This window comes from Cicer arietinum, chromosome 3 (assembly GCF_000331145.2).
Source record: "Cicer arietinum cultivar CDC Frontier isolate Library 1 chromosome 3, Cicar.CDCFrontier_v2.0, whole genome shotgun sequence".
NCBI lineage: Eukaryota > Viridiplantae > Streptophyta > Magnoliopsida > Fabales > Fabaceae > Cicer > Cicer arietinum.
This window is the reverse complement of record NC_021162.2, coordinates 56,023,054-56,073,649: the sequence shown is the minus strand read 5'-3', so window position 1 is coordinate 56,073,649 and position 50,596 is coordinate 56,023,054. Positions and strand designations below refer to the sequence as shown.

The 50,596-nt window shown below is 29.1% G+C and overlaps 4 protein-coding genes and 4 non-coding genes across 8 annotated transcripts; 7 read left to right on the top strand and 1 right to left on the bottom strand.

Annotated features, from left to right (window-relative positions):
* The first annotated feature begins 20,108 nt into the window (after positions 1-20,108).
* On the top strand, positions 20,109-21,866 carry LOC101494979 (DNA-directed RNA polymerases II, IV and V subunit 12). Its single transcript, XM_004492337.3, has 2 exons — positions 20,109-20,268; positions 21,460-21,866. The coding sequence occupies exon 2, from the start codon at positions 21,462-21,464 to the stop codon at positions 21,615-21,617; it is 156 nt and encodes a 51-aa protein (XP_004492394.1). The 5' UTR covers positions 20,109-20,268; positions 21,460-21,461; the 3' UTR covers positions 21,618-21,866.
* LOC113785969 (small nucleolar RNA snoR26) lies at positions 20,337-20,426 on the top strand. Its single transcript, XR_003472152.1, has one exon. It is a non-coding gene; the product is annotated as a small nucleolar RNA snoR26 (small nucleolar RNA).
* On the top strand, positions 20,525-20,613 carry LOC113785970 (small nucleolar RNA snoR27). Its single transcript, XR_003472153.1, has one exon. It is a non-coding gene; the product is annotated as a small nucleolar RNA snoR27 (small nucleolar RNA).
* On the top strand, positions 20,876-20,978 carry LOC113785944 (small nucleolar RNA R32/R81/Z41). The gene has a single exon (XR_003472125.1). It is a non-coding gene; the product is annotated as a small nucleolar RNA R32/R81/Z41 (small nucleolar RNA).
* On the top strand, positions 21,118-21,219 carry LOC113785943 (small nucleolar RNA R32/R81/Z41). The gene has a single exon (XR_003472124.1). It is a non-coding gene; the product is annotated as a small nucleolar RNA R32/R81/Z41 (small nucleolar RNA).
* A 2,744-nt stretch (positions 21,867-24,610) lies between the features above and the next one.
* On the bottom strand, positions 24,611-26,075 carry LOC101494658 (L-type lectin-domain containing receptor kinase VIII.2). Its single transcript, XM_004492336.4, has one exon. It carries the CDS (start codon positions 25,874-25,876, stop codon positions 24,788-24,790), a length of 1,089 nt encoding a protein of 362 aa, XP_004492393.1. The 5' UTR covers positions 25,877-26,075; the 3' UTR covers positions 24,611-24,787.
* Positions 26,076-38,940: 12,865 nt separating this feature from the next.
* LOC113785657 (uncharacterized) lies at positions 38,941-39,886 on the top strand. Its single transcript, XM_073366481.1, has 3 exons — positions 38,941-39,039; positions 39,457-39,709; positions 39,813-39,886. Exons 1-3 carry the CDS (start codon positions 38,941-38,943, stop codon positions 39,884-39,886), a joined length of 426 nt encoding a protein of 141 aa, XP_073222582.1.
* Positions 39,887-43,406: 3,520 nt separating this feature from the next.
* On the top strand, positions 43,407-45,684 carry LOC101496933 (uncharacterized). Its single transcript, XM_073366480.1, has 4 exons — positions 43,407-43,702; positions 43,956-44,098; positions 44,813-45,046; positions 45,140-45,684. The coding sequence occupies exons 1-4, from the start codon at positions 43,407-43,409 to the stop codon at positions 45,682-45,684; spliced, it is 1,218 nt and encodes a 405-aa protein (XP_073222581.1).
* The last annotated feature ends 4,912 nt before the right edge of the window (positions 45,685-50,596 follow it).

Genomic DNA, 50,596 nt, shown 5'->3' with positions numbered 1-50,596 from the left:
AACAGATCACAATACACTTTGTTAACAATCTGGTATTGCTTTTTCAGATCAAGATCAAAAGATTATCCATGATCATTGAGAGAGCTGAAAAAGTATTCTTGAGAGAAAAGACAATGTCCTCATAAACAATCATTGAATATCCAGATTCGTGAGAAGAACATTGATCAAGATTGAAGACTTCTTTTTGTACTTCTTTTAATCTGTCTGTAACAATACTTCGAAACGAAACGAAAGCTAGAAATCCAGCTAGAAACTGGTGGCTACTTTCTTGGGTGAGAGGTCTCAACAAGAAAGAGTCGTACTTTGATTTTGTGTTAGACTGCCGAGTGTCTACAAGGATCAAAGGGTTGATAGAAAGTCAGCTAGAAACTGGTGGCTACTTTCTTGGGTGAGAGAGCTCAACAAGAAAGAGTCGCACTGTGATTCTGTGTTAGACTGCTGAGTGTCTACAAGGATCAGAGGGTGATCAATAGGAAAGAGATCATTAAGATAGATAGGTTTCGGGGATGAAACTGGACAATCTGTAATTGATTCTTTCTATTGGAGAAGAAAATCTGAAATCCGATTGGATTGTCAGGACTGGATGTAGGTTGTCAAGTTGACAACTGAACCAGTATAAATTCTTGGTGCAATCTTCTCTAACCCTTAACTCCTTTAATTTTCTATCTTGATATATTTGTATATGTGATTAATATTAGATGCATGTTAAACATATTCTGTGTTAGGTAATATTGTTTAAACTGGTAATTTGACTTGCATGCATCTTGGTTAATCTCTTATCAATCTACTTGCAATTGCTAATCTTGTATGCCGCAATTTAATTCCGCTGTATGTATGAAATTGATTTAATTTCTTAAAGAACGGATACATTCCGATTATTTCGAGGTCATACCAACCAACAAATTAATCCAGTATGATAAATAGAGAGATAGGATAGAGAATACCACACAAAGATTTTATCCTGGTTCACCCAACGTGGGTTACGTCCAGTCCTCACATTGTGAGATTTTCCACTAAGTGTTTTAAACAAAGAGCTTTCTTGATCTTACAACACCTAGTCCATATCAACCTTGATCTATTTCAAACTCTATTGCTTTCCACCCAGAAAGCAATACCAGCACATATCTAACCTTGAAAGGAAGTAATCTTAAAACAAACTATAAAGAAACTCTTATAGTTTGAGTTTTTACAATTTGATTGTTTTGACAGAATCTGAGATTTCTCAACTCTTGTTTGAGAATTGATTCTTTACAAAGGATATAATAATAATTGCGCAAGCTAATAGATGAGTATGAACCAACAGTTGTTTTGCAAAAATCAGAAAGTGTGATTGCCTCTGTTTTGCAGAATTTCAAGTATGTATGTAATTGATTTATGGATTTCGAAGCACTTGAATTTCTTGCCTTGAATCGGGATATTGGCCTTCTATTTATAGGCTGTAGAGGCACTGAATGAAGGTACAAGAGCTGTTGGAGAGGCTCTGCTTTTTGACTGAAACATTATTTCAAAATAAAAATAATTCTTCTTTGAAATAGCTTTTTGACTTTATTGGTTTAGCATTTAAAGCAATTTTGTCCTTTTTTAGAAAATACTCTTGACGTTTCTTCATTGATCTTGGATGGTAAATTACTTGTCTTGAGTGTAGCTAGAGAATGTTGGAGATGAATTACAGACCAAATCAGAGAAGAAACAGTGTTGTTGTTATTGTGCAGAAAACGGAGAATGATTAACGTTCTTGGTTTGTCAGTTTGAACTTTCTTGAGCTTCAATAATCGTTCTGGAGTTCCCGTTTTAAACATTCTGGTTTTCCTTTGTAATTGTCTTGTCATATGTCCAGATTGATCGAACTTTCTTGACATTTGATTTTTGGAGTTTGCAAATTGTCATGACTTTTGTCTGTCTTTGAGTCCTTTGATCTTTGAGACCAAATAGCTTTTTTGAGTTTGGATGAATCCTACTTGTTCCTTGTCATGTACTGATTAGATATGAATAATTTTCAGGGTAGACTCTTTGTCAAAGAGATAGAAAAAGTTTGACCAATATGCTGTGATGGACAGTTGTTGAAGCTGGAGATCATTCTCTATTATGATGCAGAATGGTCTTGTTGCTGTCTTTTCTTGATTTGCTTGATTCTGTTCTTAATTAAATCCACTCAAAAACACATGTTAAATTAACATAACATTTTAGAATCATAATTAATTTTCTTAATTAACCTTTATTTATTTTCATCAAAACTTTAAATATAGAGTTTGTCTCAACAACATCCTCTTCTTTTTCATTCTTTAAGACATGTAAAGGCTACATCTTTGTCTTGTTAGCTACTACCTTTTTTGTAGGTTGATGTTGGGTCGTTTTCAGCATGTGAGAGAGATGTGTTGGGTCGTTTTCAATGATGTTGACCATAAACCATCCTCTAACCTAATACAATTCATCCTCGTACCTATTCAATATGTCTTATGACTTCTTATTTTGACTTGCTTTATTTATTCATTCTATGATAATGATTTGTATTCTCTTTTTTGAATAAAAAAACATTGTTTTAGTAAAGATGAGTATTTTGCAACTTTGAAGGTTCATCCTCTTAGGAGTTCATCCTCTTGTATGCCTATCCTCCATATTTGTATCAGATTTTTCTCCTTTTTATCTTAATGATTAATAACCTTTTTTCTTATATAATTCACTCAAAAGCACATATTAGTCATTAACCATAATCATAATCTTTTAAATTATTTTGTTATCATTAAAACCATTTGAGAGATATTTTGTCTCAACAAATATATGATAATATAACATTAATATTCTCTAATTTACTACATGGTCCATCCTCTATCTATTCAGTTTAATTTAAATAAGCAGGACCATTAAGTTTAGTAGTAAGATTGTATTATTCATGTAGGAAAGTGAAATAAATCTACAGCTTTTTAGCTTTCATTACTTTCCTTGCACATATCCTATTTTTAATTATTTATTAGCTCTATCGCCCACCTTCATATACATTATTTAAAAAACTGCAACAGTTGTCTTCCAAAACATGCATTTGCAAAAAAGGGGAAAACATAGGTATTAAGAAGGGAAAAACATGCTCTTAAAGTTGGTGTTGACATCAAGGTTTAAAATAAGATGTGTTGTATCTTGTGGTTGAATGTTGTAAAAAGATGTGATTGTTAAGGTGTATGTTTGCAACTTGAGGTAACACTTTAAAATCTTGTTTGATGGAAGAGGTGTCTGATATGGTTTTCCAATGAATTTCACACACACAATCAATCAAAAATAGTTGTAAGAGAGTTTCCTAATTTGGTTTGTATTTTTATGAAATTCAAATCAAAGTTTGTAGAGAAACTAGCATATGGTAGGGTTAAATAAGTTTTTTCAGAATTGGAACTGACTGACTGGTTGAACCTGGAATTGGCCAGTCTGTCAGGCTGTTCAACCACAGTCAGTTCTCAGTATGTTAGAACTAGATTTAAACTCTTGTTGTTTCAATTGGTTCATTCTTTTTTTAGTTTTTAATACTTATTTATTTATTTATTTATTAGTTATCCAATTCAACTGTGGTTCAAGTTCAACCTATTGAACCGTGACCTGGAGTTGTCACAGGTTTGACCTCTGGTCCATTTTTTTAAAACTTTGGGTTGAATGGACGTAAATATTTTGCACAGTTTGATGGTTCTTGTGGTGTGGTGACTCCAAATAGTGTGGAATAAAGGCTTGTGTCAAAAGTTTGATATTTGAGGAATACACCTCAATCCCTTTTGGAGATTCAAAATATTTCCCTATTAATACACTAGATTAAATATTGTAAGAATTACATATTATGCTACATTGCGTATGTAATCTTTTACGAATTTCATAGTCCTACAGTTTCATGTTTTTCTTAATTCGACTTCTTTTAATGACAATGCTAAATGAGAACGTTTGTGCATGTTTACAGGAAGACACTTTTAACTCGGAAAGTAAATGGGACTAAAGGAGCAACATCAGTACCCGATGAGGTTTTCTATAGATCAAAAGGTGTTCAATTATGCAACACTTAGGCTCACCAATGCACTCCTACACCAGCTAGCCCCTTTTTTGCAATGTTTGTCATGTTGACTTGTATTGGAGCACGAAGGAACCTCTCCCTTCTTCATTTTTATTTTTTTAACCTAATAAGATTATTAATTGGTTTAATTGCAGTTTTGGTCCCCCTATTTTAGCTGAATCGCAAAAGTAGTCCCTCCATTTTGTTTCTCCCCAGTTTTGGTCCCACAAACAGAATTTTAGTCCAAAACTTGATGAAATTTTATTTTTTAAAGTCGTACTACACCATTTATGGTCATATATTTCAGGTACAATTGTTGCAAATGAGATATTGAGGCATTGTGTGACTTAAATAAATGCAAAAAAAATGAAATTTCATCAAGTTTTGGATCAAAATTCTACTTGGGGGACAAAAACTGGGGAGAAACAAAATGGGGGAACTACTTTCGCGATTCAGTTAAAATAGAGGGACCAAAACTGCAATTAAATATTATTACGTTTACTACTTGAATACTCAATAAAAAAGACATGTCATATTTTTCCTTAATTGTATGAGATTATATAATCTTTGCTATAAAACAATGAAAAATTCTGAACTCGAATTTATTTCATAGACACAGATTCATCACTTAAGCCTATAAATTAAGAACGAAAATCACTGTTACAAAAAGGTCTTTTATTTTTATTAATAAAAAACATAAAATAGAGAGAGTAATGGGTAGAAGAGAAACAACATATCAGAGGAAGAAAATACAATGATATAAGATATTCTAAATCTCTTTGATATTAATATTGTACACATATGTATAATTTCTATTTATTATTACAATATATATATATACAAATAAAAATCATGTTCATGATCTTGTTGCGTTTATTTATTTACTTTTCGTTTCAATGTTCTATTAGAAACTGTAAACTCGAAACAAATGAATAAAAATAAAAATATCTTAGTAAATTAACAATAAATCAAAAGAAAAACAAACAAACAAATCAAAGAGTGAAATTGAGATTTAAAAACTAATTTACTTTTTTTGTGTTAATTATGTAGTCTTTTTTTTTTTTTTTTGATTTATTATATATATATATATATATATATATATATTATTTGACTAAATTTATTTCCTAACATTAATTTCCATTTTACTTTCTTAAAGTTAGATGTTTAGTTTTTTTTAATTTCTCCTAAAAAAACTAGACAAAAATATTAACAATAAATATTGAAATTGATTGAGATGAGACATTATATCAATCTTAAATATTTATAACATCTCAATTGTGATAACTTGATGATCTTAAGCTCCAAATTAATAATCATTTCATAAAATTGGATTGATTAAGATATGACATCTTGTAAGTCCTAGTTTAAAACACATGAGTTGTGACAACTTTGTGATCTTAAATATTTTCAGCTAATTTCAAACAAACAATTAAACATGTTCATTACATTAAATTTCTCATACCCGAAGTCTTTTTCCTTTATCAAGTTAACAACATCTTCTAACTAAATCTAAATTTCTACAACAAAATATATTTCTTTAAAAGCAATCAACACATCTGTATGTTTTATCCAATTCGTATGTTTTACCCAATAACTATGTAGTTTTGATTTCTCCATCACGTCAGGAGATACGTAGGAAGAAGATCGCACTCTTATCAAACATAATAATAATAATAATAATAATAATAATAATAATAATAATAATAATAATAATAATAATAATAAAATTTTCTTTTTTTTTCCTCTATGTTTTAAATATACTTTTATGATTAGATTATTTCCATAAAAAAATTATACTTGCATTTTAAAAAGGAGAAATAAATTTATATAAATTTACATTAATTTTGTACGATTAATTATAGGTAACCGTATTTTAACGAATGTCATAGGGTGCTAATATATTTCCTATACATAATCGACTCGCGAACTTAAAATTTTGTTTCGAAGACCACTTTTCTTTTTTAAAGGGTTTCCCAATATTTTCTCTATTTTAAAATAAATTTTGATGACAACTCTATTAAATTCGAAAAACACTCGAAAAATTAAACCGTAACAGGACCAATTCAAATAGTGTATACTTAGATGTTATTATTCTAAATGAGACCAAATTTTTATATTGTTATTGTAACTTTTGTTCTTTCAATTTTTCTTTGGCTTATTTGGATTATTTGCAAGAATAAATCTTCGGCAATTTTATAATAATAATCTTTTCTAGAATAATATACTAGGAAATTGGATCACCTATTGCATCTACATCAAAGTTTTATGGTTATTAGAGGAGTGGGAATAAAAAACATAAAAGGATGTGAGAGAGAAAATTAAGAGAGAGAGAGTTAATGAGAGTGCTGACAGTTAGGGGTGGGAATAGGTCAAGGCAGGTTAAGCTTTGAAAGGTCTGAGTCTGACCTATGATTTACTTTTTAGGCCTAAGCCTGGCCTACGGCCTATCATAGACTTTTTTTTCCGGCATGACCTGACCTTTTAAAAGTCTGGTCTGGCCTGGAAGCCTATTTAAAATAATTTTTAAAAAATATGAAACAAACATCCTTTAAATCCTAAAAAATAATATTTTGTGTCAAATAATATTTTTTTTTCTGAAACAAACACACTCATTATTACCTCTTAAACAAATATGGAACGACTACTGATTGATTGACTAATTGTACAGCTACTGAATATGGAATGACTACCAAATATGGAATCGCTATCGAATATGGAACAACTACTGAATATGGAATGTTCACTGAGTGATTGCCTAATTGATAGAATTTAAAATAGGAAATAATATTATTAATATAATAATAATAAATAATATTAATAAATAATAAAATATATATAGGTCGACCTATCATGCCTAATAGGCTTTTTTATAAGTCTGAGTCTAACCTATTTAAATAAATAGGCTTTAAAAACAGCTTGAGCCTAGCCTTTTTATTAAATAGGTCAGGCCAGACCATAAGTAGGCTAGGCCATAGGCCCCTGACGAACGGCCTAACCTATTCCCATCCCTACTGACAGTAGAGGATCTGCATCTATATATTCGACGACTTGGAAGAATAATATACTAAGACCTAGTAAACTAATTGTTGAAACCATGGCTATTTGAATTTACATGATGAAATACTTATGTGATAAAATCTTTATTCTTCTAGTTTCAAGTGCAAGGTTGTTTGTGCCATAAGAAAACACAATGAACAATAGAATTTGAACCAAAAACTCCTTCAAACGTAAAATTTTAAATGCCCAAAATATGTTAAGACAAAATCTCAATTAAATGTTTTGATGATAATAAAACAAAAGATTAATTAAAGATTATTAATCATGATTCTAAATGATTTGATATTTAACATGTGTTTTTGAGTATGTTAAAACAAGATAGGTATCAAACTTCACAAATCAGATCAAAGAAAGCAGTTTTGGAAAACAAACATTGATCTTTAAGCTATTCAGGAAAACGAAGATTGATCTTGACCTTCTGCTAAGAAACGAAGAACGATCTTCGTTTATGGCATAAACAAGGATAATCAGTTTCCTTGTAAAAAGATCAATCCTAGAAACATCATTTATCTTATATTCTCATATAGAATCAGCAAAGGATCAATCTGAGTCACATCTGTTCCAGAAATTGGAGAATAAAAAACATGCTTCAATAAAGACATAATACAAGACCATTCTTCAAAAAGAGGCAAGTGCAAGTACAAGGCTACAAGATGTAAAGTACACCACTGATTGCACTTTTCCAGACCTGCACACGTAATTAAAAAAGCAAGCACTCAACTCAGACATTTGACACAATCACAAAAGAACAGATCAGTTCATCACAAATTCGAATATCAATCCTGGTTCTCAAGATCGGTCTTGGATGCAGCTGTGATCACTCTTGCTTTTGGCAGATTTTATCCAACAACTATCTCATGACAGCTGGCCCTATTTCAACGGTCATATGAGTTGTCCCAAGCTATCTTGAAGTCTATAAATGAAGCTTCAAGATGAAGAACAAAATACAACAAAAAGAGCCAAGCAAAGATCAATCATTTTAATCATACTCAAGTGTCTCTATATCTTTCTTACATTTTGCTGTTTCTTTTTTAATCTTTGTGTTGTGTAAGAATCATTCACAATTGAGCTCTATTTACAGAATATATTTCTCAAACAAGAGTTGAGTAAATATCCAGATTCTAAATAGTCTCAAATCCTCCACTTTGTAACTCAAGGTTATTTTGTCAAATCTTGAGTAAATTGCAAAAATCCTTTTATGTTTTGAAAGGTAACTTATAAAGCCTTTCCAAAATAGTAAGGTAGAACTGAAGAAATCCTTTCTAGGTAGAAGGGTAGGAATCGTGTAAAGATCAAGATTGATCTGTGAAAAAAGTGTAATCACCAAGAACAATCTTGCCCTTGAGCACATAGTGGAAAATCTCACTCTTGTGAGGACTGGACGTAACCCGTGTTTGGGTGAACCAGTATAAAATACATGCTTAATCTCTTTATCTCTATCCTTGTTTATTTTATGCTGAAACAAATCATATTTTGATAAAATTGATTTTACTGTTTTTAAAGCAAACCGAGATTGATCTTTAACAAAACCAAGATCGATCTTCATCACTGCCAAGATCAATCTTGGATTGAAATCTTATTTTTAAAACAGAATTTTTAAAAAGGGATAATTATAATTCAAACCCCCTTCCCTTATAATTGATATTTCTACTTCAATTGGCATCAGAGCCAGTCTCTAAGATTTAAACACCCAAAAAGTGTTAGAGCAAAAGATTCAGGAAGATAAATGTCAAAAGCTAAATACATAGCTGAAAGAGGGTCTTCAAACAGACCACCATACTTTGATGGCACAGATTATTACTTCTGGAAAGGAAAAATGCAGTTGTTTCTAAAATCACAAGATACGGGTATGTGGAGAATCATCATAGATGAAGACTTTATACCAAGAATAGATCAAAACGGTCCCACATCAGCTAAAAAGAAAGAAACAGATTGGACAACAGATGAAAAATCCAAGGTACTCTTAAACTCAAAAGCTCAACTGTTTTTATCATATGCTTTAAGTAGGGAATACAGTGAAAGAGTAGATGAATGTGATACGGCCAAGAAGGTATGGGACACATTGTGAACTCACCATGAGGGAACAAGTCATGTTAAGGAAACAAGAATTGACATTGGTATCCGAAAGTTCGAATTATTTGAAATGAATGAAGGAGAAACAATCGATGAAATATATTCAAGGTTCACAACTATAGTGAACGAAATGCGTTCCCTTGGCAAAGCTTATTCATTACAAGACAAGGTAAGAAAAATCATGAGATGTCTTCCAATCATATGGAGACCAATGGTGACAGCTATAAGTCAAGCAAAGAATCTAGAAGTACTGGGCCTAGGAGAACTTATAGGAACTCTAAGGGCACATGAAGTACTATTACTGGAAGATAAACCTGTAAAGAAAAGTAAAGTAGTAGCCTTAAAAGCATCTCAAAGCTCACCAAACATTCAACAAACAAATGAGAAAAGTGATTCAGAAGATAGCCAAGAAGATGTTGATGAAGAAATTGCTCTTCTCACAAGGAAAATACAAAGAATGATGAGGAGAAGAGATCAGATAAAAAGGGGTTCTCCAAACAAGAAGGACTTCAAAACTGAGATTGATAAAAGCAAAATCACTTGCTTTGGATGCAACAAACAAGGACATTATAAAACTGAATGTCCATCAAACAAAAAAGGACCAAAGAAATATCCTTTCAAAAAGAAATCAATGATGGCAACCTGGGATGAATCTGATGAATCAGAAACAGATGAACCTGAAGAAGCCAATCTGTGTTTAATGGCAAACATTGAAGAAACAGAGGTAAATTCTGAACCATGTCTTATATGCAAACAAATGGAAATTGAATTTGATAATTTGTTAAATGATTCAAACTTTCTCATTCAAAAATGTAGTTCTTTTAAAGAAAAATTTCACAAAGAAAAAGAATAGAAAGAGAAAATTCAGGTTATGAATGATAAACTTAAAGAGATCATTCAAAATCTGAAGGATTCCCAACTTAGAAATCTAGAAACTGAAAAAACAGCAAGCCAAGATCGATCTTCATCTCAAACAAAGAATGATCTTCTCAAGGCTGAAGTTGAAACTCTTAAGAATGATTTGAAAATTTTTATTAAAGCTACTGAGACATTTCAGAAAATCATGGGATCCCAAGTTTGGATATTTGATAAAGCTGGGATTGGTTTTGACAAAACTCAAAAAACCAAAATGTATGAAACTTTTTTTGTTCCTTAACAGAAAGAAGGAAAATGCAAAATCAAATGCTCATATTGTGACAAAATTGGACATTTAGAATTTGCATGTTATTTTAAAAAAAGGGATAACAAAAACAAGAATAGAAGAATCCTCAAAAAAGAAGAACATTTGACAGTAAAAACAAATTTTTCTGAAAAACTGAAAAAGCAAGAACGATCTTTAGATCGATCTGGAGGCTTATCAGAAACAACTAATATTCAGTTTTTTAAACCAGTTTCAAAAAACACTAAAGATTCTTCTCATTCTAAAACTGATCATTCTGAGAAATCATTTAACAGTAAGAAACTAGATTTTAAAGCTAACTCCTCAGGAACCAAAATAAGGTGGGTACCTAAGAATGATATAACACACTATGCAGGATGGATCTCAAGATGTCAAGAAAAGGCCATGGTTTTTGGACAATGGCTATTCAAGGCATATGACGGGTGACAAGAACTGCTTCATGTCATTTATCAAAAAGGATAGAGGGTCCGTAACATTTGGAAACAACGATCAAGCTAAAATCAAAGGAAAAGGAACCATATGTAAAATAAATTCTGCCAAAATCAATGATGTTCAATATGTTGAAGGATTAAAACATAATCTTCTCAGCATTAGTCAACTCTGTGATAATGGTTTTGAAGTTGTTTTTAAACCAAACATATGTGAAGTGAGAATGGCAAATTCTGGAGAAATCATATTTTCTACATCAAGAAAGAAAAATCTTTATATTTTATATATTGAAGAATTACCAGTTGAATATTGCCTCATGTCCATAAATAAAGACAAATGGATATGGCATAAGAGAACTGAACATTTGAGTATGAAAACAATTTCAAAACTTTCAGATTTAGATCTTGTTAAAGGACTTCCTAAAATAAGTTTTGAAGAAGATAAGATTTGTGAAGCTTGTGCAAAAGGAAAACAAGTGAAAACCAGCTTTCATTCAAAAGGCTTTATATCAACCAAAAAACCTCTTGAATTACTTCACATTGATCTTTTTGGTCCCATCAAAACCACCAGTTTAGGAGGTATGAAATATGGATTTGTCATTGTTGGTTATTTTTCTAGATATACATGGGTGTTGTTTTTAAAACAAAAAGATGATGCTTTTGATGCTTTGAATTTTTTTTGTAAAAAGGTCCAAAATGAGAAAGAATCTAAAATTATCAATGTAAAAAGTGATCACGGTGGTGAATTCATTAATGCATCCTTCAAAACATTTTTTTGATGAACTTGGCATCTCTCATAATTTATCTTGTGCAAGAACTCCACAACAAAATGGAGTTGTTGAAAGAAAAAATAGAACATTACAAGAGATGGCAAGAACAATCTTGGAAGAGTCAAATGTGGAGAAGTATTTTTGGGCTGAAGTTATTAATACCTCATGCTACATTTTAAATCATGTTTCAATCAGAAAAATGATAAATAAAACATCTTACGAAATTTAGAAAAATAGAAAACCAAATATTTCATACTTTCATATCTTTGGTTGCTATTGTTACATTTTAAACAACAAAGATAACTTGGGAAAATTTGATGCGAAATCGGACAAAGCTATATTTCTAGGATACTCAACAGAATCTAAGGGATATCGCGTGTTTAATTTAAGAACCAAAACTGTTGAAATCATTATACACATTTTATTTGATGAGTTTGATGATCTTGATTTAAAAAAGAAAGATAAAGAGGAAGAAGATCAATCTGGGCAAACACAGCAGATCGATCTTCAGGAAAACAAGATTGATGAACAATCTCCTTTTCCAAATCCTCCTAGAAGCTGGAAACTAATAAGTGATCATCCTCCAAATCAAATCATTGGTGATACAGCTGATGGCATTAGAACAAGAATGTCATTTAGAGATGATGCAAACAGCAACATGGCAATGATATCTCAAGTAGAGCCAAAATCCATTAAAGAAGCAATAATTGATCAATCTTGGATTGATGCAATGAAAGAAGAACTTCTTCAATTTGAGAAAAATGAGGTATGGACTCTTGTTCCAAATCCACAAGATCAAACAATAATTGGAACACTATGGGTTTTTAGAAATAAGCTAGACGAAGAAGGAAAAGTTGTAAGAAACAAAGCAAGGTTAGTTGTTCAAGGTTATGATCAACAAGAAGGAATAGACTGATGAAACCATTGCTCCAGTTGCAAGGTTAGAAGCCATAAGAATTCTTCTTGCATATGCATCATATAAAAATATCAAACTTTTTCAAATGGATGTTAACAATGCATTTTTAAATGGTTTTTTAAACGAACAAGTTTATGTTCGTCAACCTCCAGGCTTTGAAAATCAATAGAAACTAGATCATGTTTTTAAACTCGCAAAAGCCTTATATGGTTTAAAACAAGCTCCTAGAGCTTGGTATGAAAGATTGAGTTCATTTCTAATCAAAAATAATTTTTCTCGTGGAAACATTGACACAACACTTTTTAAGAAAATAAGTAAAAATGATTTACTCATTGTTCAAGTGTATGTTGATGACATTATTTTTGGTTCAACAAATGAAAAAATGTGTGAAGATTTTTCAAAACTCATGCAAAGTGAATTTGAAATGAGTATGATGGGAGAATTGAGATATTTTCTTGGGTTACAAATCAAACAACATAAAAATGGAATTTTCATTTATCAAGAAAAATATATCAAATATCTTTTAAAAAAATACAAAATGAGTGAAGCCAGGATTATGTCTACTCCCATGCATCCATCATCTTTATTAGATAAAGATGAAAATGGACAATCAATTTCTGAAAAAGAATATAGAGGTATGATAGGATCTTTACTTTATTTAACTGCAAGTAGACCTGACATTGTTTTCGCAGTAGGATTATGTGCTAGATTTCAATCCTCGACAAAAGAATCTCATTTAACAGCAGTCAAAAGAATTTTTCGTTATCTCGTAAGTACTACTGATCTTATTGACACAACACTTTTTAAGAAAACAAGTAAAAATGATTTACTCATCGTTCAAGTGTATGTTGATGACATTATTTTTGGTTCAACAAATGAAAAAATGTGTGAAGATTTTTCACAACTCATGCAAAGTGAATTTGAAATGAGTATGATGGGCGAATTGAGATATTTTCTTGGGTTACAAATCAAACAACATAAAAATGGAATTTTCATTTGTCAAGAAAAATATATCAAAGATCTTTTAAAAAAATACAAAATGAGTGAAGCCAAGATTATGTCCACTCCCATGCATCCATCATCTTCATTAGATAAAGATGAAAATGGACAATCAATTTCTGAAAAAGAATATAGAGGTATGATAGGATCTTTACTTTATTTAACTGCAAGTAGACCTGACATTGTTTTCGCAGTAGGATTATGTGCTAGATTTCAATCCTCGACAAAAGAATCTCATTTAACAGCAGTCAAAAGAATTTTTCGTTATCTCGTAAGTACTACTGATCTTGGCCTTTGGTATGGCAAAGGTTCTCATTTTGATTTTGTAGCTTACTGCGATGCTGACTATGCTAGTGATAAGATGGAAAGAAAGAGCACAAGTGGTGCATGTCAGTTCGTAGGGGAAGCATTAATAAGTTGGTCATGTAGGAAGCAAAATACAATTGCTCTATCAACTACTGAAGCTGAATATGTCTCAGCCGCAAACTGTTGCTCTCAAGTATTATGGATCAAAAATCAACTTGAAGATTATTCAGTTAGGTACTCCCATATTCCAATATGTTGTGATAATACTAGTGCTATTAATTTATCTAAGAATCCTATTCAACATTCAAGGTCAAAGCATATTGAAATAAAACACCATTTTATTAGGGATCATGTGAGTAAAAAGGAAATTGAATTAATTTTTGTTGATACAAATAATCAGTTAGCTGACATTTTTACAAAATCCCTTGTTGAAGAAACTTTTAATTCCATAAAAAAACGCTTAAAAATCATGCAAAATTCTGGTCAGGATCGTTAAACACGCAAACCAGAACATTCTGGTCATAACGAAGAACGATCTTCGTTTTTGCTTAACCACTCAAGATTGATCCTCGTTCCTCATCATCACTAACTGTTAAAATTACAATTTTTACTGAAACGACTGCTACTTTTAAAAAAGTAACGGCTACTCATGATTTGCCTAGCTACATGCTTTCTTTCTCCTCCTTCCCAATGCTCAACTACCCCATCCAATCAATCCCACGCGTGGCACTTTATCCTCTTCTTAATCAACTGCATTCTAAGCAAAACGCATCCTTTTCCTATTCCACTATTCAAACTCTCTTCTCTCTCAGAACCCATCAATCTTCCTTTCCCTTTATCAATCTTCTATTCTTAAAAAAAAATGGCTCGTACCAAAACCAGGGCTCACAAAAATCAAACATCACCACTACCATCATCATCCTCCTCACCTCCAGTCCGTTCACCATCCCCAGTTTGTTCTCCATATCCTCCATCCAAACCAACACCTCCTCATTCATCCTCTGACAAAACGTTTTCAGGCTACCTATCTTCTTCTCCATAACTCTGTCCTCAACCTCTTTCAACTCAGTTTCCTCCCTTATATCAATGTCCCACCCCTTCTGTTTCTCAATACCCACCCTATCTTCGCACCACTATGAACCCTAGCTCCAGCACAACATATTCTCAACGAAGATCAATGCGTATACTAGCCGACATTGGCACTTCCCAAACAAACATGTGGACAACACTATTTACACGATTTCTGATGATGAACCTTCATCATCTCCAGTTCACTCCAATCCCCAAACGACTCCTACACCATTGTCTCCACATCATTCAAAATCCCCAGAAATACCAAACCCTAAATCATCATCTCAAAAATCCTCTTCTAAACAACCTTCACCCAAAAACACACCACAAAAATCGAAACCCAGACAACCTAAATCCAAATCTCCATCCACACTCTCTCAGTTTTTAGCCTTCAATAAGCTTAAAATAAAAAACAGATCTCAGAAAAAACCTCCTCAGGAACGATCTTCCCCTCCTCAGGATCGATCTTCCCCTCCTCAGGGTCGATCTTCACCTCCTCAAGAACGATCCTCTCCTCCACCAGAACGTTCTTCGCCTCAGACTTCACCCCAAGCACGTTCTTCCACCCAGAAAACCACCAAGGGTCCCACCAAAACAAACCCTAACTCCTTCCCTAAACACTCTTCTTCAAAAATCCTCATTCCACCTCTGATTTCTTCCAAACTCCAACAAGTCTTTTCTGAAAAATGGGCTCAACGCCCTATTGGTATTGGACGTGTTTTTGATTTTGCAAAGCTACAACTTGAAGGTCTCCCCATCCAGCATCATACTGATGCCCTTGGATGGACGAATTTTTTGAAAATTTCTGATTGCCATTATCCACAAGTCATTAGAGCTTTTTATTGCAAAGTTGAGGCTTTTGAAGACAAGTCTCTCATAGTTTCAACCCTGAAGGGTATTGAAATTAGACTTGATCCTATGATTCTGGCTGACATTTTGAAACTCCCTTCTGAAGGTTTAACAATCTATGGCAAAGATTGGTACCAGGCCTTAAACATTTCAAAGGATGAAGTGTTTCAGGAGCTCTTTATTAATGGATCCACAAGATGCCTTTCTGCTGATTTGAAACCTCTGCCAAATTTTTTTAACAACATCAGCCAACATAACATCTTCCCTCACTGTGGCAGTCACGAATTCGTCTCTGATAATGACGCTCTTGTCATATATCATCTTCTTCATTGCAAAAAGTTAAATCTGCCATATCTAATAATCCAACATATGATTGCTGCAATCAGAAAGGATTATAAGCGCAATATTGTTCCTTATGGCATGGTGTTTTCAAAAAATATCTGGCATTTTGAGCTCCCACTTTCAACCGAATCCTCAGTTCTCAAAATTTCTAAATTCTCCACCAAAAATCTCTCTCATATGAAACAGCTTCCCACCGTTCCACCCTCACCACAACCTGTTTTCACACCATCATCAAGCAAACGTAAACGGCCTGAACAAACCTTTATTGAACACCGCATGACTGAACCTCAAGAACGTTTTTTCCCTCACCTACATACTGAAGAACGTTCCTTATTTCCTGATGTTTCCCCACACTTGAATCCTGCCACTTCCACAATTCCATCATTCACAAATCTATCATCCCAAGACCACTTATGTCCAACACTATCTGTCCAAAACATTTCAAAAATGTTTCCTGTATTTCTCTCACCTCAGAAAACTGCATCTTCTTCTCTCTTTGGAATAAGTCAATACTTGGCTTTTCCTGATTTAGATACCATTGGTCCATCTATTCCTCATCCCCATCACTCAACTTCCACCTCTATTCCTCCAATCAACACCACCTTTGCTACTTTATCTACCTTCTGTACATATGTTGCTCCTCCAACAGTACTCCCATGAATACTCAACAACGTCCCTCAAAAAGGACGAAACTGGACAAGGAGTCATCACGAGCTTACAAGAATATTCCCAGAATTTTTGATGCTCTACAAACTATCATTGCGTGCCAAGCTCATCAAGATAAGGAGCAGGCAATTCTGTGTGACTGGATGGCAAATCAACTTGCCTCAAAGCTTGGTCTTGAACCACCTATGTTGAATCCTCCTCCAGCATTTCCAGCCATCCCTCAGCCTTCCTTGTCTCCATCCTCTGAAGGGTCTTCCCCGTCTCTGTCATTTAAAGTCACTGCTTTAGTTTGATTCTCCTGATCCTTTTTGTTGTGACAAAGGGGGAGAAATTACCTTAGATTTTAAACATTGATCTGTCTATAATTAATTGTATTTTTTGTTTTTGAACCAAAATGAAATGATCAAAAGATCTTCTTTTTGTGACATGAATGAAATATCATTATTTGGTTCAAATGCTAAGCACATGTTGAGGGGGAGTTTTTTTTATTAAAAACCTTCTAGATTATTATTAGAATCAAATTAAAAATCTAAATTAGCATGTTTTGTCATCATCAAAAAGGGGGATATTGTTAAGACAAAATTAATTAAATGTTTTGATGATAATAAAACAAAAGATTAATTAAAGATTATTAATCATGATTCTAAATGCTTTGATATTTAACATGTGTTTTTGAGTATGTTAAAACAAGATAGGTATCAAACTTCACAAGTCAGATCAAAGAAAGCAGTTCTGGAAAACGAAGATTGATCTTTAAGCTATTCAGGAAAACGAAGATTGATCTTGACCTTCTGCTAAGAAACGAAGAACGATCTTCGTTTATGGCATAAACAAGGATAATCAGTTTCCTTGTAAAAAGATCAATCCTAGAAACATCATTTATCTTATATTCTCATATAGAATCAGCAAAAGATCAATCTGACTCACATCTGTTCCAGAAATTGAAGAATAAAAAACATGCTTCAATAAAGACATAATACAAGATCATTCTTCAAAAAGAGGCAAGTGCAAGTACAAGACTACAAGATGTAAAGTACACCACTGATTGCACTTTTCCAGACCTGCACACGTAATTAAAAAAGCAAGCACTCAACTCAGACATCTGACACAATCACAAAAGAACATATCAGTTCATCACAAATTCGAATATCAATCCTGGTTCTCAAGATCGGTCTTGGATGCAGCTGTGATCACTCTTGCTTTTGGCAGATTTTATCCAACAACTATCTCATGACAGTTGGCCCTATTTCAACGGTCATATGAGCTCTCCCAAGCTATCTTGAAGTCTATAAATGCAGCTTCAAGATGAAGAAAAAAATACAACAAAAAGCGCCAAGCAAAGATCAATCATTTTAATCATACTCAAGTGTCTCTATATCTTTCTTACAGTTTGTTGTTTCTTTTTTAATCTTTGTGTTGTGTAAGAATCATTCACAACTGAGCTCTATTTACAGAATATATTTCTCAAACAAGAGTTGAGTAAATATCCAGATTCTAAATAGTCTCAAATCCTCCACTTTGTAACTCAAGGTTATTTTGTCAAATCTTGAGTAAATTGCAAAAATCCTTTTATGTTTTGAAATGTAACTTATTAAAGCCTTTCCAAAACAGTAAGGTAGAACTGAAGAAATCCTTTCTAGGTAGAAGGGTAGGAATCGTGTAAAGATCAAGATTGATCTGTGAAAAAAGTGTAATCACCAAGAACAATCTTGCCATTGAGCACATAGTGGAAAATCTCACTCTTGTGAGGACTAGACGTAACCCGTGTTTGGGTGAACCGGGATAAAATACCTGCGTAATCTCTCTATCTCTATCCTTGTTTATTTTATGCTGAAACAAATCATATTTTGATAAAATTGATTTTACTGTTTTTAAAGCAAACCAAGATTGATCTTTAACAAAACCAAGATCGATCTTCATCACTGCCAAGATCAATCTTGGGTTGAAATCTTATTTTTAAAACAGAATTTTTAAAAAGGGACAATTATAATTCAAACCCCCATTCCTTATAATTGATATTTCTACTTCAAAATACTGTGTCTCGTTTATTTTTCTTTACCCTTACTTTCCCAATCTTTCTCTTCATCACTGTCTCTCACTTCTCATATGAAGATATAAATGAATGTTGATAAAAGATTGAAGGGACTCGCACATGATCTTTCTTTAACATTCCATTACATAGATAACTAAAGTTGTGATTATCTATGGTGTTCTCGTTTTTCTCCATCTAAGTTACATGTTTTTAAAATATTTATGACGTGCGTAAATTAAGTTAGCATACGACTGAATTTTTTTTAAAATATAAATGTTATGTGAGCTCGGTACAAATACATAAATTGAATTTACTTGTTGCTTAAAATTTTTGACCTGAATTTGATTTATGTATATCTATGTAAATTTAGTTCACGTATTTGATGAAAATATTATATTTTGAAATGATATATGAATTGAGAGTATTTGTTTGTGTCTAAAAATATCCTCTTATTTCTTTAATTTCAAAATTGTTTCAAGAACATAAAAAGTAAAATATAATATTAAATAAATAAATAAAAAATTTGACGAATGTTAAATAAAATCTTATATATATAATATTAAGTTTAATTACCGTATGCTATCAATATAATTTTTTTTACATTTTCAGCATATCACAACCATTCATAGAAATAACTATACAGATGGTTTTGTTAAAAGTTAAATATTTATAACGATTTAACGGTTGTGATTGATTGACATTATAAAAATTATTTATATTATAAATTAAATCTTATAATTTTTTAAGCATGTAAAATAATTTTATACCATTATCCAATGTAATCATTTTATATTGTCATGTAAGCTTCCATTGTAATTATTTTCTAAAAATAAATTTTTATTGATTGTAAGTGTGAAGTTAATTTACATCGAAATTATATGTTTTAAATGTTTGGGTCTGAGATGCTTTTGGTCCAATCAGACCATAAAATTCACTGGAATAAGCAGTATTATTAAATCAGACAAAACAACAAGCTATAAAACCAAAAACGGCTAAACTATAAGACAAATAAGTTTCTCTAGACCATACTAGTATACAACTAGCCCACGTAAAGGATTTTCTCTTAATTATTTCGGCCCAACAGGCTATAAAACCTAAAACGGCTAAAGCCCCTAAACTATAAGACAAGTAAGTTTCTCCAGCTCATACTAGTGCACGACAAGCCTACCCAAAAGGATTTTCTCATAAGAGATATGACTACCAACATTATGCCTAACAACACTTATTTGTTACAATAAGAAAACTATTTAAGTGTAACAATTGAAACATTCAATTTTTTATTCGATACGTGGGTAAAATTATTTTACATAAAGTCTAATTGTGTTTTAAAAAAACACAAATATTCTACTATTCTTTTTTATCAAAAAAAATATTTCTACTCTTGAAATAAACACTATACTCTGATCCGGGTAATGGGCCTCGTATTGGCGAATATCGAATAGAAATATCCTGATCCAAACGGCACCTAGGGTTTTATACAGTTCTATAAATACCGAAAACTCCGCCCTAAGTTCTTAATTAGAGTCACCGTCTCCTTTGCGATTCTATAATTTACGAGGTATAAACCCTGTTATCTTCACTTCAATTTTTCAATCATCTTCGAAATTAAGTTTCGTTTCTATCTCATGAGCATCAGTGTTGAGCAATCCTAATTCGTTATCCTTGCACTTTGATTGTTAGTGAAGAAACTTTTGGGGAATTATTACTGAGATGCTCTTCTTACTTATTTCTCTTTATTATTTATTCTTATAGTCTCATTTAAATACAGTGAAGTTGTTTATTAGTTTTGTTTGTTATTTTTATTTGGTTCGATGTATGGATCTGTGATTTTATTTTAAACTGCGTTATCTATCTGAAACCTCACTAGAGGAATTGAGGATAACATAGTATACTGAGATCCACTGTAATATCTAATCTATAAGGAGGAAACTGTTTTCAACTGTTATGTTACCTTTGTTTTATCGGTTTATTGTGATGTACTTGAATTGGGTACCGCATTTGCTCTGTTATATTTCAACATTAGGGTGTAATATCAATGGTTATATAGTTTTAATATCTAAATGTATAATAATTTTTCAATGGTCTATTTATTAATAACAATTTTTTGTTCTTTTTATTTCTTTTGAGGTTTGGAATGTTTATAGTTAACCTTCACAATTAGAGATAGATGAATATGATGAAAGCAAAAATAAAACATGTCTGATCATCAAACACAGTTTGTTTTGGTATGATTGAGCATATTATCGCTACGTTCTTTCTGATTCATATTCCCTTGTTCAATCATAGGTAGCTTTGTTTACTTTTATGTAAATAATATAGTTTATCTAAATCCCAATAGTTAAAAACTTGTTTTTGTTCTGCTGTGTTGTTTAGAATTGTTATAGTTGATTTTTTTACAATTATAGGAAGATGGACATGATGAAAGAAATAATAATAGATGCCTGATTATCAAATGCTATGTGTTTGATATGATTGATCAAATTATCGCTACGTTCTTTCTGATTCAGTTTTTCCTGTTTTCTTTCATTTATGATTAACCTTGTAGGTTGAACTATTGTATTTTACTTTTTTTGTCATTATTATTTAAATTTTCTATTAAGTAGTTGGCTAGTATTCATGCGATTTTGTTGAATGTATTGTCTAAATTTTTGTTTACATTATTGTTTAACAACTATTTGATTTGATGATAACAACTATTAGAATTCATGATAACAACTATTAAATTCTTGATGTCTTGCACTTTAAACAGTCATGGATCCTCAGCCCGAGCCTGTCAGTTATCTTTGTGGAGATTGTGGAGTGGAGAATACCATAAAGTCTGGAGATGTTATTCGGTGCCGTGACTGTGGTTATCGTATCCTTTACAAGAAACGTACACGCCGCATTGTCCAGTATGAAGCACGTTAAGAACATTGTGAGGACTCTTGCAAATAATTGTATTGAAATGTTGAAATATACTTGTAAGAATTGCTCTAGCACATGGACCTGTAATGTAAAAATTGAAAGAACTATTTTCATTACTGCAATTTTCTGATTTCTTCCACTATGCAGTTCCATTTTAGTGATATGTTGAGGGCCAAGTTTGTTTCTGGCGGCTATGTATGCTAGAACTGGAGTGTTGGTCCTTTGTTAATAAGAATTATCCCTTTGATTTAACACTTGTTAAATTTATACCATCTGGCCCTGAGTCAAACCAACCAGCCGAACCCTAACATTGCAGGATAACTGGTCCGCTCGTGATGCATTAATCTCTATATGATAGAGATCCCATAACAGAATTCGAATGTGCACCGCAATTTTTGGAATCAGAGCATAAACCATAATCCACAAGCTTTTATCACATTAGAGTTCCAAGCACACCAACAATGATTAACACCATTGATTGAAAGAATAGTTATAGCCTCCGACTTAAGACTTGCACTTTGATAATGTTAACCGTCTTTGAAGTAACTTTATCAGAATCCCGGAAAGCTATTGCCTTTCGAATCACCAAATCAGCAAGAAACGATATTGTGTAACTTCACTGCCATTTACAAGGCAATAAAAAGGAAGTTTCATTTTTTCACCCTGAAGTTCTAATTTTTTTTTTTAAATTGATTAATGTAGAGTTGTAATTTTTTCGCCCGTATTGATCAATTTTGAGTGTAAGAGAAGAAACACTTCAATAAAAATTAAATTAATTGTTTTACATTAGTTAAGTATATAGCTCTTGCCAAAACCAACAACCAGCAGACAAATGAAAAAGTAGAACACTCAACAACTGGTTTAGTGGTTCTCCTTTTCCACATCCTCCTCAACGTACGTTGTCCCATTTCTTATAATGTATTTCATAAGTAATCTATGTCCCCTTTTTTTATTAAGTTGTCTTAATTTATATTTAATCATTATCCACAGACAGACTAAAATAGAAGTGTTATACGACACCACTCAACTTTACTCCATATAATATAGTTAATACCAATCAATAGGCACTTTTAACGTATACATCACTTTGTTCAGTATTCAGTATAATATATATAAGGAAAATGCTAGCTACTTGTTAAGCATTCAAAAGAGAAAATAAAATTTTGGAATGTATGTATTTAATGCCTTGAAATTTTTAAAAAGCGATACGTTTTGTATAAAACTTTTTTAATCTTTTCTGTTTTTTTTTTTATTTCTTACAAGTGTCCTTTGGCATTTATCAGTATGAGCCGTAGTAATTATACCGATCATTAGTCCTAACCAGCAGATCTTCCACTGCTTTGTCTTTTGCTTAATCCTAGAGTTGACATGAATCTCATTGAATATAATTTGCCTCGTAATTTTGTATGCAACCATTGGAAGGGCTAGTGCTATATGCTTTTGGGCTCACGTTGGTACTTGAGCTGACATTGAAACTAGGGCTAGTGTTTGTGATGGGGTGGAGTTGCAATAGGTGTTGGATCGTCATTGTACTGCACAATAAAATATAATATATCATAATTAAACTTAAGGTTAAAGAAACTTTTATTCTCTGTAAAATTCCAACCTTTACTATATTGTCATTAAAAACCTCCCAATTATTGTATCTTACATTGTCTACTTGGTTTGCCTCTAATTTGTTTCATTCAATGTCTACAATGGGTTGCTCACTAGGTGGAAACTTAGAGAGATATTCCCATGCACTATTTATACATTCATCATCAGCTATGCTAAGAGGCTACAAGCAATAATTAACATAATCACAATTGATACAGAACAAAGAGAGAGAGTGCAATGCAAACAAAAGAGACGCTATTGAGGTGAATCACTGAAATTCCAAACATGAACTAAGAAAAACTAAAACAAGATGTTTTTCGGACGAGCCCATTCATGTCTAAGTGTGTGCAATTGCCTTCACTTAGTTTTGAAAAAAATATCTTAGTACTTAATGTATTAAAAAATAAATTATATGATAACAAGAAACACGCGTGCTACATATATAACACACTTTTAGCAATGGATGATGTATGATAACCAGGAAAAAGAAAATTCCTAAACGATCATATTATCAGAAAAATTATGTAGCAATAGAAACCAATTGATAAAAAAAAAAAAGGTGAACTACATATAGCTTGCGAAGCAATAATGATGAAAATAAATTTCCTACACCTACTAAACTATAACAGGCAAAGTCACATGACTAGCATATTATTTGAGAAAACATTCACAGAAACTTACACATTTAAAGAGGCTATTTAATAACAATATACCAAAGTGTTATAAATGCTTGACAAAGAAAACTTCAATATTTAAAATAAACAGAAACAAGGCCCAAAGTTTTACTCAAACACTTTAAAGTAACATAACAGGATGCAATGCAGTCTGCAGAGAACAAAATGTTTGATATACCGTAAATAAATTTGACGAATCCTATACTGTTGATAGAAGTATCTTCTGCAGTAGCCGCACATATCAAGTGCCTGATCATTTTATTGCATAAATATTATCAGCTGAATGCAGAGAGCCAGAGAACATTACTTAAAGATGTCAATAAACCAAATACCAGTATTAGTGAGAGGTAGCCAAATGTATGTTTTCTTAAAAATAGTATTTCTATTTAACTTATAAAATTGCATATCAATATAGTTAAATAAAACTAAAGGGGAGGAAATACAAAATAATTCTAACTTCATTATGTAGATAATCATAATTATCATTCTTTATGGATGATGCTTTTCTTTCTTACATTTGAGTTCGGTACAGTGCACAGTAAACAGAAGTGTCATGCAGATAAGGAGCATCTACATTATTACTATGAGGGAATCAATGTTAAATATAAAGACCAATTCTGCTTATTTTCTGTCAAAATTAAAACAAAATCTCGGTCAGCAAACATCATGTAATATACATTGATAACATAGATTTAGCTGTGTCTAAAATGAAAAAAGAAAGCCATGTATCCTTTAATGCAGATTAGGATCTCAATCTCAATTTGCTCAAAAATAGATATAATAACATAAGAAAAAGTAGCTTAATTAGTTCTTTACCAAACTACAGCAAAGCAAAATCTGAATACAAGAAACACCGATTTACAACACATGCATCGAACTAGTTCCCTGCGTTAGTGGGTAGATCTACACCTTAGCATCTTTAAGGGGTTTATCTACAACAATGTTCACTTTCTTGTACTCAAAATCTACAGGCTGCATAACACACTCCTCCGGCACCACAGGACGCCTATTACCGAACATTGTCCACAAATAAAGCACAGTGAATGCTGACAATGCTCCACATACAGTACCAAATATCATTGCAGCAAGAATTCTTAAAAGACAATCACTCCTTGGTTTCACAGTTACTGGAGGTGAATAACTTTCAGTGTTCTTAGCAACAAAGACATTTGGATCTTGCGGCTCTGAATGCACCGAATGTGGAAAATGCCTTACAATAAAGCTCCATGAATAGAGAAAACATGCTTGAGAGGTTTTCCCCTTCATTGAAGTAAACCCTGCAAACATCTCTTCAGGTTTCCACAAATTAAAGAAATTAATTGTTTGCCAGAGCAATGGATCGACCGGCTTCGAATGACCATATCGACTCAACCTAACTTCCAAACGCCTCGAATTTGAATCATAATCAATCCAAGCATGCAATTTTCCACCATTTCTTATAACCGTATTAACAGAAGAGATATTGATTGTTTTAACATGAATAGAACTACCAACATTAATAGCCACACTAAAACTAGCAGAACTCTCATTTCCATCATCTCTAGAAGCAATAAACTTAACACCAATAACCTTAGATTCCTTTTCCTTCAAACCAAAAGATAAACCAGATGAACTATTATCAAAAAACTCACCTTGAAAACCACTTGGAACCATAACAAAAGCCAAGCCATTCCCATCACCCAAAGACATTGAAAATGAAAAGTAAGTTGAAAATGATACTAATGTCTTTGGTTCACCACCTTCAACAAGCTTGATGGATTTCTTGTACATGATTTTCCCACTTCCTGAATTCTCATACCCAGATAGAAGAACTTCAGAACCTCCATTGACAACCTTTGCATTGCCATAAAGTCCTACAATTGACTTAAATCTTGGATCTTTTCCAAAATCTGTGAAGGAAAATGATGAAACAGGATCAAAAGATTGGATTTTGAGGAATAAGATGAAAAGGGTTAAGATAGTGAAGTGGTGGGAAGTGAAAAATGTAGACATAATTGAAATGGGTGTGAGCTTAATTTTGTTGGGTATGGATTTAGAGTTGGTGGGTTGATCCCATTTTCATCAAAAGGGATTTTGTTGATTCTAGGGTTGGAGAGTGAAGAAAACTGAGGAAGAAAGTTAAGAATATTATTGGGTAAAGTTGTTGGGGTTGGAGGTTGTGAAAATTAAATGCATTTAACTGTTTTTTCTGTACTGCACTTTACTTTCACTTTCTTTCAGTGGTATCCAGGGAATACAATAGATAGTTTAGCAACAAAAAAAAGGAATACAATAAATAATAATAATAATATTAATAATAATAATACTATAATTGAATTCGGATTTCCATTCTATATATTTTATTTAGCTTGTATTTCTTTTGTTCATTTGGACTTTTTATTGCATATTTATCATGGTCATGAAACAATAACTATGGGTTGTAATGTTTTAAAAATCGGAACAAATTGGGAATTTAATTTATTGATACAGTTAATTTACCGTTGGTAAGATTTCACTTATTTTATAATTGATTGATGTGGAGTTAAATAATTGAATTGTGTTGAATTACAGTTGGTTCAATTTATTTTTATTTTTTATGTTTCTTAATTTATTTTTATTTTTTCATTTGATTCAATTGGAATTGAACTATTTAAACTATGATAAGAGTTCTAATCCAATTGATTGCTAGAATTTTGTTAGAAACGTAAACATGCTCTTCTAACTTACAAAGAAAAACTAAGAAGTGTATAATGAAAACTCTCATCTCAACATTAAAAGACCGGTCGTATTTTTCTTTCATTTAATCGGTTTATTTTTACTTCATATGACATAATTATGGTTTACTATATATAATGATTTTACTAATTTTACATTTTGCCAAACGATTATTGAGAAGGGAATTTTGATCCGTTACTATTTTGGGAAGAATGTGATGTTAATTTATTTTTGAGGCAAGAATGTGATACTATATTGAAACTATAATGACATTGCTTTTGGGATGTAAAAAAAAAATAAACATGCTTTTGCTATTGAAACTAACATGCCTTTTATCTTACAAAGCTTTATCGTATTTGGTTAATTATAATATAGGAGAGAATCTAAATATATAGGAAAATGGATATTTTGGACTTATCATAAATAGTTTCACATGATACTCGTATGATGTCTTTTTCAAAATGTACAAAATACATACCAAATTGTTGGTACCTCTCTATCATATTTAATGCCACAAGCCCACAACTAATTACTCTTCTGTTAAAAAAAGAAAAAAGAAACTCTCACTATTTGGAATAAAAGAAAAGAAATATTTTTTAAGATTTGAACTCTGTTGTTTTTTTTTTGTTTGTATTAATACTCTTTACAGCTGTTATATGTTATAACAAATATAGATAATTAAACACTAGTTTTTTTAAAATATAAATAAATATAACTTTACTCTAAGTTGTGATGTTATTCAAAAATATATTTTCATTAATGTAAGTTTTCAATGTCTCTTTTATTTTCATAAAATATGTTTTCAGAGAAAACAATTTTGAATATATAGACTTATGTTTTTTAGATCAAAAAGGTAATTATATTTAATTATATTTCTTAATAAAGTTAAATTTAACTATTTTTATTTGCAGTTAAGATCAGAGAGGATAACCTTTTTATATACTCTGATTTTTAGATATTCTAAAATAGATATGCTATTTGTTATAAAAAGAAAATTCTAACAAGAAATAGGAGAATGTAAGAAAAGGTGAATTTTGACCAATCAAAATTTAGGTGATTAAGTATAGAGTAATAAATTATTAATATTTGAAAGAGTAAGATGTTGCTTCATAAATTTTTTGTATTTTTTGTTTATCATGATCTATTAATGTAACATTTGTGATTTTATTTCGTTTGATTTTTTGTTTAGTTCATGCTACATTTTTTGTTGTCGTAGAAAAAAAAGTACAAAATGTTATTACAAATTTACACACAAATATAAAATGTTAATCAAAATAAAACATTTAATTTACTCGTATCAATATTTATTAATTAAACTAAAATTTAACAGTTATCTATACTTCATTAACCGTATGAGGTATGAATCCAGCATAGTGCAGAGAGTCTATATAATATGAGCGTATAGGTAGATCCCAGGATACCGAGTTGGACTCTATAATAACTACCAAATTCATAATGAAAACTCACCATAGATTTGAAATAATTAATAATGAATTATCTAAGAGTAAATGGGGTAATAAAACCTACAAACTAATGTAACTGCCGGTCAATGTATTAATTTTAATGAGAAATTTTTTATGAGGAGGGAGTAATTCAATCTATATAATTAATGATCGTTTAATATTTTTTAGTTTAATATTTATGCACACAGTAGAAAATAATTAACGCACATATACATGAACATATCTCACACTTTCGTCGTGTGGTAATAATACTATTTTAAATACAAATAAATATACATTATAATACGTGATTTGATGTATTTATAGAAAAAAAGTTAAACTATCATTGTTACATACCAAACCAAATCACACACACAATCCATTAATATTACTTCGTACGTTAATTTTTAGTATTGTAAATGTTTTATTTTGTTTGAAATTTATTACTTTAGTGTAACATAAGTTAATAGTATTCAATACTTTAGTGTAAATTTTTGCTAATAATATTCGATCAATATTTTATAATTACACTTTAAATAATTGAAAATCAATTCAATTTAAATTACATTCATTTGAACTGTATTATATATTTTTATTTAAAAATATCATCTAAATTACGAGTATTCTAATTTTTGTATTATACAAATTTTTATTGTATAATTTATCCAAACACCACCGCAAATACCATTCAATTCTAATAAAGAATATTAAATAGTCTATACTCCTTTACTTCTTAAAATATAAACATAGTTGTTCATGCGGTCCCTTAATTTAATTTTAGATAATACTTCAGTCATTTATTTATTTTTCTTCAATTTGATCATTTATTTAAATTTATTACAATAATTCCAAAATATAAAGAATAAAAATATGAGTTTATTTGAAGATTTGAGTTATAAATTTGATGAAATTTGTATTATATTGAAGATGATAATTAATTTTATGAGTTTCGTTTGAAAATTGATGAATTTTTGTAAAAAAATGATAACATTGTTAATATTTTAAAACATAAAAGATCAAATTGTTTACTTAAAATTAAATAAATGACCAAATAAGAAAAGAAAAAAAAAAGATAAAAGACTAAAGTATTATCTAAAATTAATTCGGGGACTGCAAGAACAATTATGCCTAAAATATATTATATACATTGTATAAATATTTAATCTTAACAATCAAACTAATGTATTCCATTGATCGATGGTCAAGAAAAATTTGAGATCTACAATTTTTAATTCATCTATCTTTGAGAAAAATATTTGTTGAAGTTCGCTCATATCGACCATATATGTGGTCTTTGACGTGACCAATTCAACCATATGTTGATAAGTCATTTGTAAGGTTGAGATAATGTTAAATTCGGTGGTAGCATCCATAAACCCTTTACTTGGTATCCTATAAAACGAGTCATTTGCCTCTATAAAGTCAATAAAACAAATAAGCGACACCACAAGACAAATAAACCGTCGCACTCGTACCACAAAATCATAAATAGAACATGAATTAAAAACTACTAAATTTATATACAAAATTATTTATTTAAAAAAAATGAGAAGATAAAATAACATAAAATAACTGAAAAATAATTTTAAACCATTATTCTAATGGATGAAAATTAAGGAAGAGAGAATCTAAAATTTTTATTTAAAAAAAAAGGAGCCGGCTAGTCAAGTTTTTACTATAAAATTACTTTATTGTTTTGTTTTCTTTATATTGATAATATATAAAAAGGACTTTATTAAATTATTTTATTCATAAATTTAGAATAAAAAACACTCTTTATGAAAAAATTGTACAGAAATGGAGTATTACAAATATTAGTTATACTGGAATAAAAAAAGAGTAATGTGTCAAATTCCAATATGCCAATGTAGGGTTTGAAAACGAAAGAGACATTACACATTAGTAATGCTGGAAAAAGAATCATGGAATCTAATGTAACATGTACAGGCAGGAGTATCAAAATATATTAAAAAAAATCTATAGGTCTAACTAGTATCAATACTTGACTTCTGTTCAACGGGATCCCCCTGTCCCTGGGGAGGGTTCACATTAATTAATTAAGTAATCAGATACTTAGAAAACATCATACATTTTTTGTTTGTGGTGGTAACTTAGAACTTGAAAAGCAGTGTGAACTTGAAAAGCAGCTGACAAGGGAGGGCCAAATTCAAAAAGAAAGATTATCTGTTGGTAGGTATTAAATTTTATCAATCTAACTTATTAATAGTTTTAGCATATTTTAATGATTATACATACAAAAAATTACAAAAATTAAATATGTATAATTATGTGAACTTATCAACAATAATTTATTTATATTTAAAAAAATTATATATTGAATTGAATTTATTTAATTAAATATTAAATACTATTAAAATTCTATACGATTTTACATATTTAATCCACACGATAAAAACTATTAATTTAATAATTGAATTGATAAAATTTAATACTACAAAAAAAAATATTATGTAAAATAGCTCAAACAAGTATTACTCCTTAGAATTAGTGGATTCACTTATATCAATAATATTAAAATAATAATAATTGTTTTAAAGTGATCTTGAATATTTTTATTTTTAACTTTTATATAGCTTTGTTGTATTTGTAAATAAAAACAAAATTTACAATTTACCAAAAATAGATAAAATAAAAATTCCACGCATGTATTGTTATTATTTTTTATAAAACTTATACGTTATACTTTGGCCGATGTGGTATAGCTAGTGATAAATAAAAGATACAGAAAATATGAAACTACTTATCTAATAAATAATAATAATAATAATAATAATAATAATAAATATAAAAGATTAAGTAAAAAAATAAAAAATGCGTGTATTTATTTTATATTAGCTTAATTGCAGTTTTAGTCTCTCTATTTTAGCTGAATCGCGAAAGTAGTTCTTTCATTTTGTTTCTCTTCAGTTTTGGTCTCCAAATAGAATTTTAATCAAAAACTTGATGAAATTTCATTTTTTAAAGTCGTACTACACCATTTATGATAATATATTTTAAGTACAATTGTTGCAAATGAGATCTTGAAGCATGATGTGACTTAAATAAATGCAAATAAAATGAAATTTCATCAAGTTTTGGACCAAAATTTTATTTGAGAGACCAAAACTAGAGAGAAACGAAATTGAAAGACTACTTTCACAATTCAACTAAAATATGAGGACTAAAACTACAATTAAATTTTTTATATTAGTTATTAGTCTGTTGTTTGTTAACAAAAAAAATTATTAGTTTGATGTGTTAGCTTAGAGAGCAAGTAGTAGATGGCACAATTCACTCCAATCTGCGAGGCATGAGAACGACCTTTCTTGGTTTGCATCCAACAAGTGATATGCGTGCTGTTCACTACTTTGTGCCTCAAATTCCAGCTTCATTAAATTATTTTCTTATTTTACATAAAAACTATTCTACGCGTGCTTTCTTTGTCTTCTTCCTAAATCTGACATGTAAAGTGTCAACTAGACAACATTCTTTGCTTGCCTTTCACAGCTGTGCAATTTTGGAACTATTCACTTCAACTCAAAAAATTAAATCCTATTGATGGAAGAGTTTAAATCATGAAATCATCTAATTTCACTCACTAATAATCAACTAACTCTCATGTGGTTTGTATCATAGACGTGGCTGATTTAATTTTACTCAACAACTTCTAAAATTTTGCATCTCAAATTTATTTAAAATTATTAGTTGTATTTAGTCGTGGTTAGCAATGTTTTGAAAATAAATAAAATTGATTGGTTCAATTCATTGAGTTAAGAATTTATAAATAGGCTAATCTATTCAATTAAAAAAATCAACCGATGATTTCAAAACATGTAAGAATCGGTCAAACCAACCTAAATCTAGTGGTTAGACTAACTGATATCTATTTTAGTCAAATAAGATTCTATGGTAAGTTAGTTATTATTAAAAAAAATGCATATACACATAGATTTTATTTATTATTTAATATGATATTTAAAATATATATTTACGTAAGTATTAGTTCGACCATAGTTTAATTACAGTGAACATCGAACAAATATATTCAATGGCGGTTTGATGTTTTAAAATATTAATTATTAGTTTCTAAATATCTAGATTGACTTTCACACGACCTTAAAATGGAAAGTCTTGTGTAATATTTTTATAAAAGTGTAAGTTTTAGTCCAATCTAACATGTTAGTGTAATATATTAGGTTAAACTCTTGAATAATTGATCAAAATTTATGTGGAGATCAAACTCCAATGATGCTTATTAAATCACATATTAAGGTTATCAATATCTCAACAGTGTAGATGATATTTATTAATTATATTTTTGTGAACTAACCCTAAGACAAGTATTATAGATCTACAGTTGAGTTGCTTGTTTCTTCAATTTTTTCTCTTATGTTCAGAAATCACCTTTAAGAATTCAACTTACCCTAATAGTTGATTTAACAAAAATCTAGCTACAAATATGTTCTAGCTATCTCTGTAACCTCTTCATCAATGTAACTCTAAAATGATGAGTTATGTTTGGACATATTTCAAATCATCATTATCACCACTTTATAGTCTATCTATCAACATCATCTATTGGAGATTTAAGAGTTAAATTTTCATTGGGAGCTAGAGAATGATGAGTGACGTCTAAAGTATCATTCACTGTAGTTTCAAAAGATTATTAGAATTAAAATCATTATTATCATTTATAAATTCAAAATCTATCCAAAGAACAATCTTATCATCCATTTCCTCTTCTCTCAGTATTGTTATTCTTCAAATTATCAATTATATTATTTACATCATCCCATCCAAAATCTCTAAGCAATCATACTATAGTTATCAATAGGTCTATATTGACAAATTCTCTCAACAACCTAGGTTGTTTTAGAATATATATTTGAATTGTTTTTATTTCTTTTTTCAATCACTTGAGTAGGCTTAGTTTCCTACTATATTTGCAATTTTTAAAAGAATGATCAACCACTTGACATGATGAATCCTTCATAAAAGGTGATTAGATTTTCTCTGCTAAAGTTTGACCTTTTGTTCTTCTAAGTATAGATTAGAGTACTTCTTATATTTCAATTAATAATATTTTGCCAATAGAAAAGAACTTTACATAATGAAAAAAACAATGACTTTCTATTATTTATATCGATAAACAAGTCTCTCATTTTTTTATCAAATACATGTTAAGCCATTGACAAGAAATCTAAGTATTATAATCAACTTTTTGTTTCTTTTAAGAACCTATCAAATTTATAGAAAAATAAACAAAAGAGAAAAATTTAAATATCTATCGAAACACAAGAAAATAAATAGAAATTCTAAATTAACGGGAAAAAAACTACAATCGTTATCAATGTCAATTAGATAATAAAACTATGTAAAAATTGTTATAATACATAGACTTCTCTCATACTACACCCATATTCTCCAAAACAATTAACTACATCTCACAATACTTTGACATAAAAATATAAGAGAAAGAAAAAGAATCAAATACATACTTAAAATGCTTTTGAGTATCGCCAATTGTAATAAAAATTAGAACTATATACATTACTTTGAGTTTTTTCTTCCTTTATAATTCTAAGTAACGTGAGACTATTTCAACATATAATATTTCAAACAATCCTAATACTGGAAAGAGACAATGTACGTAAAATTCACCGATAAATGATTTAAATACAAAATATTCATTTGGTAAAAAAAGTACAAAATTATTATCATTATTATTATTGACATAATTATTCTTACACAATTTTCATAATAAAATAGTCATATTATAACATGAAATACCAATTAACATAATTAATTATGAAAAATAAATTATAGGTGTTAAAAGACCTCATCTCAAAATTTTGAAGAATGGAGCCCCAATCTTTGTCTGATTCTGTTATTCTCATCCGCGCATTGGCAGTTATAACTATAAGTGAATCGTTGAGAGCATGTGAGGTTCTGATGATAAATCACGTAAGGCTGAAATGTCACAACCTTAGTACTGCTTCGCTTTCTCCGTTTTGCTTCTGTTATTTCCCTTTCATATTGCTTTATTAGCTTTTTGTTTCATCTTTTATAAGAATAATGTTTGAAACAGAGCAGCGACAAGGTCTATGGCAAATGTCAAAGTTAGACAAGTTTGAGAAATAGGACCACTAAATAAATTGTGCAGTAGCACTTGCCATTGGGCACTGTTTCTCTTTTGCGTCTGCCTAAAAGCTCTTAACTAAACATATTTTTCATATTTCTAGTCACTACAATTTGGTGTTTGGTGTTCAAGTATAAGTAATTAATCTTGTATTGTGTCTGATTGAATTAAATATTAAATATATAAGAGTGATGATATAATTTAAACATCTCTTATAATTCTAAAATATTTGATCTTTTGTTATTTCCATACTCTCTTACTCACCAACAAACTCTCCTACTTTACCATTAGACCCAACATGATAAAAAGTAGAGACATGATGAGAAGTCCAACATACATTTAAAGTTGGGACTTCAATTCATCAACTTGGAAGCTAAGTTTTCTTATTTGCCACATCATGTGTATATCCAATAATCAAATCTAAGTAAAAATGAATCTAACTATAGTGAAATGGAAAAAATCACAAATGAAAGAATGACGAATCACCTCAAAGCGTCGGATTAAATTGTGAATATTAAATTTCATCTTAACTATGAATGAATTAAATGTTATATATGTGTATATATAAAAAAAAGATGTGAACTATGTAACTATTACCTAAAATTTTTAGGATGAGATGTGGTTTCAAAACTCGTTGTTCCTACACCTCAAACTCTCTAACACTAAGGAAGTCGACCAAAACTAGGAATAGGAATGCAATACCTTCGCTCTGTTGCAAACCAACAACATTGAAGTCTTTTAGTTAGTTTAATTTTCAAATTTCTCTATTTGTTTTTTTATTGTTGTTAGAAATCGGTGTTTTTCAAGATAATTTAGGTCTTTTGTGTTTTAGTATTTCTATCTCTTCGTTTAAACTAGCTAGTAAGAAGCATGAGCAGTTGTTTCACTGCTCAAACTAGGGTTTGAGAGGGGATGGAGTTGGTAATAGAAAATAAAGTTTAGAGTAGTTTGTGGTGTTTTGTTGTTCCAATTGAACATGCTCCTTTGAAGAAATATTTGTTGAATTTAAAAAGGACTCATTGATCTCATAGATTTTTAATTGAGAAGATTGTTTTTTTTGCAGCAGTTTAGTTTTGCTTCTTGTAAAAAAGTTTGGATTAAGAGTGGGAATAGGTAGGGTAAGGATGCAATTTTCATCTGACCTACTTAAAAAAATATAGTTTGAGTCAAACTTATTATCTTTTAAATACTTAGTCTTAGTATGACATTTTTTAAATTTTAGTCCAACCAATTATCCTATTAAATTTTTTTTTTGTATTAAGGATTTTAAGAATGACGTTTCGTCAATCTCTAAAAAAGTTAATAGATAAATAAAAAACGTGAATTTGTTGAGCTCGTACAACCATAACATCAATTTTTTTTCACTTTTTACAATAGACTTAATGTATATATGAACAACAATTATAAACAAAATAACTGAATAAAACATAATCATCAAATTTACAACATAATTATTTTGAAAGAGAAGAATATGTATAGATGTCTAGAAGTAGGAACAAAGTATTAGATTTCAAATTTCTAACAAATAGTATTTTATTTATAGAAATATAAAGAGATTTTATTACAAAAATATTATAAATTTGATTTAAAAGACAGAAGAGAGGAGAAGAGATATTTTTAATAGTTTGGTTCAATTTAGTTGCATTGAGCCTCTCCTCTCTCCCTTTTAACAACATATCAAATGGTTTTATATTTTTATAAAAGAAGATCTATATAATATAAAATTTTAATTCAATGGTGAATTTTGTAAAATTTGTATTAATTAAAACAGTATTAAGCGGTGCAACATTGATTAGTATAATTTAAACCTCCTATATAATTTATATATTTACAAAGAGTGCTGACAACACTTTCTTTGGAGCACTCACTCTAAAGTGAATGTTTATAGGAGAATATTCCTAGCACTTCTCATATTTTCATATATTAATAATTTTAAATGTATCTTTTATTTGAATATTATCATAAATAATTTAATGTAATTTATTTTATCTTATAAGATATGGTAAATTCTACCATAATTAACTCACATAATTATGAAGTTTCGGGTCCAAACCCGAAACATGATATTCAACCTAACAATATGGACATTTATCAATTAAAATAAGACTTAAGGACAATTTAATGTAATTGTTTTAGATAAAATGGATAGTTGTCTGAAAGTGGCCTGAAAGTATTAGGAACACATGAGATTATTATAATAATCTCATGTGTTCCTAATACTTTCAGGCCGCAGTTATATGCAACTCGTCTATAAATATGATAAAACAATTTAACTTAGTTATTGGGACCTATTTAATCACTTTTTAAATAAAATAAAATATGAGAAGAGACATATGATAAAACGTTTATTTTAAAATTTTAAGTTACTTTTATAAAATGGTGGATAAGATCCGCAACTAATTAAAATCAATCACTCATGCAAATCTAAAATCATAAATAGAAATTATTGAAGGACACTTAATTGAGTGATTTTAATTAGTTATGGTTAACTTATTTACAATTTTTTAATTTTTGGAAGACAACTTAGACACCATAATGTCTGATTTTAGAATTAATACCAACTATACTTTGAGCTAATTGTGTGTTAAGATGAGAAAATATTCTTAAGAAATGTAATTTTTTAACTTTTCTTTTATATATTTAATATTATGTTGATATATATATATATCTCTTTTGCTGTTGTACTAGTGGGCACACCCCTTTTTTTAGTTTTTCACAATATAATTAATTTTTGAAAACACTATCTTTCGCATAAAGTGCTATGTTATTTCCGGTTGAAAAAAAGATATATATTTTTCGGGAAAATACCTCAATATATTAAAAAAGCATATTAGACCCAAAAAGTCACAATGATACAAATAAGTTAGATGGTAAAACTTTTTCTATCCACACCCCCATCATAATCAGAAACACATATTTGACTGAATTGTGGGCGAAAACATTCCCATTTCTTGAATAAAATTTTATCCATACCCCCTTAATTATACTTATACCCCCAAATCACGAATGAAATGATGTTTTTATCCTCGTTTAAATAATAAAACTTCAAAAAATTTATCATTTTTCATTTCAAGTTTTCCGAGAGTGAGTTCTTTTTCTAAATTTCCGGAGAACTTGAATACAAGTTTTACGGCACACAAGATACACTCCGAAAAACTTGTTTGAAGTTCTCCGTTACATAAGCATCTTTCGGAAAATATTTTTCTGAAGTTCCCCAGTACAAAAGCCTCTTCCGAAAAATATTTTTTGAAGTTCTCCGGAACAGAACACTATTCCGGAAAATTATTTTGAACTTCTCCGATACCGAAGCTTGTTCCGGGAAACTTGAGACTTAATATTTTCGACAACGACGACAATTTATAGTGTATTAATTATTAATTATGTTGTATTAATTATTAATTATTCGGTGTATTCATTATTTATGATATATTATTTATAGTGTATTCATTATTTAATGGTGTATTAATTATTAACTATTTATGATATATTATTATTTAAAAATATTTATTGTGTATTATTTATGGTATATTATTATTTTAAAAAGTTGTGTGTAACGGAAATATTTTTTAGAAAGTTTTCCAAAAACACCGTACCGGAAATCTTTTCAATAAAGTTTTCTGGTAAAAATTTTCTGTACCGGAAAACTTGAAAACATTTTTCGAAAATAATGTGTATACCGGAATTATTCAAAATAAAGTTTTCCGAAAGTTACCTAAAAAGATAAAATGGTTAAAAAAAATAACTTTAAATTGATAAAATAGTAAACAAAATAAAAATATAATTGACATTTTCAGAAAATTATGAGAGTATAGATATAGAAATGGGGTTACAGGGTAAGTTTTTATTCTTGAAATATGGCTAAACTTATTACACCTAAATTTTGGTTCAATAGCCCAAATCTCTTTTACACAATTTGACACCTCTTTTCACAAAAGATTTTGTTCTTCTCCAACCCTAAAATCATGTTGCAACATTCTAACTCAAAATTTGAATAAAAAAGTGATATGCATGTTATTATTTTTCTTATTCAAATTTTGAATAATTATTATTTTGATAAATAGTTGATCACAATCCAGCTACAATACCATATTATAAAGTAAAATAAAAGATTTCTGAATAATCTCATTGATAGAAATGAAAATTACAATTAAGAAATTTATATAATTTTAATTTGATGTTATCTTTTAATTAAATTATAAATCTATTTTATTTAAAAATTATCTTTAAAGTTTAATTTTATAAATTTGAATAAAATCTAAGTATATCTCTATATTTAAAATTTTAGAACCGCTGTATGATACGACCAAAACACTCACAAAATAATTAAAAAATAAATAATTATTAAATATTTTTTACTGTGTGGATTTGGTTTTGTTTTTTTTAATAAATAATTAAAAGTGACATCTTCAATATAAATTTGAAAACAACACATTATTTTGATAATCATATAATACCCCCATTTGTACTTATTTTTGTTTTGCTAATCAATTGACAAGTTAACCATTTATTTTATGACTATTGCATCCCATAAAAGCAATCACACCACCAAATTAAAAAGAACATTAACAGAGAAAAACCTTTCCCCCTTTCACATTCTTAGTCACCTTAACCATTTTTCTCCTTCTTCTTTCCATTCTTTCAATATAAAAAAAAAAAAAAATTCCAAACCCAACGCCTTCAAAAATAATATTAAGAGAGAAAAACCTTCAATATATAAAAAAATAAATCCAAACCCAAGACAACACAACCACACTTCAATGACTAATCTAAATCATGACTAAATGACTTTAAATAAAGCTCAGTCGTCTTCAACTTATGCGTTCTGTTCCACCCCTTCGTTGAGCACTCAACCGAGGTCTCAAGCTGCGTTGTTAGTCATGGTAAGAATGTAATTTTTTATTTATTAGTTTTAAATATCTTTATTTTCAATCTACATTTATACTTGACTCAATTGTATATTATTACCACCAACAAAAAATGTTATTTCTCCCTTCGATTATTTCAAAGATCCGAATAAAGAGAGAGAAGTTTGGAAGTTTGGCATTCGTATTGACGTGTGGTTTTTTCTCGGCAAATATAGTCAATTGCATGTTGAAATGATGTTTGTTGATGTTAAGGTCCGTTGAAAATCCTCTTTTGAAACTTCAAATTGTGTTTTTTTTTTCAAACTACGTGAAGCTAATGTTTTTTTTTTAAAAAAAATTGATCATTTGGAATATGAAAATGTGTATTTTAAAATTTCATGTTAATCAAACTGCATTTTGAACTAAAGACTTATTTTTTGGCTTTGTTCATAGGGTGATAGAATTCATGTTGTTGTTCCAAAAGATTATGTAATTGGGTTCAAAGATACGTTGAAAGAACACACAATATATATTATGCACAGTTGTTCTATTGTTGATAATGATGAGCAATTTAAGGTTTGTGATCACCCTTATAAGTTGATGTTTAATAGTGGGACTATTCTGGCAGAGGAGAAGTTAGATCAAATTCCGTCACATGTTTATAACTTTAAGTCTTTTGGTGATATCCTTAGTGGGAAATGTCAAAGTAATTTGTTAGTAGCTAAAGTTTTTAATATCAATTTCTTTGTTAAGTTTTAGAACTTTCATTTCTATGTGTGCAACATAATAATTAATTGTTCTATCCATAGATGTGATTGGTGTTGTGCATGAAGTCGCTTTCACACAGAGAGGGTGTTGGAAAGAAAATTCAAGCTTCATTTAATATGAAATTTTTTGGGTAAAACATAGTTTAACATTTATAAATAGTTATACATGTTAACGAAATTCAACCTTTAAGAAATAAAATACAATGTAACTAATCATTTTCAATTGTTTATAGTGTCAGTATTATTAACTCTACTTTTTGGAAAGACTATGGGAGGAAATTTATGTCTTACAGTGTCAAAACATCTGAAAATGCAGCAATTATTATTATTTTAACACATGCACGGGTCAAACATGCACATGGTAATTTTTTAACATTCATGTAGAAAAGTTATTATTATTCAACAATGTCTTCACACATCCATATAGATTTATATATTTATTTTAAATTTCGCATAGAAAACACTCCAGTAGGGTGTCAAATGTATGGAATGGTTCAAAGTTGTTCATCAATTAAAACATGCATGAAATCGAAGAGTTTAGACAAAAGTAAACATATAAGCCATTTACCGTATTGATTATCTAATTTTTAGACGATACTAATTATAATAAAAATTTACACGGTCTTCCAAAAAATAAGGTCTTTGTGGATGCATTTGAAATTATGTCTCAGACTTTGGGATCAAGTCAATATTCTGCCCAAGATTTTTTTTTGCTACAAAGCTCATTTCAAGTCCATCAAACAAATGAGAACAATAAAAGAGGTCAATAATATTAAAATTACTTTTGTTTATCGTTATTATACTTTTTATGTTCATTTAACATTCATTATATTCAAACTTCAAGCGTGTCAATCATTAACATTGTCTAGGAATACAATTATGTCACCGTCAGTACTACTATCACCTTTGTTGCATCAAATTTATGAATGACTCTATTACTCATGTGACAAATGCAACATGAAAACTGACAAGGTTTAATGAACCATTTAAGTGTAAATGTGGTAAAGAAGTTATGGCAGCCATACCAAGGATAATTACATTGTTTCACATAAATACTCTCATATTTTTAAGACTATATGTATATATAATTCAACATTTAAATAGATACAAAGTTGATATTTACTTATTTCATAATTGATATCATGTCTCATGTTGCTTTTGGGATGTTGATTGCTTTTCTATACTTGGATTTATTGCTGATGAAATTTGAAGCTAGATGTTATAGATATATGATCCAACAACATTTAAAAGTTACAATCATAATTACTAATTGTATTTTTTTATTATCATTTATAAATTATAATAACCATTTAAATTGTTATTAATATTCATTAGGCTAGAAAATATAATCCAAAAATCTATCCACCGTTTCTTAACGGTATGTTGAATAGGCATATGGCACTTTGAGTTAAGATTCTCAGCCATCATTTGGTGGCGCATTTGTCATGTGTTTTTTTGACCTTGAAGAAATAATTACACACGTGTACATTGTAGATCAACTTTCAGCTGATGAGGTAACTAAATGCAGTAAGAGATATGTCTACCATATGTATTATTATCAATAATATACTAAAAGTGAGATTATAATTTTACTAACTTATTTATATTTTAACTAGACAACTTCTCAAATGCAAATAACTTTTGATGGTCATTATGAAGATAATGACATATATATATATATATATATATATATATATATATAAACATTTAAGTTTAAAGATAGACTTAGTAAAAATAAGCACTAGAATATAACCTGAGTGTTGCGTCGAATATATATAGACTTTAACATATTAGCAATATTGTGAATAACATTCTTATATTTCAAAAATAATATAATTTATTCATTTTGTTTGTAGAGTATTTTTTCAAGTGAATTTATTTGAGTAATTATTATATATGAGTTGACAAACACACATTTGAGAATATGTAAAATATTTTGTAGAACGTAATTGCAACTAATTCATGTATTTAGTATTAAAAATCCATAGTGATTATCATCCTACAAACAAAATTCATAAATTACATTTAGTGTTAAAATATTAAAAGTATTTTAATAATTATTAATATATGTAATTATCTACCGCAAAATCAAATTAGACATGCTCTTTTTTTGTGTTGTCAAATCTAAATTTATTTTCAAAATATTTTTTAAAAAATATAGAAATGATTTTGTCATTTGATATTCATTTCATTTTAATCCTGTCAAAGAAATGACAAATCTAAATTTCAATGTTTTGAGTATGAAACTTCTATACAACATGACTTGAGAATTTTCACAAACAACTCATATGTATTGTTAAGTAGATGTAAAACAAACGTAGAAACTTCAAATTGGTAATATTTTTAAAAAATTAACAACATAAAACATCTCCGTAAAAAAAAAGTAAATAATTTTTTAATCTAAATATTAAACATTATTCATTTATCTATAAATGGTAAATAGTTTTCTCCCGAAGACACAATAATAATATTCATATAAAGCTAAATAGTTTTAATCTAAAGAGATTGTTTGAAGAAGTAGAATAATATACGTTAAAATAATTTTCTCTCGAAGACACAGTAATAACACTCATATAAAGCTAAATATATATTATTGTTGAGTATTTCTTTTCTATAAGTTAGATTGATAAAATTGAATATATATTATTGATATAACTACTATATCAATAATCATTTGACAATTGAGACATATAACTTCATATTGATTTTTTAAAATAATATGGAATTAATGTGAAAAATGATGGACAAACGTTATGAAATAATAATGTGAAATTAAATATAGAAGAAATAGTACAACTTTTTGCCTGAGGTGAGAAATATTTGCATACGTAGAAGAAATAGTGTGAGGTGGCAGCGAAGTCTGTTTTAAATATATATAATAGATTTGTAACCTCATTGAAGGCATATTTTAAATATTATTTTTGTGAGGTTTAGAAATAATAATAATAATAATAATAATAATAATAATAATAATAATAATAATAATAATAATAATAATAATAATAAAACCCCTTCAATGAGGTTACAAAAGCTTATTTATACTAAACCTAAATGGGTCATAAGTGAAACAATTCTCAAGACCCATATTGGACTTACATATTTTTATTTTTTTTCTAAAATAAACTTAACGTAAGGAAGTAAAGTATATTCCCTTACATATAACATAAACTAAATCTATAATAAAACTATTACAACTCAAAATCAAAGAAAACTAAGAATTATTACAAATCAAATTAAAATAAATAAAGTTCATCCTAATTTATTAAAATATGAATCATCTTCATGCTCTTGAGATTCTTATCTTGATAAGTTCAAAGTAAATTATTTATAGAACTTTAGAGAGTAAAGCCTCACAAAAAAAAATAATGTTAAAAAATCCCCCTTCAATGAGGTTACAAATGCTTATTTATACTATACTTAAATAGGTCATAAGTGGAACCATTCTCTAAACCCATATTGGACTTACATCTTATTTTTGTTCTAAAATAAACTTAATTTAAGGAAGTAAATTATCTTCACTTACACATAACATAAACTAAATCTATAATAAAATTATTACAATTCCAAATCAAAGCAAACTAAGAATTATTACAAACCAAATTAAAATAAATAAAGTTCATCCCAATTTATTAAAATATGGATCATCTTTATGCTCTTGAGATCTTTATCAGGGTCCCACCATCAACCAGAGAGCTTTATTATTTGCGGATGATGTTAACTGTTGCTAAAGGATCATGTAACTATGATGAGATCAAAACAATTGCGAACCATAAATATGATACATTTCGTGAGGCATGTTTTGCAATGGGATTCCTCAATGATGATCGAGATTATATTGAAGGTATCAAAGAAGCAAATGGATGGGGTTTTGGTCATTTTCTAAGAAAGTTGTTTGCCATCATGCTAATTTCAGACTCAATTAAGAGGCCAAAGTATGTTTAGGAAAATACTTGGATGACATTGGCTGATGGCATTTTGTATGCACAAAGAAAAATTGTTGGGAACCAAAGTTTGTTTACATATAACAACACAACTTTACAAATTTTGATAACTTTAAATTCAATGTTGGAATTTATGTCATTACATATAATAATCATATTAAAGAAACTATGTTAATATTTTATATTATTGCAGGTTTAGAATTAAGTGATGAAGAATTAAAAAATCTAATATTGATTGAAATAGAAAAACTTCTTCAATCAAACAGAGGAGTCTTAAGAATTATCCATCACTTCCATATCCAAGTGATTACGTCACACCTGACTTGGGAAATCGTCTCATTTATGACGAGCGCATAATTTTTATTGAGTTGTTTGGTTCTCTAATAGGTACATACCATTAAACTAAATTTTAATAAACCTTCAAAAAATATATAACATCTTCTTAATGTAATGTTTGATATTTATTAAACTATATCACTATTTTTTATAGATGAACAAAGAAAAATATTTCACAAAATAATGCAAGCATTAGTGCAACAAATAGGAGGAGTATTTTTTCTATATGGAAACGGTGGAACTGGAAAAACATTTATGTGGAGAACTCTTGCATTAAAAATACTTTCCAAAAAAGATGTGGTTTTGACGATTGTGTCAAGTGGAATTGAATCTCTACAACTTCCAGGGGGACGTATAGCTCATTCCAAGTTCAAAATTTCAGTTCCTACTTTAGATTGTTCCACCTGCAATATAGACAAATGTAGTGAGCTTGTTGAACTATGAAGCAAACACAACTGATCATTTGAGATAAAGCTCCAATGACTCATAAATATTGTTTTGAAGCATTGGACAAGAGCATCAAAGATATTATGGATTCAAATTATATTTTTGGGGGTAAAGTTATTATATTTGGAGGAGATTTTAGACATATTTTATCAGTTATCCTAAGAGGAAGTCGTTCAGATATCATTCATGCATTCATAAATGCATCATATATATGGGATCATTGTCAAGTGTTGACACTTACAAAGAACATGTGTTTGCAAGAAGGAGCAACAACATATGAAAAAGTTGAGTTGCAAGAATTTTCAAAATGAATATTAGATATAGGTGATGGAAAAATATGCGAGCCTAGTGATGGTTATGTTGAAGTTCCTATTCCATATGATATTTTAATATCCAATTTTGAAGATCCAATTGATGCTATTGTCCAAAGCACTTATCCAAATTTATTAGATAATCATACTAACGAGGAATTTCTACAACAAAGAGCTATTTTGGCTTCAACAATTGATGTTGTTGACAAACTTAATGAGTATGTTCTACAAGTATTACTAGGTACCATTCTTACAACTTATTGTTTGTAATATATTATGCTTAATTTGAGATTTTAATGCTAATACAATGTTCCATTTTATATAATTAATTTAGGAGAAGAGAGAGAGTACCTATCGTCAGATTGTATAGATAGATCTGAAGCTAATATTCTTGAGGCTTTTGATATTTTAACACCAGAGTTTTTGAGTTCATTAACAACTTTCGGACTTCCTAACCACAAAATTAAGCTGAAGGTTGGTACTCCTATCATATTATTAAGGAACTTAGACCAACCAGAAGGTTTGTGCAATGGCACTCGCCTCATTGTCACCAAGCTAGGAAACCATGTGCTACAAGCAAAGATAATTTATGGGAAACATATAGGAAATCTTATTTATATCCCAAGATTGTCTATGTCACCTTCACAATCTCTCTGGCCTTTCATGCTTATTAGACACCAATTTCAAATTGTGGTCTCATATGTCATGACAATTAATAAGTCACAAGGACTATCACTTGACTATGTAGGATTGTATTTGCCAAGACTTGTTTTTAGTCATGCCCAAATTTTTGTGGCTTTGTCGAGAGTGAAGAGCAAAAGAGATTTGAAGATACTAATACATGACAATGACAAAATAACTACAAAACATTACAACTAATGTTTCCTTCAAAGAGGTTTTCCAAAACCTATAACATGTAAGTCATTTTAAAATATTATTATATGATATATTAATAATTTGTTCTAAATTTTATTAGTTTTTTACACCCATATGAATCTACTGGAACGACAAACAAATACAACTGATTTAGTAAGGAAATATATTGAAATTATTTTCATTTTTATTACATGTTAGTTTAAACTATAATACTTAACTTTACTTCTTAGGTTCTTCCTTACGAGTTTGCAAACTTTGTCTGCAACCTCGAGTTTCAAAATCTCATTCTTCAAGGACCTACCAGTAGTATAACCAACTGCTCTATTGTCCTTACAAATACTCCGATCAGACCAAGCAACGTTGGAGGGTGGTGAAAACTTTTTTACCATGACAATCATTTTCAACATGCGACCATTTACACTTTCATTTTCCATTTCTAGTGGAAAACACTGCTATTGTGACGAAATTGAGGAACTAGAATAGACTCTTTTTAATGAACTGCTTTTTTATTATAAAACAATACATGTTTCTGAACTTATTTGTAAGATGTGTTTGTAGTTTGTACTACAACCATTTTGCTCAATTGACTAAATTGTTGAGCTAGCTTCCTTGTGGGAGTCTTTTTTTCCAATTCATAAAAACTATCTGTTGTGATAAACTACCTTTTATAATAACAATAGTAATTGAATTGCTAAATTAAAAATAACTCCCACCCAATACAATTTGAATACACATTAACAGTCCAAAACACAATATTCAACAATTTCTGACTTTACGGCAGCCATTGATTTTTTTCGAGAACGTTTATGGAAAATGATTGAGGCTATTGTTTTTATTTACAGCTGCAAATCCTTTTATGATATTTTTTCAACTCTTCTATTTGATAATTTTTTTAATTATCTAACAGGTTAGCTCATTACAGGTTTCAATGCACTCTTTTTTCTTTTAATTTGGTTTTATTCCACTGGATTTTCTAGTTACAGGTTTTTAATGCTGCAATGATAGATTTCTAGTCTCGACCACTTTGTAAGAAACTCCTTTCAACTCATTTCAAACTCCTTTTCATTGTCAATATTGTTCAAGATCTTAAATCAATATTATTTTATAGGAAATGAGTTTTTTTTCCCTATGTTGAATGTGTCTCCCATAACATTTTTTCTTTTTATAATTAAAAAAAAACACAAAGCATAATTGAAACTACAAAAAAATGAATAATATTAAATATTTGGAAATGAAGAACTTCTAATTATTTCATTATTAACTTAAAAATTTCTATGTCTTAAACATTCACAAACGTTTGTGGACTATCATTATTTTCAACTACTCTTGAAGTTTCTTGACCATGTCAAATAATTATTTGAACAATTCCAAGGCACACACGAATGAATTGTTTCAATATTTTGGATTTAACAAAATATCACTCACAAATGAATATTATAATATATCACAAAGCACATTATATTATTTAGTGCATGCTTAGATCGATAGTGAGATTGACAGAATTATGATGAACTTATAAAATTGAAAACGTGAAAAAGTACATAAATTTATAAATCTAATCTTTCAAAACTAATATAAGTTATATAAAATGAAGAAATGTTATAGTTAAATGTATAACTTTAACAATAAAGAAATACATAACTATTTAACAAATATATTATTAGAAAAACCACCTCAATAAAATCAAAAAGGTTGAATAAACCAATTCCACATTTAAATATATTTTGCATGAATTGTATTAGTTAACAATGTTTTACTTTTTCTTTTGTACTAAAGCAAACCTAGCTTATATATAATTATTCAAAATCTATGTCTTAAACATTCACAAATTTTTTTTGCTTATAATTTTTTTCAATCACTATTGAAGTTTCTTGACCATGTCAAATAATTATTTGAAAAATTCCAACGCACACGCGAATAAACTGTTTCAATATTTTGAATTTAACAAACTATCACACACGAATGAATATTATAATATATCACAAAACACATGATATTATTTAGTGCATGCTTAGATCGACCGTGGGATTGACAGAATTAGGATGAACATATAAAATGGAAAACGTGAAAAGATACATAAATTTATAAATTTAATGCTTCAAAACTAATACAAATTATATAAAATGAAGTAACATTGTAGCTAAATGTATAACTTTAACAATAAAGAAATACATAACTATTTAACAAATATATTATTAGAAGAACCACTTCAATGAAATCAAAAAGTTTGAATAAACCAATTTCAGATTTAAATATATTTTGCATGAATTGTATTAGTCATCAATGTTTTACTTTTTCTTTTTGTACTAAAGGAAACATAACTTATATATAATTATTCAAAAATATATTTACCTTTAAGTACATAAACATTTGAATGTATTCTACTATAAAACAAAATTAACATTACTTTTAAATTATGTATTATTATTATTATTATTATTATTATTATTATTATTATTATTATTATTATTATTATTATTTTATATTCAGTAATATATTAAATTCTACCGCATAACTAGCAAATTAGTATCTAGTTTAATATAATTTCTAACTACCTTAACCTTAGTCGACTAATCTTTTTACTTTTAGTTGATACCCTTTTCGCATTAAAATGGATAAGCGACCTCAATAGTAGTCGGAAGACACCTAATAATGATTTAAATATAGAAAGGGTTTTTGGTTTAGTTCAATGTGTCCTAATATGTATTTAATTGAAGTATAATGTTTCTTTTGGTCCTCATTATAGTACGAAAGGAAAAATAAGAAAAAAAAAAACAAGAATGAACTCTAATTACAAATAATATTTTTATATGAAGATCTATTCTAAGGTCAAGTGATCAATTTCATTTGTTGAAGGGACAAACATGATTCATCGACGTACATTAGAGTCACTTATTAATTATTGTAATGAAGGGTTTCTTGCATTAACATAACTCCTAAAAACTTTTTAATTGAAGTAAACATAACATTAGGTTTTTATTATAAGGTGATCAAATAATTCTCTACTTGTCAGATAAAAAGGTAGAACAAAATGGCTAAAACTCTCAAGGTTGTTTACACTATGATTCTTCTAGTGTCCCTATTTCTTCTTTTAATCACTGCTAGTGGTAAGTTCATTCTCACATTTTCATGTTATACAAAATCTTCTATCATTTTTAAATAACATTTCTTTATTTGTATTTTATATTACAGCAGAACATAATTGTAGGTCACGCGATGATTGTGAAATATATTTGTGTCCCATTTCTAACCACAGGCAAGTCAAGCTTTGCATTAGGGGTTTTTGTAAATGTCATAGGTAACACCTAAGTTGAAACTCATTTCTCTGTTATATTAAAGCCTTTAATTTTCTTTACTCATCGTAATGTTGTTTTTCTTATATATGATTTTTCTCATATTTTTTATATAATTCTTTCGAACTTTCAATTTCCTTAATAGCTTTAGAATCATATAAAAAAATTATTAAGACTTAGGTGTTTGATATATCATCTAAAAAACTTAGAAGTTAAGTTTAGACTTCATGGGAGGAGAGTGATTTATTGAGTTTTACACTTTGGGATGTTGTCTATAGGATGTCTTCGTACAACTATATACTATATTGACTGATTACTTGATAGTATTATCTTTGCGAGATTGCACACAATACATATAATCTAGAGGGGTGTTGCAATTTGCATATGACATAAAGCATAACCTCTCCATACAAGTTTTCCTACATTAGTTTGGCACCACATGAATTTCAAGGAGTGCATTTTGACCATTGAAAGATCATCCATTTATATCATGTGATATTATATTGTCGTGATTTTTGTGATCATGCTAAATATGTTTCATGAATGCATGGTCATCTATTTTTGACTTATTCATTCATTTTACATGATGTAAGATCTACTCATGTCTTCTGTGTCTCCTCTTATTATATATTTGTATGCAGATTTTAGTGATGACAAGAAATCAATAGAGCTTGTGGAATACCAGAGGTTTGTACTTAGCTTAACTATATTTTGAGTTTTTTTAATATTGTTGATTTTGTTGTATGAGTAGAGATTCATTAACTTCAAATACAACTCTAAATTTAATTACTAGATTTAAAGCTCTTTGTATTCCTCAAGATTTATTGTTATTATTTGTTTTATCTTATAACTCTCAAACTTCCGAGTTATAAGGTTATTATATGTTTTATTTTATAACTTTCACATTATCTTTTTTTTTTTCCGTCAAAAAGATATATTTTGGTAACGTAAAAACAAGCATGGGTTTCCTTTTTTTTCATATTTAATTATCAGTTTTTATTCATTATCTTATTTACAAATATTAAAAAAAAGTAGATTGTAAGTGTAAAGTCAATTATATAGGTTGACATTTTTAACTTCTCAATTCCACTTTTCATTTTTTAATTTATGTTGTTAATCTATATAAATTATTTCAAATATGTCTTCATTTTTCATATTTTTTATAATAATTTAGAATTTTCTTTCCTTCGTGTCTCCATTCTTCTCACTCACTTTCATCATTTATAATATATATATATATATATATATATATATATATATATATATATATATATTGTTATTTAATTATATTATTCTAATGAATTCTAGATCTATAAGGCTCCTTCGTTGATGACTTGAAGCAGTTACAGAAGCAGTTGTGGTTAACCTTCTAAAAATCATTATGAAATGAAAAAAATAAGAGACACATATATGTGTATCAAAATAATTAAATATAAATGCACTTTTAACTCTTTAAAGATTTCAATTGTTTGAGTTTTTGAATGGTTTTTGAACTTTTATTTTTATCAATTTTTTAATTTTATTAATTGTATTTAATTTATTTTATTACTAATTCATGTTTAATTGTTTAGTACTAAATTAAGTTGTAAATTAATTATATGAATTAATAAAAAAAAATCACA

Excerpts from the sequence above, each read along its gene's own strand:
- LOC101494979 (XM_004492337.3), top strand. The coding sequence starts at position 21,462 with ATGGATCCTCAGCCCGAGCCTGTCAGTTATCTTTGTGGAGATTGTGGA.
- LOC101494658 (XM_004492336.4), bottom strand. The coding sequence starts at position 25,876 with ATGTCTACATTTTTCACTTCCCACCACTTCACTATCTTAACCCTTTTC.
- LOC113785657 (XM_073366481.1), top strand. The coding sequence starts at position 38,941 with ATGACTTTAAATAAAGCTCAGTCGTCTTCAACTTATGCGTTCTGTTCC. Across the intron at positions 39,040-39,456 it reads AAGCTGCGTTGTTAGTCATG|GGTGATAGAATTCATGTTGT; the intron begins GTAAGAATGTAA and ends CTTTGTTCATAG. Across the intron at positions 39,710-39,812 it reads CCTTAGTGGGAAATGTCAAA|ATGTGATTGGTGTTGTGCAT; the intron begins GTAATTTGTTAG and ends TTCTATCCATAG.
- LOC101496933 (XM_073366480.1), top strand. The coding sequence starts at position 43,407 with ATGGATCATCTTTATGCTCTTGAGATCTTTATCAGGGTCCCACCATCA. Across the intron at positions 43,703-43,955 it reads GACTCAATTAAGAGGCCAAA|AAAAACTTCTTCAATCAAAC; the intron begins GTATGTTTAGGA and ends TGATTGAAATAG. Across the intron at positions 45,047-45,139 it reads TGTTCTACAAGTATTACTAG|GAGAAGAGAGAGAGTACCTA; the intron begins GTACCATTCTTA and ends TAATTAATTTAG.